We start from the raw sequence: 72,089 nt of genomic DNA, 5'->3' as shown, positions 1-72,089 counted from the left end.
TTCTCTAAATTAGCTGTAATTTGCTTTCAATTGCATGAAAATTATGGAACAGTTGGGAAAGAAGTATCTGGAGAGATAATTTAATCCAAGATAACTATGGCCCCAGGCCCCTACCTGGCTTCACCACTGGCTTTTATAAATAATGTTTTATTGGAGCACAACCCTGCTCCTGGCCTTAAGATCAGTAACTTGGTCTAGGGGGATGAGTGAGAATGAAGACTAATGGAAGGCAACAGGAAACAAGTTGAAGGAAAAGGCATTAGGATTCGCTAATTAATTTGATAAGGAACAAGAAGGATGGTGGGTAGCTTTCTTTCCTCATTAGAATTTTACTGGTAACCCAGGACCAGCTACCTGGGTTCACTGCAAGAGCCAGTGAAAACAAAAGTTTGGGACCCCTGTTCTAGACATATTAGGTATTTCAAGACAGGGAGAGCAGAGGTGGGGTCCATTCTGAGTGTGGGGCCCTTTGGACAGTGGAGGTCACAGGCCTTTGGAGCCAACTCTAGGTGACCTGATCCCACACACTTAGCACTCCCAGGTCTTGATTTTCCTGAAAAATGACAAAGTGGACAAGGGGAAAGCAAAAAATTCTTCAGCACCCTGTCCTCTGAGGGTGTCTGAGCACTCAGGTCACAGGAGGTCCAGGGCATCTTCAGAAGATATTGTGGGTGGAACCCAACCAGGTGACTCAGCTTCTACCCTCTTTTGTGCCACTCATTACCCAGTAACCGACCTCAGTCTATTTGCTCCTAGCCTCGATTTCTGCATCTGTAGATAAGTACCTTATTAGAGCCTTGATAGTTGGAGAAGCAAAGCTCTCATACAGTGCTGTTGTTACTGACTTCCAAGGATCCCCCCACTGTCTTCTCTCTACAGAGGCAAGCCAGAGGGCAGTGTGGTGATGTTTGGTGGGGTGGATACATCCTACTACCAGGGAACGCTCAACTGGGTACCACTGATCAAAGCAGGCAGATGGTGTATCCACATGAACAGGTAAGCCTCTCCCTCTGAGGGTCAGCCCCAAAAATGCTCCCACTACTGTACATGGACACAGGCAGACATACACAAATAGATTCTCAGACAAATAGTCACAGAGACATATACACCACCCACAACGACAAAGACAAACAGACACATGGAAAAAACAAGCAGACACATATAAACATACACAGAGCCACATATAAACATGCATAGCTAGTCAGAGACACAGAAGCACACACAGAGACACATACAAACACACATACAAGCAGACACACAAGCACATAGATACACAAACAACCCATGGGTTTATAATCCCCAGGCCTCCTGACCAGGGCTCTGACCAGGGTCCTCACAGGGTCCAGAGAGGTCTGTGCAGCTGGAAGAGCACTTCATCCACTGCCCTGTGAGGCGGGGAGCATGGTCAGAGGACTCTGCAGTGTGGTGAACAGGATCAGGGAGGATTTCACCAGCCTGGACAGCATTATAAGATGACCAACTGTCCAGGGCTACCTGGGACCAAGCAAGTTCTCAGTACAGAATAAATGTCAGTTTAAAAACAGGAAAAATCTTCAGAAAATGGGGAAAACTGGTCTCCTTATGGAGAAGTTACCCAGCAGTGCAGAGAGGTTGGCTGCAGTCTTAAGACATTAAAGCAACAAATAAAAAAGACACCCCACATCACTGGGCATGCAGTAGGGCAGGGACTATAACAGAAAATCAGGAAGGTGTGATCCAGGAGTGACCTGAGGACCAGAGGCAATAACTGATAGGATTCTGTGTGATACCCCCAGACAAACACTGACCTGTCCTTTGGAGTTTCCATGGGCTAGTCATGTATTTCCTAGCCAGCTTCTCAGGATCTGAGCTGGTTGTAGGAGCAGTGCTGGGAGACACCCTCTCCCAGAGGAGCCCCTCTCTCCCACCACTGTGAGAATCTGCTGCCCTGTGAATCTCCATCTTCACTCAGTGTTCGACCATTATATGTTCCCCACCAGATACAGCTCTTTGGATGTTTCTCATTATTTTCACAGTCTTCATTCAGTCATGGAACAGACAAATGTTGGGCATCCACTGTGTGCCAGGCACTTTAGGGAGGCGAGGAGACTAAAACTCGCCCTCACATCTAAGAAGGCAGATGCACAGAAATGACACACACACTTAGTGAATTGTGACTTTGGTACATGCTCGTCATGGGGAAGGGTCTACAGAGAGTGACCAGAACAGAAGACTGATAAACACCGGGGGAAAGTCTTCCTTGAAAACAATACAATTAAGCTGGAATCTGGAAGATGAGTAGAAATTTGCTAGTCAAAGGGAAGTGGAGTCTTCTAGGAAGGAAGACCAGCTTGTGTCAAGGTACAAAAGATCCTGGTGTATTCAAGTACTGCATTCAAGGATGTCAAGGGAGGTGCCATGTCGAGAGCAGATAAAGAGAGTGAGGGCAAGAGACAAAGGGCTGTTTAGGAGACAGTTGGGAACACGGAAGCTCTGGGGAGACTCAGAGTGACCTTGATGACGGCTTTGTTCCACTGCCTCTCAGCATCTCCATGAACAGACGTCTTATTGCTTGTAATGGCGGCTGTGAGGCCATTGTGGACACCGGGACATCAGTGATACTTGGCCCAAGAAGACTGGTCAATAACCTCCTGAGTCTCATCGGCGCCAAGCCACGGGGTTCCGAGGTGAAAGGTCATGCCCAAGGGTCACTCCCAGTTTGCACACACAACAAGGATCTCCAAGGCCAACCTCTCTCCCTCTCTCTCTAACAGCACTACGTTTCATGTTCTGCGGTCAACAACCTGCCCTCTATTATCTTCACCATCAACGGCATCAACTACCCAGTGCCAGCTCAAGCCTATGCCGTCAAGGTGAGGGGACAATTCTGAGGGTTGGTTCTCAAACTGGAGCTTGCAGGAACCCTTGGGCTGCTGCTGGGAGGAGGGCGCCCTCTGCAGGCCATGTCACATATTGCAGATGCTGCTGAGCCTTGTGGCAGGGTCAGTGCCTCCCACAGAACCAACTACCTGAGAGTAAAGGGCCGTCTGGGACAGTGATCATCCTGAAATAAATGTGGAGACGCCACACCATGCTGGCATGGTGGGAGTCACAAGGCGAGGGGAACATTAAGGTCCTCAGTCATCAGAGAGCTTCAGTTCAATCTGAACCCTTAGGCACATGAACATGAAAGTCAGCACTAGCAGTCCCTGAAATAGGCCTTGTTACAAGGAGAATGGCTGGGGACAATGCCAGTGTGTTATCCGAGCATAAATTAAGTCTCCCTTCCCTTCTCAAAGCTTTCTTGCTTTGGATGATAAATCACATGGTCACCCTAGATCTTGGCTGCTTCTTCCCCTTGCTCTGGCCAGGTGCCCCCTTTGTGAATTGGGGTACCCGACCCCTCTGTGGGGATGTTAAATAGTAAGGTGAATAAAAGGTGCACAGTGACTGCTCAGCCCCAGGATAGGGTAGAGGCTTCATGTCAGCTCCCTGAGGGAGTACTTAGCAGACTGATGGGCTCAAAGAAGGCTTTGAGGAACAGAGGGAATTTCAGGAATTCTAAAATCACAAACTCATGAAGCCATATGGAGGGTTGCTTGGCTCTAGGCAACACTGCACTGGATTCCATGCAAATGGCATCCCAAGGTGCTCTGCATTGGGGCACTGGGGAATTACTAGGGGTGATGAGGGCTACGGACTGACCGGTGGGAATGGGGAACCAGAGTAAGTTACCCAACCAAGCCTGGAGTGGCCAAAGAGGGTGAGTGTGGGCCGAAGGAGGCTTCCCAGGGTTCCTGAGTTAAGTCTTCAAGACGTGTTGTGGGCACTGCTATATTTAAGATGGATAACCAACAATGAGTTACTGTGTAGCACAGGCAACTCCGCTCAGCTATATGATAGCCTGGATGGGAGGGGTATCTTTGAGACCAGGATGCATAGACACATACAATTGAGTCCATTTACTGTCCACCTGAAACTCAGAATATTGCTAATCAGCTATCCTTCAATATAAAATAAAGTTTTTTAATACAGTTTGAATTGTAGGGATGCCAGAAGAGGACCTGCATTCTCTGTAGAGAAAACAAGGAGCAGGAGTCAGGAGGAAAGAAACAGGGAGTGAGGAGAACCAGGGGACACTCTTGTTCTTTTCTAAAAATTGTATTGAACTGTGGCTGATCTTCAGTGTTGCCTGAAGTTCTGCTGCACAGCAATGTGACTCAGTTATACACATAAAAAATATACATTCTTTTTCTTATTCTTTTTTTTCTGGTTTATCACTGGATATTGAATATAGTTCCTTACTCTCTACAGTGGGACTTTGTTGTTTATCATTCCACTGTTTCCTGAACTCCCAGTCCTCCACTCGCCACAACCTTCCTCATGGCACCCACATTTATGGGCCCTTTTTGGTTTTGGATGAACTCTCACATGCCCTGAAGCTCATAACACCACTTGATTCTTATCAAAAGAGGGGAAATTAAATCAAGAACAGTGCTCGGTTTGGATATTGGGGTGAGTCGCTGATAAGGGCTCAGCCTGACTGGTGTGTGTCTCTGACTCCCCCCAGGGTTCTCACGGCGACTGCTTTATCACCTTTAAACAGATCCCAGTGGATACACCTAGAGAGACCTGGATCTTGGGTGACGTCTTCCTAAGACTGTATTTCTCGGTCTTTGATCGAGGAAATGACAGAATTGGCCTGGCTCAGGCAGTGTAAATGCTTGGAGTGATTCAGGAATCAGTAAGGCCACTTCTAACACACACTCACTCACACTTAAGGCACTCCTGCCCAGGATGTTGATGAACTGTATTTGGTGGTCTGCACACCCTATTCTCAGTAAAGAATAAAGGGTTTCACTCGTAATGGTGCTGAAACAAATGGATGCCTCTGTTTGTGTCTGGGAGTGAAGGATCTAGAACCTAGTCTGAATCAAAATTGAGAGGAGCCCAACTCCAACTGGCTTCAAGGAAGAGGGGGACTCATTGAAATGATTCTGGGAATCCAGGACACAAGAATCAGAAGAAATACAAAGATCTCAGTGACTGGACACAAGAAATTAGAAGTCATCAGTTCTCTCTTTCTCACCCTTGGACTTTCCCTTCTCTTCTTTGGGGGTGTTAGCCTGACAACTTTCTTCCCTAAGGCTTCTACACCTAGTGTGGGAGTCCAAGCTACCTGACCTAAGGTTTTACATACCCAAGGCATCACCTAGTAAGGAAAGAAGCTTGGAGCTATCAGAGTTCAATGGTGTTCTCTGAATGACCCACCTCAGATCACCTGTACAGCCCCAGATCAGCCATCCTGGCAGGGTCATGGGGTCCTATGATTGTCTTTACATGGTCATTGGCCCTGACCCAGCAGCACACATGAGTCTCAGTTTCCTCCAGAACTACATGACTGAAGCTGGGGAGAGGCAGCCCCAAGGATAGCGACTGGGAGATGATCTAGGCCATGGAAGAGCTTGTGATGACCCACCAATTCCACCACCTCCTCATTCAGAGGAATTCTAAGGGGTAATGAAATAGACTCTTTTCGTCCCATCTCAGATGATCTTATCACTGGGTTTCTCCTCCAGGGGAGTTTGAGAGAGGTACTTCATGCAGAGCTGGTTCCCTCTTGTTCCCACACCCCAGTCACCAGCTCTCTGCCACATAATGCCTGCTCTGTCCTTTCCAGTCCTACTTGGTAAGTGATGGCCCCAGTGGATCCCTGAGCCACCCCTCTCCTCCAGGGCCCAGAATGCCCCTTCCGTGGCCTCCAATGCTGCTGGGGGAATGCCACTTATGTATCTGGGGACCCAGGGTACACAGAGACTTCAGGTTTTCTGAGCTTCCTCCAGAGCTGGGACTGCAAGCTCGTTGCTTGGAGCTGCCAAGGTTAGGCACATTTGCAGTAGAAGCATCCGTTTCTTTCCACTTGCAGGCCCTCAGTAGATACCTCAGCTGAGACAGGAGGGGTCAGAGGTTGATTTCCTTTCAGATTGATTGGCTTGATCTCTTTGTTGTATAAGGGACTCTCAAGAATCTTCCTAAGCACCACAGTTGAAAAGCTTAATTTTTTGGCATTCACCCTTTTTTGGTCCAGATCGTACATCTGTACATGATTACTGGAAAAAAATCATATCTTTGACACTACAGACTTCTGTAGCAAAGTGAGTCTCTGGTTTAATTACACTGTTCAGGTTTTTCACAGCGGTGCTTCCTTCTAGGAGCAAATGTCTTTTAATTTTGTGGCTGCAGTAAAGGTCCATAGTGATTTTGGAGCCCAAGAAATTAAAATCTGCCACTGTTTCCACTTTTCCTTCATCTATGTGCCACGGATTGTGGGACTGGATGCTATGAATGTTGAGTATTATTTTGTGAATAGTTTTTTAAATGTTCAGTTTTAAGACATATTTTGCATTTCCTCTCCTCATCAAGAGGCTCTTTAGCTTTTCTTTGCTTTATGCCATTAGGGAGGTGTCATCTTCATATCTGTGGCTGTTGATAATTCTCCCAACAATCTTAATTCCAGCTTGGGACTCATCCAGTTCAGCATATTGAATGATGTATCCTACATATAAGTTCAATAACCAGAGTGACAATGTATACCATTTCATGCTCCTTTCCAGATCTTAAATCTTTCAGTTGTTCCATATCTGATTCTAACTGCCACGTTTTGACCTACACACAGACTTTCAGGAGACAAATAAGGTGATCCTGTACTTTAGTTTCCTTAAGAATTTTCCACAGTTTGTTGTGGTCCATACAATGAAAGGCTTTAGCATAGTCAGTGAAGCAGACGGAAATGTTTTTCTGGGATTCCCTTGCTTTCTCTATGATTCAATGGAAGTTGGCAATTTGATCTCTGGTTCCTAAAACCAGTTTGTACATCTGGAAGTTCTCAGCTCATGTACTGTTGAAGCTTCACTTGAAGGATTTTTAGTATTATCTTGCTAGCAAATGAGATGAGCGCAATTGCATGATAGGTTGAACATTCTTTGAAATTGTCTTTCTTTTGGATTGGTTGAAAACTGACCTCTTCCTGCACTGTGGCCACTGCTGAGTTTTCCAAGTTGCTGACATATTGACTGGAGCAGTTTTACAGCCTCATTCTTTAGGATATTTTAAACAGCTCAGCTGGAATTCCGTCACCTCCACTAGCTTTGTTTGTAGTGATGTTTCCTAAGGCCCACTTGACTACTTGTTCCAGTATATCTGGCTTTACATGAGTGACCCCAGCATCATCCCTATCCTGGTCTTTATGACAGTTTTTGTACAGTTCTTCTCAGCATTCTTGCCACCTCTTCTTAATCTCATCTTCTTCTGGTAGGTCTTTGATTTTGCTGTCCTTTATTGTGCCCACCTTTGCCTAAAGTGTTCCTATGTTATCTCCAACTTTCCCGAAGAGTTCTATACTCTTTACAATTCTATCATTTTCCTCTAATTCTTGCACTGTTCACTTACAAAGACTTTCTTAACTCTCCTTGCTTTTCTCTGGAGGTCTGCATTCTTTTGGGTATATCTTTCCCATTCTCCTTTGCCTTTCAGCTCTACTTTCTCAGCTCTTTTTAAAACCTCCTCAGGCAATCATGTTTCCTTCTTATATTTGGTTTTCTTGGGGATGGTTTTGGTGACCACCTCCCATACAATGTTACAAATCTCCTTCCATAGTTCTTCAGGCTACCAGACCTAATCCCACGAGTCTATTTTTCATCTTCACTATATAAGCATAAGGGATTTGATTCAGCTCATAGCTGAATGTTCTAGTGGTTTTCCTTACTTTCTTTAATTTAAGCCTGAATATTGCTTGCTTCTACCTAAGCATTGGTCCCAGATCACCACCTCCCCACTACCATTGGGTGTGGAACAAAAAAAACACAAATGAGGCCTGTTGCCCTGAGTTTTTGCTTGGCGATTCACATGCATAAGTGTGTGAACTTGATCATGTCCCTTAACCTCAGTTTTCTCGTCTAGAAAATGGGCACCATGATGATAATTGCACCTTCTAGATTGCATGTGTGCCTGTTAAGAACAAGTGGTGCTGAGAGGGCTTTCTGGGTTCCCGAGTCTGGAACAAATATGAATTATCCTCCCACCCGGGGAGAAGGACTCTTCTGTTTAGAGGTTATGGCTGCCATCCCCAAGGCTAAATATTGATTCAAGCTAAATGACCTCTATTTCTGAACCATGATACAGAACTCTGACTGAGTCAATGCTTCTGCTTTCTGGGCTCCAACAAGAGCTAATGATTACTGGCTCAGGTTACTCCCTTCCCAGCCTTACCTGTCATCCTTTCCTTGCCAACTACTTCTAGCCTGAAATCACACTGCAAGGAGAATTGTAAGGCTTTTGGTCTCTTGTCAGTTTCTCACATCTCCTGCATAGCAACAAGTAGCAGTTATGGCTACTTGTCATAGCAACAACTTTGGCAACCTGTGCAATCCAATCTCAACCTTTTAAATGAAACTGTCCCCATTTGGCCCCTCATGTTTAAATTACCAACAGTTGCCTTAGAAACCTTCCTATGCTTGCTGTTTAATGACAAAATATGTGTGGACCTCATCTAGTTTTCTTTCCCAAGCATGATTCTAAACATGCAATGAAGTAACCAGACATTGAGTCATCTAACTACCCACAGGAATTGATAAAAGCAAACCATGAATCGTGCATTTCTCGCTTGCCCCAAAACACCACTGAAGGGATCTGGTGCAACAAAGGGATACGTTGACATGTATAACCCATGAGGGACACGTTTTCTGGATTTGTTTTCCACCCAGTACAGAATGTTTACCACATGCCTCGCCCTCCAGCAGCTGATCACCTGGTTTTTGCAGACTCAGCCCACCCCAATTTCCTTCCACAACCGTCAGCAAAATCTAGAGCACAAACTCAGTCAAAGATCTCAGTCATGCAGAAAACAGTTTTTTGATTTTTTTGGAAAACAATGTTTGGTTACACATTCAGTATCTTGTGCTTCTTGCCTTGGATTCAGGGACCTGCACCAGAGAATGGGAAGCCTCCCCTTCCACCTAAATCTTTCTTCACTCCCACCAGGGCCAGAGGCTTCACTGGACCCTCTGTTCTCATTGGTATTGTTCAGTTGCTAAGTCATGTCTGACTCTTTGTGATTACATGTATGGCAGCAAAACAGGCTTCCCTGTCTTTCACTCTTTTGTGTAGTTTCCTCAACCTCATGTTCATTGAGTCCATGATGCCATCTCATCATCTCATCATTTTTTTTCTCCCAAGGAGCAAGTGTTCTTTTTTTCAAGCTGCAGCCACTATCTGCAGTGATTTTGGATCCCAGGAATTAAATCTGTCACTGTTTTTCTTGCTTCTCCATGTATGTGCCATGAAATTATGGAACTGGATGAAATTATCCTTGTTGTTTTTGATCTTTACATAGCACATCAAAGCCATCTCCAAAAATATGAAATGCAAAAAGGCAAAATGGTTGTCTGAGGAGACCTTACAAATATCTTAAGAAAGAAGAGATGCACAAGTTAAAAGAGAAAAGAAAGACACACCCATGTGAATGTAGAGTTCCAAAGAATAGGAAGAAGAGATTAAGAAAAAGTCTTCCTAAGTTAGCAGTGCAAAGAAATAGAGGAAAACAATAGAATGGGAAAGATCAGAGATCTCCTCAAGAAAATTAAAGGTAGGGAAGGAACATTTCATGCTAAATGGGCACAATGAAAGTGAGAAATGGCATGGATATAGCAGAAGCAGAATATATTAAGAAGAGGTTGAAAGAATATATAGAAGAGCTATGTAAAAAAAAATATTAATGACCCAGATAGCCATGATGTTGTGATCACTCACCTAGGGCTAGACATCCTGAAATGTGAAGTCAAGGGGGCCTTCAGAAGCATCACTACGAGCAAAGCTAGTGGAGGTGATGGAATTGCAGGTGAGCTATTTGAAATCCTAAGAGATGATGCTGTGAAAGTGCTTCACTCAATATGCCAACAAATTTGGAAAACTCAGCAGTGACCACAGGACTGGAAAGGTCGTTTTGATTGTAATCCCAAAGAAAGGTGATTTCAAAGAATGTTCAACTATCACACAGTTGCACTCATCTCACATACTACCCAAGTAATTTCTCCAAGCAAGTCTTCAACAGTACATGAACTGTGAAATTCTATATGTTCAAGCTGGATTTAGAAAAGGCAGAGGAACCAGGGATCAAATTGCCAACATCCACTGGATCATAAAGTCAGCAAGAGAATTCCAGAAATACACCCACTTCTGCTTTGTTGACCATGCAAAAGCTTTTGACTGTGGATAGAACAAACTGTGGAAAACTTACAGAGATTGGAATACCAGACCACCTTACCTGCCTTCTGAGAAATCTGTATGCAGGTCAAGAAGCAACAGACAGAACTGAACATGGAACAGCAGACTGGTTCCAAATCAGGAAAGGAGTATGTAAAGGCTGTATATTGTTGAGAGAGTTAAATCCTAGGCAGATTGTTAAGAAGTTCAGGAGTCCCCAAGGAGAGAGGGGTCTGGAAATCTCAAGGAGGAAGAACGGACAATTTTTTTTTTGTCCCTCTACATTCTTTAGGATTATATAACGATAATGTATCCTGCTTGAGGACAGTCTCTGGAAAAAAAACATTCTGACTAATCCTGTTATCTTAAGGTGTAAATTATGATAGTAGGTCTATTGAGGTCTTTACAACCTCCAGACATTATTTTGAATCACCATGATAACTAATTAGAGAGTATATAACTCCATGGCTAACACTAGCAAGGGTGTACTCTTTCTGCCCTCTTCTGATGCCTATGTCAGTAGCTTTCTCTATCTCCTTTATACTTTAATGAAACTTTTTTACACAAAATCTCTGAGTGATCAAGCCTCGTCTCGGGCCTCAGATTGAATTCTTCTCCTCTGGAGGCCAAGAATCATGGCATCTTTGCATGGTTCAGCAACAACTTTTCATCTTGGGAGGATTCTTCAGGACAAGGTAAGGATGCTTGGAGCTCTAATCCCTTGTTCTCCTAGCGAACACGTTTTCTGCTGTACTTTACTAACCCTATGGTGTGCTTGTGTGAATGAATGACATGCCCTGCCCAAAGCACGTGTAGAGCCCTGCCCTGCGCTTCCATGGTGACCTCACAGATGGTGGTGACCTTATGGCAGATACCTGTTGGGGGTTTATCCCGACCTGCCAGCGCCAAGCGGCACCCATGGCTCCTTTGGGGGGCCCACCAGAAATGGGTAAAATGTGTGGAGTGAACTCTCCTTTTTGGTCAAGCTTTTCAGTCTCTTTGAACATTTCAGAACTCCTTGGAATTAAAAGTAGTATCCTAATCTGTCGGATCACAGACTGTCAAGGGACTTGTGATCTATGCTATTACTGTATATGATAATTTCACTCTCAAACTTGGTTTGGAATTCAGGAAGTGCCTAGCCTTGCTAGGCAAGGAAAGTTTGGAAGCCAGATCAAGCTCTAGCTTCAAGAGCATCTCTGAGGTTAAAGGTTACTCAAATTGCAACTACAAGGGATTGCCCCCCTCGCCCTTTGGTAATGCTGGCTCTTAGTGGAACAGAGGAAACACTTATAATGGTGTGGTGATGGTTAGGAGGCTCTTATATTGATGTGGTGAGGCTTGGAAGGAACATCTCAGTTTTATGTTAGTATCTGTCATATTGTGATCAGGAATATACTCAGAGTTGTGCCCAGGAACTCAGTTGACAAGAATGTTTCCCACAGCGGTTGAGCCTGGGAGGCATTCTGGAAGGTTACTCTGATTGTACCCAGGGTGGCATCAGACACAAGCAAGGTTTTAATGGTGAGGAGCTGGACGTCAGTCAGGGATGCCATCAGGTCTACCCCTGGTGCATCTCCACCCCATCTCAGTGGTAGAACTGGGAGGGATGAATAGGTTGTCTGTATCAGAAAGGGACCAACTAATTCTGACCATGAGAGAAAAACTTTGGTGTAAAGTCTGTCTATACCCCCATCTAGAGCAGGCAGGGATGCCTCCGGTAGAAAGAGGGTGCTGGTCGATTTTTTTTTTTTCTCTCTTACAGATGGTAGCTAAGAATTCCAGCCTCACTACTTTGAACCCTATCCTGTAAAACTGGATAGATTTGATCCCCAGGGCTTAAAGAAGGCATTTCTGGTCTTCCTATGTGATACTGCATGGCTACTGTATCCACTGGAGAAAGTGAATGGTGGCCGGTTGGAGGGTCTCTTAAGTATAATACTGTTTTTCAATTAGACCAGTTCTGCAGAAAACAAGGGAAATGAGTAGAAATAGCATATATATTGCCCTTATTCTCTGAGAAATATGACAGACTTAGGTTCTTAGGGTATAGATTTGGCTGTGAAACCTTGAGCACCCTCCTGTCCTCCTACTTTGCTAGATGAGATGGAGGACAGGAGACAAAGAGATAAAGAAAAGCAGGTTTCTCAAATCTACCCCGGGATCATATATGCACAGAGCAGCCATAGAGACAGGAACAGCAACACAAGCTGTTGCCTCTTCATGAAGCACCCACCAGGAAATATAATCTGTCTATGAGAGTTAACAAGCCTTTTTCTTATCAAGAAATACAAAAAATCAAGAAGGATCTGCGAGACTATTTAGAGGACCCTGAAAAATATATTAGAGCTTTTAAAGGTGTTACTATGCTTTATGACCTTACTTGGAAGGATGTAATGTATGTCTTGGGACAAACGCTGACTCCCTTCTCAAAGACTAGAGTTTTGGGGAAAATGGTTGCTTATGGAGATGAATGATTTGGTAACGAATCAGTAGGGAAGAGGGAAGAAGAGATAACCGCCCTCCCCACTGGAAATCAGGCGGTCCCAACTACAGAACCAAACTGGGACTACAACACAGCCAAAAGGAAGATGGGATCAGAGTCATTTTGTCAGATGTGTTCTTGAAGAAGTCAGTAGGCACGTGCTAAACCCTTCAGTTCAGTTCAGTTCAGTTCAGTCGCTCATTGTGTCTGACTCTTTGCGACCCCATGAATCACAGCACGCCAGGCCTCCCTGTCCATCACCAACTCCCGGAGTTTACTCAAACTCATGTCCATCGAGTTGGTGATGCCATCCAGCCATCTCATCCTCTGTTGTTCCCTTCTCCTCCTGTCCCCAATCCCTTCCAGCATCAGGGTCCGTTCCAATGAGTCAACTCTATGCATGAGGTGGCCAAAATATTGGAGTTTCAGCCTCAGCATCAGTCCTTCCAATGAACACCCAGGACTGATCTCCTTTAGGATGAACTGGTTGGATCTCCTTGCAGTCCAAGGGACTCTAAAGTGTCTTCTCCAACACCATAGTCCAAAAGCATCAAATTTTGGGTACTCAGCTTTCTTCACAGTCCAAATCCCACATCCATACATGACCACTGGAAAAATGATAGCCTTGACCAGACGGACCTTTGTTGGAAAAATAATGTCTCTGTTTTTTTAATATGCTATCTAGGTTAGTCCTAACTTTCCTTCCAAGGAGTAAGTGCCTTTTAATTTCATGACTGCAATCACCAACTACAGTGATTTTTGAGCCCCCAAAAATAATGTCTGACACTGTGTCCACTGTTTCCCCATCTATTCCCCATGAAGTGATGGGACCAGGTGCCTTGATTTTAGGTTTCTGAATGCTCAGCTTTAAGCCAACTTTTTCACGCTCCTCTTTCACATTCATCAGGAGGCTTTTTAGTTCTTCTTCACTTTCTGCCATAATGGTGGTATCCTCTGCATATCTGAGGTTATTGATATTTCTCCCGGCAAACTTGATTCCAGCTTGCACTTCTTCCAGCCCAGCGTTTCTCATGATGTACTCCGAATATAAGTTAAATAAGCAGGGTGACAATATACAGCCTTGGCATACTCCTTTTCCTATTGGGAACCAGTGTTGTTCCATGTCCAGTTCTAACTGTTGCTTCCTGACCTGCATGCAGGTTTCTCAAGAGGCAGGTCACGTGGTCTGGTATTCCCATCTCTTTCAGAATTTTCCACAGTTTATTGTGATCCACACAGTTGAAAGCATTAACGTAGTCAATAAACCAGAAATGAATGTTTTTCTGCAAACTTCTTGGTTTTTTTGTGATCCAGTGGAAGTTGGCAAATTGATCTCTGGTTCCTCTGCCTTTTCTAAAACCAGCTTGAACATCTGGCAGTTAACATCTCACATATTGCTGAAGCCTGACTTGGACTTTAAACTATGGCAAATTAGCAGACATAGAACAGGATGAGAAGGAAGCTCCTGGTAAACTCCTAGACAGACTGAGAGAAGCCCTTAGCAGATTCACTGAGATTGATCCCGAAATTGAAGAGGGACAAGTGATCTTAAAGGATAGATTTCTTACTCAGTCGGCTCCAGATAACCTCTGTAAGCTATTAAAACGTGTGTATGGACCAAATCAGTCTTTACATACTCTGTTACAACTGGCTCAGACAGTTTATTATGGTAGGGAAAATGAGGAAACGAAAGAAAGCAGAAAAGGAAGCCCTTGCAATATCTACAAAGACCATTCTTAGACAGCCTGAGAAAAATGCACAGAGGGACCTAGGTGAAAAGTGATGGACTTGCTATTGCTGTGTAAAGGAGGGGCACCTCAAGCGGGATTGCCCTCAGGCATCCAAGCCGCCCTGGGCTCCATGTACGATCCGCAAGGGACCACACTGGAAGAGATAGCCCCAAGAGGCGTGGATTTCAGGGGTCAGACTCTCAAGACAACCAGGACCGAACGTGCCCTCAGGTCCCCACACAAGCTCCTTTCCTAATTACACCCGAGGAACCCTGGACATTACAAATATTAACCTTAGAACTTAAGATTCCACTCACATCATGAGAAGTCAATACAGTAAGGTTTCATCCATTATTTTTAAAGCTTTGGGTGCTAATAAAGCCACTGTCCCAATTATTCTTAGGCAGTGGGGCCACCCACGTGAAATTACATCTAATTCTCTGCTTAGATAAGCATTAGGTTGCTGGTGAGGCCCTCGGGGTTGTGTCAAGACTCCCAAGGACACACCTTTCCTTTCAGTGACAAACAAATTTAATTCTGACCCTGGACATTAATAACTGTAGGGAGCCAATCCGTCGATTTCCTTTTAGATACTGCGGCAACTTACTCCATGCTTCCTGAATCCCCTGGCCCACTTTCTTCCCGATCTGCTTCTGAAATGGGACTTTCAAGATGAGCCAAAAGGTATTACTTCAGTGTTTTTTGTAAGTTGTGGGTTACTCTGTGCTATTTTCACACAGAGTATTTCTTATTGTGCGAGAGTCTCCCTCACCCTTTTTGGGGAGGGATATACTGAGCAAGGCCTATGCCTCTGTTTTCATGAATATGGAGCCTTCCCTTTCTCCCCCTTGAATTGAACAAAATGTAAATCCTAGAGTATTGGCTCATGGAAAATCTGTGGGTCGAGCGAAAAATGCTATTCCTGTAGTTGTCAAGCCCAAAGACCCACACTTATTTCCACATAAGAAGCAGTATCCACCGAAATCTGGGGTTAAGGAAGGGTTAAAACCCATCATTGAGAATTTAAATGAGCAGGGACTATTAATTCCCTGTAACAGTCCATGCAACAATCCTATTTTGGGTATAAAGAAATCAAATGGTAAATGGAAACTAGTTCAAGATTTACAAAGAATAAATGAGGCTGCAGTTCCTTTACATCCTGTGGTGCCTAATCTTACACGCTATTGTCTGAAATTCCTGAACAAGCCAAATATTTCTCAATAATTGATTTAAAAGGTGTCTCTATTCAAGGCCTTTGGCAGAGGAAAGTCAATTTCTATTCATCTTTCAGGACCCTACACAGTCAACTTCTCAATTAACCTGGACAGTGTTGCCCCAGGGATTTCATGACAGTCCTCACTTATTTGGACAAAGTTTGTCAGGGGATCTACAAGACTTTAATAGCTCCAAAGCAGTGGTGTTACAAAATGTACAAATGTACAAAATGTAACAAATGTACAAAATGTAACAAAATATTACAAAAGGCAACAAAATGCACAATGTGTAGCAAAATGTACAAAATGTAACAAAATGTTACAAAATGAGACAGAGGAAGCTTGTTCAGGAGCCTCAGAAGACTTAAACTTTCTGGCAGGCTGCGCCTACAAGGCATCAAGAAAGAAGACTCAGTTTTGTCAACAATCTGTTAGATATCTGGGCTTAATCATATCAGAAGATATGAGGGCCAAAGGCCCCAAGAAAATTCAACCTATACTAAATCATCCCCTACCTATGACTTTAAAAGAATTGAGAGGATATTTGGGAATCACTGGCTACTGTCACATTTGGATTCAGGCTTATGGGGAACCTGCCTGGCCTTTATATAAACTTATAGCTGAAACTCAGTAGGCCCAAACTAATAAACTGGTTTGGTCTCCAGACACTCAAAAGGATTTTAAGGTTCTTCAGATTGCCCTCCTGCAAGCTCCTGCTCTGAGCTTGCCTACAGGGTCAGAATTAAATTTGTTTGTCACTGAAAGGGAAGGTGTGTCCTTGGGAGTCTTGACACAACCCCGAGGGCCTCACCAGCAACCTAATGCTTATCTAAGCAGAGAATTAGATGTAATTTCACGTGGGTGGCCCCACTGCCTAAGAATAATTGGGACAGTGGCTTTATTAGCACCCAAAGCTTTAAAAATAATGGATGAAACCTTACTGTATTGACTTCTCATGATGTGAGTGGAATCTTAAGTTCTAAGGTTAATATTTGTATGATAGACAGCAGGCTTCTTAAATATCAGTCGTTATTGTTAGAAGGACCAGTAACTAAGCTTAAAGTCTGTGAAAATTTAAATTCTGCCACTTTCCTTCCTGAGAAGGAAAATGGAACACTTAATCATGATTGTTCCCAATTCCTAACTTTAAACTATGCAGCTCGGGAGGATCTAATGGATAAACCCATTAGACAATCCTGACATGGAAATATTTGCTGATGGCCATTCTCTTGTTCGGGATGGAGAGCGTAACGCAGGTTGCACTGTTGTGAATGCTGAACAGGTTTTAGAAGCAAAATCTCTCCCCCAGGGAACCAGTGCTCAATTAGTGGAGCTCGTGGCTCTGACCCAAGTTCTAGAGTAAAACAAATGGTAGCAGGTAAATATCTACACTGATTCTAAGTATGCTTACTTGATTTTACATACTCATGGTGCAATATGGAAAGAAAGACAGTTTAAAACAGCAACAAGAGAACTTATTAAACATTTCAGAGAGATTGAGAGACTTTTACCTGCTATATACTGTCCTAAAGAAGTAGCTGTTATGCATTGCAAAAGACACAGCAGGGATGAGAGTAAGTAGCTAAAGGAAATCAGCTGAGTGACTGTCAAATCACTACAGATGCCTTTGATCTGGACAGGTCCTGTAGAACAGGAAAAACCACAATATACTGAGGAAGAATTAGAAAGACATGCGAAAAGAGGAGCAAAGATTACTGATAAAGGATGGTTACTGTCTGAGGGTGGATGATTAATAATTCCTGAAAGTGCTCAATGGAAAATTCTGAAGGTTTTACACCAGAGTTTTCATTTGGGTGCAGAGAGTACTTACCAGATGGTTTCTCGTCTCTTTGAAGGGAAAAATGTAATGAAAACTTTAAAGAACATTATCATAAGGTGTGAGGTATGTCAGAAAATAGCCCAAAGACTGAAAAACCAGCAAAATCTGGACTAGAACGAAGTGGAATGAATCCTGGAGAGGACTGGGAAGTTGATTTTACTCATATGCCAAAAGCTAACGGATATTCTTCTTTACAATTTTGGGTGGATACATTTACTGGATGGATTGAGGCTTTTCCATGTCCATGTCATAGTGAACAAGCTAAGGAGGTTATAAAGATTTTAATCCATGAAATTATCCCCAGGTTTGGACTGCCACAGAGCCTTCAGATTGACAATGGCTCTGCCTTTAAAACTGCTGTAACTCAGGGGGGTGTCCAATGCTCTTTGAATAGAGCATCACTTACACTGTTCCTGGAGACCCCAATACTCAGGAAAGTTTGAAAAAGCTACTGACATTATTAAAAGACATCTGCGCAAATTAACTCAAGAGACGCAGGACAATTGGAATAAAGTCCTACCCATAGATTAATGAGGGCTTGAACTGCCCCCCAAATGAGGGACTGTCCCCCTTTGAATGTATTTATGGAAGGCCTTTCTTGCACACAGTCATTGTTATAGACCCTGAAGCCTTGGAATTAACTAGTTATGTAACTCAGCTCTCAGGTTTTCAACAGGCATTAACAGAACTCCCAGAGAAGACTCCTGACTCAGCCTCTGAGTCAAGCAAGCCTCTATTTGAGCCAGGAACAGAGGTCCTCATAAAAACACTGGGGCCTAGGGGCCCATCCCTCAAGCTCCTCTGGGAAGGCCCTTACCATGTTATTCTTTCTTCTTCCACAGCTGTCAAAGTGCCAGGAATTGATTCGTGGGTACATCACACTCGAGTTAAGAGGTGGTACCCTGACCAGAACTAAGTGACTTCATTTTATGTCTTTACTTTCTATGCTCTGGCTTGGTACTTTTCAGATGGGCCTGGTAATATATGTGAGCCTATTTATGCTGACTCCAAAAATCCTGAGTCTGCCATTTGATCCTCAGGACAATACCTTCATGTCCTGGGCTCACTCCTATGCAGCATTTCACAATCAGTCTAACAGCTGGGTCTGTGGAGCAACCCCTCCTCATCAGTGGAAGGCTTCCCATGGTGGATATCTCTACTTTAAGAAAATACTTTCTCCAAGTCTGCAAATGTATTTGACAACAATAATATGTGATGTCTCTTCTTCATCTGAAGACATCTAAGAACCCTAAAATGGATGGGTGCAACACATTGTACTTTAACTCTGAATATGATGTGACTTTTAATTTTGATTATACATTGTCTCAATTCAATGACGAGTTTACTACATATAAGGCAAATCGGTCTATATCTAATGGTTTTTTGCCTGACATCTATCAAATATGGAATGAGGTTATATGGTTAACTCCTGAAAAAGGATGTCTAATATCTACTTGCCCCTATATGCTGGGAACAAATAGAGCCATCCCCAGATGTTAGTCGGCAACTTAATTATAGTGATTCAAAACACTTGGGATTTTTGCCTCAGGAAATATGGTATATAATCATTTCTTTATTTTCCAACCCAAATTCAGGTCATCCCTTTGTCTGTCCAGGCACTGACTGGGACTGGATATCTCAGTCACGCTGGCTTGCTCCAATTGGGACTTATTGGATATGTGGCTCTTACCTATTGGCATGGATTTCCCCTGGTTGGACAGGGAGATGCACCCAAGGTCTAGCCTTTACTCATGGCTTTATATTTTCAGAGCGTCCGGAAAAGCCTGCTAATTTACCCCACCTTAAAAGCCGGTGGGCAAGGTCTGTATTTTTTTTTTTTTTTTTTTTTTTTAAATATTATTTTATTAGTTGGAGGCCAATCACTCCACAACATTTCAGTGGGTTTTGTCATACATTGGCACGAATCAGCCATATAGTTACACGTATTCCCCATCCCGATCCCCCCTCCCACCTCCCTCCCCACCCGACTCCTCAGGGTCCTCCCAGTGCACCAGGCCCGAGCACCTGACTCATGTATCCCACCTGGGCTGGTGGTCCGATTCACCATAGATAGTATACATGCTGTTCTTTCAAAACATCCCACCCTCACGTTCTCCCCCAGAGTTCAAAAGTCTGTTCTGTACTTCTGTGTCTCTTTTTCTGTTTTGCATATAGGGTTATCGCCACCATCTATCTAAATTCCGTATATATGTGTTAGTATACTGTAATGTTCTTTATCTTTCTGGCTTACTTCACTCTGTATAATGGGCTCCAGTTTCATCCATCTCATTAGAACTGATTCAAATGAATTCTTTTTAACGGCTGAGTAATATTCCATGGTGTATATGTACCACAGCTTCCTTATCCATTCATCTGTTGATGGGCATCTGGGTTGCTTCCATGTCCTGGCTATTATAAACAGTGCTGCGATGAACATTGGGGTGCACGTGTCTCTTTCAGATCTGGATTCCTCAGTGTGTATGCCTAGAAGTGGTATTGCTGGGTCATATGGCAGTTCTATTTCCAGTTTTTTAAGAAATCTCAACACTGTTTTCCATAGTGGCTGTACTAGTTTGCATTCCCACCAACAGTGTAAGAGGGTTCCCTTTTCTCCACACCCTCTCCAGCATTTATTGCTTGTAGACTTTTGGATAGCAGCCATCCTGACTGGCGTGTAATGGTACCTCATTGTGGTTTTGATTTGCATTTCTCTGATGATGAGTGATGTGGAGCATCTTTTCATGTGTTTGTTAGCCATCCGTATGTCTTCTTTGGAGAAATGTCTGTTTAGTTCTTTGGCCCATTTTTTGATTGGGTCGTTTATTTTTCTGGAATTGAGCTTCAGGAGTTGCTTGTATATTTTTGAGATTAATCCTTTGTCTGTTTCCTCATTTGTTATTATTTTCTCCCAATCTGAGGGCTGTCTTTTCACCTTACTTATAGTTTCCTTTGTTGTGCAAAAGCTTTTAATTTTCATTAGGTCCCATTTGTTTATTTTTGCTTTTATTTCCAATATTCTGGGAGGTGGGTCATAGAAGATCTTGCTGTGATTTATGTCGGAGAGTGTTTTGCCTATGTTCTCCTCTAGGAGTTTTATAGTTTCTGGTCTTACATTTAGATCTTTAATCCATTTTGAGTTTATTTTTGTGTATGGTGTTAGAAAGTGTTCTAGTTTCATTCTTTTACAAGTGGTTGACCAGTTTTCCCAGCACCACTTGTTAAAGAGATTGTCTTTTTTCCATTGTATATCCTTGCCTCCTTTGTCAAAGATGAGGTGACCATAGGTTCGTGGATTTATCTCTGGGCTTTCTATTCTGTTCCATTGATCTATATTTCTGTCTTTGTGCCAGTACCATACTGTCTTGATGACTGTGGCTTTGTAGTAGAGTCTGAAGTCAGGCAGGTTGATTCCTCCAGTTCCATTCTTCTTTCTCAAGATTACTTTGGCTATTCGAGGTTTTTTGTATTTCCATACAAATTGTGAAATTATTTGTTCTAGTTCTGTGAAAAATACCGTTGGTAGCTTGATAGGGATTGCATTGAATCTATAGATTGCTTTGGGTAGAATAGCCATTTTGACAATATTGATTCTTCCAATCCATGAACACGGTATGTTTCTCCATCTGTTTGTGTCCTCTTTGATTTCTTTCATCAGTGTTTTATAGTTTTCTATGTATAGGTCTTTTGTTTCTTTAGGTAGATATACTCCTAAGTATTTTATTCTTTTTGTTGCAATGGTGAATGGTATTGTTTCCTTAATTTCTCTTTCTGTTTTTTCATTGTTAGTGTATAGGAATGCAAGGGATTTCTGTGTGTTAATTTTATATCCTGCAACTTTACTATATTCATTGATTAGCTCTAGTAATTTTCTGGAAGAGTCTTTAGGGTTTTCTATGTAGAGGATCATGTCATCTGCAAACAGCGAGAGTTTCACTTCTTCTTTTCCTATCTGGATTCCTTTTATGTCTTTTTCTGCTCTGATTGCTGTGGCCAAAACTTCCAACACTATGTTGAATAGTAGTGGTGAGAGTGGGCATCCTTATCTTGTTCCTGATTTCAGAGGAAATGCTTTCAATTTATCACCATTGAGGGTGATGCTTGCTGTGGGTTTGTCATATATAGCTTTTATTATATTGAGGTATGTTCCTTCTATTCCTGCTTTCTGGAGAGTTTTAATCATAAATGAGTGTTGAATTTTGTCAAAGACTTTCTCTGCATCTATTGAGATAATCATATGGTTTTTATCTTTCAATTTGTTAATGTGGTGTATTACGTTGATTGATTTGCGGATATTAAAGAATCCTTGCATTCCTGGGATAAAGCCCACTTGGTCATGGTGTATGATTTTTTTAATATGTTGTTGGATTCTGTTTGCTAGAATTTTGTTAAGGATTTTTGCATCTATGTTCATCAGTGATATTGGCCTGTAGTTTTCTTTTTTTGTGGCATCTTTGTCTGGTTTTGGAATTAGGGTGATGGTGGCCTCATAGAATGAGTTTGGAAGCTTACCTTCTTCTGCAATTTTCTGGAAGAGTTTGAGTAAGATAGGTGTTAGGTCTTCTCTAAATTTTTGGTAGAATTCAGCTGTGAAGCCATCTGGTCCTGGGCTTTTGTTTGCTGGAAGATTTCTGATTACAGTTTCGATTTCCTTGCTTGTGATGGCTCTGTTAAGATCTTCTATTTCTTCCTGGTTCAGTTTTGGAAAGTTATACTTTTCTAAGAATTTGTCCATTTCATCCAAGTTGTCCATTTTATTGGCATAGAGCTGCTGGTAGTAGTCTCTTATGATCCTTTGGATTTCAGTGTTGTCTGTTGTGATCTCACCCTTTTCATTTCTTATTTTGTTAATTTGGTTCTTCTCCCTTTGTTTCTTAATGAGTCTTGCTAATGGTTTGTCAATTTTGTTTATTTTTTCAAAAAACCAGCTTTTAGCTTTGTTGATTTTTGCTATGGTCTCTTTAGTTTCTTTCGCATTTATTTCTGCCCTAATTTTTAAGATTTCTTTCCTTCTGCTAACCCTGGGGTTCTTCATTTCTTCCTTCTCTAATTGCTTTAGGTGTAGAGTTAGGTTATTTATTTGGCTTTTTTCTTGTTTCTTGATGTGTGCCTGTAATGCTATGAACCTTCCCCTTAGCACTGCTTTTACAGTGTCCCATAGGTTTTGGGTTGTTGTGTTTTCATTTTCATTTATTTCTATACATACTTTGATTTCTTTTTTGATTTCTTCTATGATTTGTTGGTTATTCAGAAGCGTGTTATTTAGCCTCCATATGTTAGAATTTTTAACAATTTTTTTCCTGTAATTGAGATCTAATCTTACTGCACTGTGGTCAGAAAAGATGACTGGAATGATTTCAATTTTTTTGAATTTTCCAAGACCAGATTTATGGCCCAGGATGTGATCTATTCTGGAGAAGGTTCCGTGTGCACTTGAGAAAAAGGTGAAGTTGATTGTTTTGGGGTGAAATGTCCTATAGATATCAATTAGGTCTAGCTGGTCCATTGTATCATTTAAGGTTTGTGTTTCCTTGTTGATTTTCTGTTTAGTTGATCTATCCATGGTTGTGAGTGGGGTATTAAAGTCTCCCACTATTATTGTGTTACTATTAATTTCCTCTTTCATACTCGTTAGTGTTTGCCGTACATATTGCGGTGCTCCTATGTTGGGTGCATATATATTTATAATTGTTATATCTTCTTCTTGTATTGATCCTTTGATCATTATGTAGTGTCCTTCTTTGTCTCTTTTCACATCCTTTATTTGGAAGTCTATTTTATCTGATATGAGTATTGCGACTCCTACTTTCTTTTGGTCTCCGTTTGCGTGAAATATTTTTTTCCAGCCCTTCACTTTCAGTCTGTATGTGTCCCTTGTTTTGAGGTGGGTCTCTTGTAGACAGCATATATAGGGGTCTTGTTTTTGTATCCATTCAGCCAATCTTTGTCTTTTGGTTGGGGCATTCAACCCATTTACATTTAAGGTAATTATTGATAGGTGTGGTCCCGTAAGGTCTGTATTTCACTGGTGTGATTATTTGTCTGCAGTGTTCGTTTCCTCTTTGCGAACTACAGATGTTATGCTATGAGTGGATGCTTTGACTAATTTTACTCAACAGGCATTACAAGATTCTCAAAAAGCTATTTCAGCCTTTAGTGCTGAACAAGCACAAATTAGAAAGGTGTTTTTTTTTTTCTTTTTTAATTGAATTAATTTTTATTGAATTGAATTAAAAATTTTTTAATTTTTTTTTTCAGTGGCTTTTGTCATACATTGATATGAATCAGCCATAGAGTTACACGTATTCCCCATCCCGATCCCCCCTCCCACCTCCCTCTCCACCCGATTCCTCTGGGTCTTCCCAGTGCACCAGGCCTGAGCACTTGACTCATACATCCCACCTGGGCTGGTGATCTGACTCACCATACATAATATACATGCTGTTCTTTCGAAACATCCCACCCTCACCTTCTCCCACAGAGTCCAAAAGTCTGTTGTGTACTTCTGTGTCTCTTTTTCTGTTTTGCGTATAGGGTTTTCGTTACCATATTTCTAAATTCCATATATATGTGTTAGTATGCTGTAATGGTCTTTATCTTTCTGGCTTACTTCACTCTGTATAATGGGCTCCAGTTTCATCCATCTCATTAGAACTGATTCAAATGAGTTCTTTTTAACATCTGAGTAATATTCCATGGTGTATATGTACCACAGCTTCCTTATCCATTCGTCTGCTGATGGGCATCTAGGTTGCTTCCATGTCCTGGCTATTATAAACAGTGCTGTGATGAACATTGGGGTGCATGTTTCTCTTTAAGATCTGGTTTCCTCAGTGTGTATGCCCAGAAGTGGTATTGCTGGGTCATATGGCAATTCTATTTCCAGTTTTTTAAGAAATCTTCACACTGTTTTCCATAGTGGCTGTACTAGTTTGCATTCCTACCAACAGTGTAAGAGGGTTCCCTTTTCTCCACACCCTCTCAGCATTTATTGCTTGTAGACTTTTGGATAGCAGCCATCCTGACTGGCGTGTAATGGTACCTCACTGTGGTTTTGATTTGCATTTCTCTGATAATGAGTGATATTGAGCATCTTTTCATGTGTTTGTTAGCCATCTGTATGTCTTCTTTAGAGAAATGTCTGTTTAGTTCTTTGGCTCATTTTTTGATTGGGTCATTTCTTTTCTGGAATTGAGCTTCAGGAGTTGCTTGTATATTTTTGAGATTAATCCTTTGTCTGTTTCCTCATTTGCTATTATTTTCTCCCAATCTGAGGGCTGTCTTTTCACCTTACTTATAGTTTCCTTTGTTGTGCAAAAGCTTTTAAGTTTCATTAGGTCCCATTTGTTTATTTTTGCTTTTATTTCTAATATTCTTGGAGGTGGGTCATAGAGGATCTTGCTGTGATTTATGTCAGAGAGTGTTTTGCCTATGTTCTCCTCTAGGAGTTTTATAGTTTCTGGTCTTACATTTAGATCTTTAATCCATTTTGAGTTTATTTTTGTGTATGGTGTTAGAAAGTGTTCTAGTTTCATTGTTTTACAAGTGGTTGACAAGTTTTCCCAGCACCACTTGTTAAAGAAGTTGTCTTTTTCCATTGTATATCCTTGCCTCCTTTGTCAAAGATAAGGTGTCCATAGGTTCGTGGATTTATCTCTGGGCTTTCTATTCTGTTCCATTGATCTATATTTCTGTCTTTGTGCCAGTACCATACTGTCTGGATGACTGCAGCTTTGTAGTAGAGCCTGAAGTCAGGCAGGTTGATTCCTCCAGTTCCATTCTTCTTTCTCAGGATTGCTTTGAGTATTCGAGATTTTTTGTATTTCCATACAAATTTTGAAATTATTTGTTCTAGTTCTGTGAAAAATACCGTTGGTAGCTTGATAGGGATTGCATTGAATCTATAGATTGCTTTGGGTAGAATAGCCATTTTGACAATATTGATTCTTCCAATCCATGAACACGGTATGTTTCTCCAACTGTTTGTGTCCTCTTTGATTTCTTTCATCAGTGTTTTATAGTTTTCTATGTATAGGTCTTTTGTTTCTTTAGGTAGATATACTCCTAAGTATTTTATTCTTTTTGTTGCAATGGTGAATGGTATTGCTTCCTTAATTTCTCTTTCTGTTTTTTCATTGTTAGTATATAGGAATGCAAGGGATTTCTGTGTGTTAATTTTATATCCTGAAACTTTACTATATTCACTGATTAGCTCTAGTAATTTTCTGGAAGAGTCTTTAGGGTTTTCTATGTAGAGGATCATGCCATCTGCAAACAGCGAGAGTTTCACTTCTTTTCCTATCTGGATTCCTTTTACTTCTTTTTCTGCTCTGATTGCTGTGGCCAAAACTTCAAATACTATGTTGAATAGCAGTGGTGAGAGTGGGCACCCTTGTCTTGTTCCTGATTTCAGAGGAAATGCTTTCAATTTTTCACCATTGAGGGTGATGCTTGCTGTGGGTTTGTCATATATAGCTTTTATTATGTTGAGGTATGTTCCTTCTATTCCTGCTTTCTGGACATTTTTAATCATAAATGGGTGTTGAATTTTGTCAAAGGCTTTCTCTGCATCTATTGAGATAATCATATGGTTTTTATCTTCCAATTTTTTAATGTGGTGTATTACATTGATTGATTTGCAGATATTAAAGAATCCTTGCATTCCTGGGATAAAGCCCACTTGGTCATGAGGTATGATTTTTTTAATATGTTGTTGGATTCTGTTTGCTAGAATTTTGTTAAAGATTTTGCATCTATGTTCATCAGTGATATTGGCCTGTAGTTTTCTTTTTTTGTGGTATCTTTTTCTGGTTTTGGAATTAGGGTGATGGTGGCCTCATAGAATGAGTTTGGAAGTTTACCTTCTTCTGCAATTTTCTGGAAGAGTTTGAGTAAGATAGGTGTTAGCTCTTCTCTAAATTTTTGGTAGAATTCAGCTGTGAAGCCATCTGGTCCTGGGCTTTTGTTTGCTGGAAGATTTTTGATTACAGTTTCGATTTCCTTGCTTGTGATGGTTCTGTTAAGATCTTCTATTTCTTCCTGGTTCAGTTTTGGAAAGTTATATTTTTCTAAGAATTTGTCCATTTCATCCAAGTTGTCCATTTTATTGGCATAGAGTTGCTGGTAGTAATCTCTTATGATCCTTTGTATTTCAGTGTTGTCTGTTGTGATCTCTCTGTTTTCATTTCTAATTTTGTTAATTTGGTTCTTCTCTCTTTATTTCTTAATGAGTCTTGCTAATGGTTTATCAATTTTGTTTATTTTTTCAAAAAACCAGCTATTAGCTTTGCTGATTTTTGCTATGGTCTCTTTAGTTTCTTTTGCATTTATTTCTGCCCTAATTTTTAAGATTTCTTTCCTTCTGCTAACCCTGGGGTTCTTCATTTCTTCCTTCTCTAGTTGCTTTAGGTGTAGAGTTAGATTATTTATTTGACTTTTTTCTTGTTTCTTAATGTAAACCTGTAATGCTATGAACCTTCCCCTTAGGACTGCTTTTACAGTGTCCCATAGGTTTTGGGTTGTTGTATTTTCATTTTCATTCATTTCTATACATATTTTGATTTGTTTTTTTATTTCTCCTATGATTTGTTGGTTATTCAGAAGCTTGTCATTTAGCCTTCATATGTTTTAATTTTACACAATTTTTTTCCTGTAATTGAGATCTAATTTTACCGCACTGTGGTCAGAGAAGATGACTGGAATGATTTCAATTTTTTTGAATTTTCCAAGACCAGATTTATGGCCCAGGATGTTATCTATTCTGGAGAAGGTTCCGTGTGTACTTGAGAAAAAGGTGAAGTTGATTGTTTTGGGGTGAAATGTCCTATAGATATCAATTAGATCTAGCTGGTCCATTGTGTCATTTAAGGTTTGTGTTTCCTTGTTAATTTTCTGTTTAGTTGATCTACCCATAGTTCTGAGTGGGGTATTAAAGTCTTCCACTATTATTATGTTACTATTAATTTCCTCTTTCATACTCGTTAGTGTTTGCCGTACATATTGCGGTGCTAGTATGTTGGGTGCATATATATTTATAATTGTTATATCTTCTTCTTGGATTGATCCTTTGATCAGCATGTAGTGTCCTTCTTTGTCTCTTTTCATATCCTTTATTTGAAAGTCTATTTTATCTGATATGAGGATTGCGACTCCTGCTTTCTTTTGGTCTCCATTTGCGTGAAATATTTTTTTCCAGCCCTTCACTTTTAGTCTGTTTGTGTCTCTTGTTTTGAGGTGGGTCTCTTGTAGACAGCATATATTGGGGTGCTGTTTTTGTATCCATTCAGCCAATCTTTGTCTTTTGGCTGGAGCATTCAACCCATTTACATTTAAGGTAATTATTGATAGGTGTGGTCCCATTGCCATTTGCTTTGTTGTTTTGGGTTCACGTTTATACAACCTTTCTGTGTTTCCTGTCTAGAGAAGATCCTTTAGCATTTGTTGAAGAGCTGGTTTGGTGATGCTGAATTCTCTCAGCTTTTGCTTGTCTGTAAAGCTTTTGAATTCTCCTTCATATCTGAATGAGATCCTTGCTGGGTACAGTAATCCAGGTTGGAGGTTATTCTCTTTCAATTCTTTAAGTATGTCCTGCCATTCCCTTCTGCCCTGGAGGGTTTCTATTGATAGATCAGCTGTTATCCTTATGGGAATCCCCTTGTGTGTTATTTGTTGTTTCTCCCTTGCTGCTTTTAGTATTTGTTCTTTGTGTTTGATCTTTGTTAATTTGATTAATATGTGTCTTAGGGTGTTTCGTCTTGGGTTTATCCTGTTTGGGACTCTCTGGGTTTCTTGGACTTGGGTGGCTATTTCCTTCCCCATTTTAGGGAAGTTTTCAGCTATTATCACCTCGAGTATTTTCTCATGGCCTTTCTTTTTGTCTTCTTCTTCTGGGACTCCTATGATTCGAATGTTGGGTCGTTTCACATTGTCCCAGAGGTCCCTGAGGTTGTCCTCATTTCTTTTGATCCTTTTTTCTTTTTTTCTCTCTGCTTCATTTATTTCCACCATTCTATCTACTACCTCACTTATCCTATCTTCTGTCTCCGTTATTCTACTCTTGGTTCCCTCCAGAGTGTTTTTGATCTCATTCATTGCATTATTCATTTTTAATTGACTCTTTTTTATTTCTTCTAGGTCTTTATTAAACATTTCTTAAATCTTTTCAATCTTTGTCTCCAGGCTATTTATCTGTAACTCCATTTTGTTTTCAAGATTTTGGATCATTTTAGAAAGGTGGTTTTACAAAACAGATTAGCTTTAGCTATTCTGCCAGCTGTGCAAGGAGGAACTTGTGCCATTATTCACACCCAACGCTGTACTTATATACCTGATATGAGCACTGATGTCACTCATTTTACTAAACACATGACCACGATGACTGGGGCTATGGAGATTCCTGAAGCCTCAATTGCCTCACTTTGGGAGACATTAACTAGTTCCCAATTGTGGAAAACTATCTTAATGACAATAATTCTGATTGTTCTGTTTTTGCTGTTTTTTCCCTGCACCGGTAACTATGTAATTGGGTTTGTTTCTAGCCGAATGAAGGATTTTAAGTTACAAATGGTTGTCCGATCTCCTATCAGTGACACAGCCTCCTTCAACTTTTACTTGGGTTTCCTGGATCAGCGACCCTCACTATGAGGGTTAGGAGAATATATTGCCTTAACAATTTATTGACCACAACCCTAAACATCAGGACGAAGTTATGGAATGAAAATGAAGTCCCTTTCCCTTGGCCACATAATTCTCCGAAAAAAAAAAGGGGGGGAATGAGAGAGTCAGTTACTAGGCAGATTGATAAGAAGTCCAGGGTTCCCTAAGGAGAGAGTGGCCTGGAATCCTCAAGGAGGAAGAAAAGACAAACTCTTTTTTATCCCTCTACATTCCTTAGGATTATATAACAATCATGTATCCTGCTTGAGGACAGTCTCTGGAAAAAATCCTTCTAGCTAATCCTGTTGTCTTAAGGTGGAAATTATGGCAGTAGGTCTAGTGAGGTGCTTACAACCTTCAAACATTCTTTTGATTCACCGTAATAAATAATTAGAGAGTATATAACTCCATGGCTAACACAAGCAAGGGGAACTCTTTCTGCCCCCTTCTGATGCCTATGTCAGTAGTTTTCTCTATCTCCTTTATACTTTAACAAAACTTTATTACACAAAATCTTTGCATGAACAAGCCTCATCTCTGGGCCCGGATTGAATTCTCCTCTGGAGGCCAAGAATCCCGGCATTTTTGTGTGGTTCAGCAAATCAGCAACAGTGTTTCATTGTCACCGTGCTTATTTAAATTATATGCAGAGTACATCATGCGAAATGCCCAACTGGATGAAGCACAAGTTGAAATCACGATTGCTGGGAGAAATAACAATAACCTCAGATATGCAGAAGACATGACCCTCACAGCAGAAAGTGAAGAGGAACTGAAGAGTCACTTGATGAAAGTGAAAGAGGAGAGTGAAACATCACACTTAAACTCCACATTCAGAAAATGAAGATCATGGCATTTGGTCCCATCACTTAATAGCAAATTGATGGGGAAACAATGGAAATAGTAAGAGACTTTATTTTGGGGGGCTCCAAAATCAATGCAGATGATGACTGCAGCCATGAAATTAAAAGATGCTTGCTCATTGGAAGAAAAGTTATGACAAACCTAGACAAAATTTTTAAAAGAAGAGACATTACTTGGCTGAAAAAATTCAGTATAATCAGAGCTATGATTTTTTCAGTTGTCGTGTATGGATGTGACAATGATGAGTGATGAAGAATTGATGCTTTTGAACTGTGATGTTGGACAAGACTCTTGAGAATCCATTGGACTACAAGGAGATCCAACCAGTTAGTGCTAAAGGAAATCAATCGTGAATATTTATCGGAAGGACCAATGCTGAAGTTGAAACTCCAATACTTTGGCCAACTGATGTGAAGAACTTACTCATTGGGAAAGACCCTATTACTGGGAAAGTTTGAGGGCCAGAGGAGAAGAGGAATATAGAGGATGAGATAGTTGTATGGCATCACCGACTCAATGCACATGAGTTTGAACAAGCTCCAGGAGTTTGTGAAGGACAGGGAGGCCTGGTGTGCTGTAGTCCATGGGGTTGCAAAGAGTTGGACACGACTGAGAGACTGAACTGAACTGAACATACCCCAAAGCAAATGCTATTTGTAATTGGCATGTGTCTCCAGCAAGACTGGATCTCCCCAATGCCCCAACACATATCCCCAATCAAGTCTGCACCCAGGCACAGAAGTCAGTGCCTGGCATTCACAAGGCATTCTGTGAGTTTTGATTGCAGGGGAACCTCCATTTTAGTCGACCTAATGGAATAAAGGACACATTTATCCTCCTGTCTCAAACAACTCCAAAGTAGACAAGATAAATGAAAGAGCAGTTTCTTACATCAAACATCAGGCAACAGAGAATGGATTCCTGAGCTGCTGGGCAAGCATGGTGAGTTCTACAATTGCCCCAACTCTAGAAATATTTTCCAACACATCCATGGAAGTGGTATCTAGGCAGAGGTCTCCCCAAGAAGAGAGATTTGAGACACTAGATAGTTCAAGTTCACAGGAGAGAGCTACACACAGAGATCTGTGGCAGTGTGCAGGGTGTATCCCTCCAGTTTTCATCAGGGAGTTGATAGTACTGGTCAGTATTATAGGGAGAAATCCTTGAGTCTCAGATTGAGCTGGATTTAATTGTGTCCCCACCCACCAGCCTGCAAATTACTCATAATTCCCATGATACCATTATGGCCCTGAAGACAATATTGCCTTGATAGTAGGGAATAGTAAACCTGGTCTAAAGGCTGGTCTCATCTCAGCTTAAAAAAAACTGAATGGTAAACCTTCAAAAAGTACAATTGTTTCCAAGAAATTAGCAGTGTTTGCAAACAGTGCCAGGAGTAATTTCAGAAAAGGTTTGACCTTTAAGGCAGGTGCTTGTGGCTACCTACAAAATGACCTATTCTCTGCTTCTCTTTCAAAACTGAAAATAGTTTGTTATATAGCTATGAGCCCAGTAGCTACAGGATTGCATTTCCTGCCCACCTGTGCTCTTAGCCATGACCAGTGACTTTGAGATGCAAGCAGATTAGGAAAAGGGATTCCTTGGAAGACTTCTTTGAAGGAGCAGATTTAGCTGAGAGATGAAGACTCTTCCCTTCCCCACCTATTTCCTAAATGTTGTCTGGATTTTAGTTGTGATGGCTGGAACTTCTGTAGTTGTGTTCTACAATCATGTAACCTTGGAGATGGATACCAAAGAAGCTCTGGCTGGCCAACCTCCAGCTTTGTTTTAGTGGGAGAGAAAAATTTAGTTTATCTTGCTAAAGTTATGGTTGTTTCAGTTTTTTGCAATGTGCATCCAAATTTAATCCTGATACTAAAATCTGTTTAATATGATATAGCCTTATTATTTTGTTGTGTTTAGTGAATATATTTTTATTTTACATTTCTCATATTTTTTTTTTATTTTATAAATTGATGTATAAAGCCCAGGTATACCTAAACTGTATAAATGCAAAATTATGATTACAAACATGACTTCCTATTGGTTTTGCATTTTTATACTTCCTTATCTTCTTTCCTTTCTTTTTTCTCCATATTTGTACACCCTTGGCCATGTCCTCTCTTATAACCTCATCCATAATCATATCTGCAGGCCAAGACAGGCTGAGAGCTGTGTTGGGAGAACTGAAGAAGAATGAATTACAGGGACACAAATGAAGGATGGTGAACCTTGTTACTAATCTTGAATGCTCTGTAGTAGGATCACATTCCCTTGCCCTTCTGTGGACCCACCACCCCCAGGTTTGCCATGACCACGTAAGATACTTCGGCCAGTGGAATTTGAGTAGAGTTGATAAGTCACTTCCAAATGGAAGTATTGTTTTCTCTCCCACTAGCTGGGATGCAGTTGTAATGATAGGAGCTGGAGTAGCCATTTTAGACCAGAGGTAATTAGCACGAGTGGAAGATGTGACAAGAAAGAAGTGGGTCCCCATCTCTCTGGAGAGACCTGCACTACCATTATACGAAAGATAAATGAAATTGCATTCTATTTAAACAATGTTATTTAAGGTTTAATTACAATAGTTGAACCCATAAACTAACACTCATATAGAATAAATGATCTTTGTGTTAGCCTTGTCTTGACATTAGAGTCTGAATGAGACAAGATCTACTGATGTATACTTACAAGTGAGTCAAGTGACAGCCCTGCCCTATGGAAGCTGTGGTCTAGTGCGGGTTTCAGAAACTCTGGCAAGAATAAAGCCACATGGCCAGACAGTCAAGATGCTGTCAGAACACTTGGGAGGGGAATCTAAACCAGTCCTGGTCTCAGGAGGTTGCTTGAAGCAAGGAACTATCCTCTATCAGTCTCCATAAATAGGCCATGGTGCCAAGTTTCATGCAAAAGTGATGCATTTCAAATTCCTTCCAGAATATTTTACCTTTTGATCCAGTGCTTTAGATATGTGTTTGAGACCTGATTGTAGAAGTCTGTGAATGACCCAGGGCAACTGAGCAAGTGGGCCACAACTACTGCGCCTGAGTGCCCTAGCACCTGGGATCTGCTCACGAGAAGCACAGGATTGAAAACGAGTGAGCTGCAATTACAGAGTAGCCCCTGATTGCTGCAAATAGAGAAATCCTGAGCAGCAATGAAGGCCTAGTCCAACCAAAATTTAAAAAAAAAAAAAAAATTCTCCCAGCGAAACCAGTGTGGTCTCAGGGGAAGCAGGACATGACAATGGATGAAACCAGTCTGGGTCTGATTTCATGCAAGTCGTGGAGAGGGAAGCTACAGTCTGTTTTCACATGGAACTTAGGACATAAGTTGTGCCTCAAACGTGCCCCAAACCAGGGCTAGAGAACTGGGATTTCACTCTCCTACTAGCACTTCCCTCTCATCCTGCAACTACCCCCAGCTGGTGTCTCTGAGCCCTTGTATTAGATCCTCCAAAGACAAATCAAAGGTGAAACTAGAAGCAGAAGACACCAAACCTCCAGAAAATGAAACCTCAGATCACGTCTAGATTTCTACACCCACTCTGCCATCTCCAGCACCATATCTGAAATCCTGTGTGTCAGAATAACCCCATAGGTCTCTACAGGTTACCTGTTTTTTCTAAACTGTCCTTTTAATTTATATAGGAATATAGTGTATTTATAGTATTATATTAACATTAGTTGTATGGGAAATTAAGTCCCTTATACATACACATGTATCCATTTTTTCTTAGATTCTTTTCCCATACAGGATATTACAGGCTACTGAGCAGAATTCCAGTGTGGCACAGTAGTTCTTTGTTGATTATCTAGTAAATATAGTAGTATACATATATTAATCTCAAATTCTCCATTCATCCCTCTCCCAACTTGCCAGTGAGATAACTATAATTATTGTTTTGACCGAGGGAAGTGTCTAAGCACTGTTTGGATCAGAGTCTGTGCTTGTGAGAGTGCAGAGTCCAGGGAAATCAAGCCTGAGAGAGACACACTTGAGATGCTAAATGTTGAGAAGGACCCAGCCATGCAGAAAGCTGGGAGAAAAGCATTCTAGATGTGGGAAGTAACCACTGCTAAGAACCAAGGTAACAAAGCTTAATAAATGGCTAACTTTCCGCTGCCAACCATCCTTCCATGGTTGGAACTTGGCCTACAGGCCAACCACCATGGCCTCATCCCATACTTCAGTTGTGAATTAGCAGCAAGGAGCCATATCAACCTTCCCAAGAAGGAGAAACCTGGGGCTATCACAAGACTGAATCGGCTCTGGACTCAGGGACGTGTACACAAACTGGTTATCACCAGGAGCATCAGGTGCCAGGGGCACCACCATTGCATCTGATTATCTCCATTTACTTGTTCTCAGGAGTAGATACTCCAAGAAACTGATAGAGCAAAGAAACAAGCAATCATTCTTGTTTCATCTTGCCCTGTGCGATTCCCATGGTCCTTTGACACACTGCTCTCTGCCCAAAAACTCTTTCCTCTATTCCCTCTTCAAAGGTGGCTTGTGAATAACTTCAGCCCCTGACTCTGAAGCCTGGAGGCTGAAACTCAACCCACAATCAGCTGGGACCCAGAGATGTCCAGCCTTGTCCTATGTTTCTGTTTTTTGTCTCCTACCAGATTCATAAAACAAAGTCTCTGGAAAACATTAATGTGATTCTAACCTACTCAAGGCCTTTGATGCTCCAAGTTCTCTTGTAGCATCAAAGAGGGAACACATCCCCTTCATCCAGGCTAGTCTCAAACCCCAACTTTGCTCAGTCAGCGGTTCCCTGAGGAAACATAAGACACTTATCTAAGTTGCCAGAAGGCTGAGACGAGAATGATTCTCACTGTGAATGCAGGTCCATGTTACCCAGGCAGCCAAGAGTCTGTATTGGGTGAATTAGGAGCAGGAGATCTTTGGATTCTGAGTTGGGAGTGAGTCAGTCACCACATGCATGACTGCCTCCTGGGGTCACTACAGGTGGGGTTTCCCTACTGTGCCATGAGCAGAGAAGATATAGCCCTGACCATTGCTTTCCTGCTGCTACATGGAGGCAGGTCTACTGATAAAATTGGAGCCAGACTTGAGGGGCAACAAGAAAGGAAATTCCACCCTGGTGCTTGTAGACATCTCAGAGCTCCCCAGCAGTGGATGCAATTGAGCTTTCACTCATCTTGCCCTTTCTAGAAGCCTCCTAGCCTGGGAACCAGAGTTCCTGGGTCTCAAGGCTTCACTAACTTACCTGCAGCATTCAGGTGAGACATATACCCCACAATTCAGTTTGTCATCTCTTGGATGAGGTAGACTGGACTTGCTCTAGAATACTTTTTCCAGACTGAAGCTCAGTGCCAATCAGTGTACAAGTGACTCAGAGGTGCTTGTTGTTGAGGATTCTGAGGCTGCTTCTGGTGGGAAGGGGGCTGTAACTGTCTGGTGATGTTCATGAGTCCTGGACTCAGACCTGGGAGTGGTAGACCACTTGGCACACAGCTGCTGTGACACCGAAGACCTTAGAGGCCTTGCCCACTGGAACTTACCATCACTTGTGTTCTGTGGGATGAGATCAGGTAGTTATAAGTCAGAAGTTACCAATGGGGAAGCTTGTATATTCTTCAGTGGAAACCCAAATTAGCCTGATGAATCATCTCTCCTAAAAAACTCTTGGAACAAGATATGCCAGGACTCTCAGACAAATTTTGAAGTATTTCAAATACTATTTCAAGTAGGTCATCTTTTGGATGACCTGCCATTTGCTCTGTGGCTTGGGAGGATACCCACAGTTAGAGTGGAATCAAAGGGCCCCTGGGGGAGGCTGTTTGTCTCCCTGTGACTCATTTACAGTGAGTACAGCTCTATCCCCTCCATATCTGGAGTAAAAATTCCAGCAGAAAGGACGTGATCTCCAAGTTTAACCAGAAAACTCAGGTAGGTCTGGCCCTCTGTTAGGCACTATTCTTTTCCCAGTGCTTCTTGCTTCCCTCCTGGGTCCCTTGAAAGCTGCCCACCTCCTGGTTACTGGGTTCTGAATTCCTCCTCCCTTCACTTGCAGACATCTACGCAGTCCCACTTGTGGCCCACGCCCTACCCAGGCTCAAACCCTCACCTGAAGATTGCACTTAAGAAGGTAAAACAAAGAAGGGGTCTGCCCAGTTCATTGTTTCTAAAAATGTCTGCATTCCTTCTGCTTCCATACCCTGTCCTGAATCAACATCTCCAGCTAGTTGAGTGAGCTTAGCAGGGAAATGGAGATGCAGATCGTTGGGAGGCGTGGGGGTCGGCGGTAAATTCGTCAAGTGTGGGGGACAGTTTTCAGATGACAAGAGATTAGTTGGAGTAAGGAGCATGGGGTCCTCCAATCATTCATTCATTGGCATCCTGCCTGAATATGCTATCTTGGGCTCCTTAGGGTATCACTAAGACAGAAACTTCAAAATGGACCTTCTATAAACTTCTTACTAATAAACCACTTCAAACATAACAAACATAAGAAATAAGAGTGTCATGAACCCTATACTTCATCATTAGGCATCAGTAACTACAAAACTAACCCCTTAGTCTCACAGTTTTTCATAGACTGGAGACTATGCAACATCAAGGTGGTGGACAGTTGAGTTCCCAGTAGAGACATTTTTGCCTTGCATCAGGTCTTTTTCTTCGTGCTATGTTCACACATGTGGTGGGGGAAGGTAAGTAGGAAGAGGGAGAATAAGAAAGAAAAAGAGGGAGAGGCTAATCCCATCATGAGGGACCACCATCAAAACCCCATGTCAACCTGCGTGTCTCCCAAAGATCCTACTTCCTCGTTCCATCACATTGGGAGTCAAGGGTGGACACAATTCAATCCATAGCAGCTACTCAGATCTGTTTTTAAATCAAGACAGACCCTCATCTGTTTCTCTCTTTTACTCCGTATTCTTTTTTTCTGAAGTATTTTAGGGACGAGATGAAACTTTTCACAAAATGTACATAATGAGTATTTGGGATGAAATAAAAGGATGTGAAAAAATTGCTCTGTTGTTCCCAATAAAATTAACATCTTATATCCAGTTCATGTGCAAATTTCTCTGATTCTCAAAAAGCAGTTGTCTTTTCACAGTTCATTGAAATAATGTACTCATTTGGTGCACTTGGTTGTTCTTTAAGACAAAGTAACTGTTCTCCCAATTTTAATGCCATTTATTTGTTCAAAAACTGTGAGGAAGAAGGGTGGTTTATTTAACAGAATGTCCCACTGTTGGGTTTAGAGCAGGAATCCACAATACCAGCACAGTGGGCCAGGACCAGTACCAGTCCTTGGTCTATTAAGAACCAGAACTCCCCAGCAGGAGGTGAGCTGCAGGCCAGTGAGTGAGGCTTCTTCTATATTATAACTGCTCCTCATCACTCTCTCATCACCCCCAGAAGGGACAGTCTAGCTTGTTTTCCTGGAACCACCTGTAGTTACATAACATATGCTTAATAGAAACAAAAATAGCATAAATATTGATGATTATTTTCCTTTCTCAGTGCTCAGAATGGTGAGTTGATGCCTAGCAGTCTATCACAGTAACAAATTAGATGTTGCCTATTAACATTTGTACCCATTTGGCCAGCTTAAAATTTAATATTAGAAAGCTCTTATCATGGGATCCAGCCCCATCCTTCATGGCAAGTAGAAGGAGAAAAGGTCAAAACAGGACAGATTTCTTCATCTTTGCCTCTAAAACCACTGTGGATGATGACTGCAGCTATGAAATCAGAAGCCGTTTGCTTCTTGGCAGGAAAGCTATGACAAACATAAATAGTTGGTTGAGAAGCAGAAACATCATTCTGGCCAACAAAGTGAGAGATGTTTGGCCTTTTCATTTGGATTCCTAAACTGTCCAACTGGACTGTCTGTCCAGTCCCCACTGGTCTTTGAAGTCCCTCAGCTTTCTGGTCCTTCACGATTCCCAAGATTATTTTGTGCATTTCTTGATGCAGTGCTGAAATCAGCCATCTCTTTAAGAATCCATGGATCGTCTGATGGAAAATGTATTTAGAAGTTATATGTTAGACCTCAGAATAGTCACTGTTATCAAGTTGTCATTGCTTGTAGGCTTTACATTGGTCAGAGTAGGAACTGCACATTTTCCTTAAAAAATAAAATAAAAAGGAATAAGTAGTTGGTAGAAACTTATGCTTTCCATTCAAGATTTAAGACAGCAGGTTTTTAAAAAAATTTTTTCCCATTTATTTTTATTAGTTGGAGGCTAATTACTTTACAATATTGTAGTGGTTTTTTCATACATTGACATGAATCAGCCATGGATTTACATGTATTCCCCATCCCACAGGGTTTTAATTAAACTTTATGTTATGTGTGAACCTCGTTTTCTAGCCACTGAAAGGCTTACTTCAGAACATTAGTTTTAATTATTGTTTTCCTTTTACCTGTTAACATACATATGATTTTGTCGCAATAGCAGAAGCAATATGAGGAACAATAAATTGTTGAATATAGTTTCAGATTTCTTTCCTGCTTTTCTTTTGGTTTTCTTTTGTTTTGTTTTGGATGGGCAATATTTTTGTTTTTCCTTAGAAGATACTCCACTCTGAATATAGTAATAATTTTGAATTTTAAAGCCACTTAAGTAATGTGTTGTTACGGGCACCTAGTCACTAACTTGAGGCAATTAGATTTATCAGTCTTTGTTATGCATTTGTAGAGTTCAGTTCAGTCAATCAGTTGTGTCCGTCTGTTTGCAATGACTTGGACTGTAGCATGCCAGTCTTCCCTATCCATCACCAACTCCCAGAGCTGGCTCAAGTTCATGTCCATCAAGTTGGTGATGCCATCCAACCACCTCATCTTCTGTCTTCCCCGTCTGCTCCTGCCTTCAATCTGTCCTAACTGCAGGGTCTTTTTCATTGAGTTAGTTCTTCCCATCAGGTGGGCAAATAGTTGGAGCTTCATCTTTAGCATCAGTCCTTCCAGTGAATATTCAGGACTGATTTCCTTTGGATTGGTTTGATCTCCTTGCAGTCCAAGGGACTCTCAAGAGTCTACTCTAACACCATAATTTAAAGGGCATATATGAATGTCAGTGATGTCATATTCCCCTGTTGGGATTTAACCACCCAAACTGAATTTAAACAATATACAAAAATGAGGATTAAGTCACAGTGCCCCATCTAAACACACCTGGCAACAGGAGAAGCTCCTGTTGTATTCAAGGGACAGGCCTGGTTAGATCTCAGGCAGGAATAGGCCCAGGGAGTCCTCGATGAGTCATTAAACATGGTTGTCTTTATTTGGCTGCCACAGGTGTTTTGTCTTCTTTGATTGGGAAGACATTTCAAAATTATTTTTTTGTATGTTTGCTCTGGCAGACAAAATTTTTCGTGGCATAGACCTTATAGGGAAATTTTATCAGAATATATCCATTTATCTTCAGCAGTTAAATTTGTTGGTTTGTATGTCTCCAGTGATCTTTCTTTATAAATACAAAGGAAACAAACATGTTCAATATGCATTCAGTCTCTTTGTAAATCAACCATCTTGAATTAAATTCCTCTCTGTCCCCACTGCACTCCCAAGTCCAGGCCAGAAATAAAAACCTTCAGAGACTGAAGGCTGATTTCAGCACATCATTGTGGAGATTGTGTTCCCACTGTTTTTTCCAGGAAAAAATTAGTTGCTAACATTAAAATCAGTAGATTGTACATAAATATCCAACCTTCTGATTCTCTTGAAAACATGGCCAACTGACCTGCTTTCCAGCAAGGTTGAAGTGGAGGAAAGGCTGCTCCCAGTGGTCAGGCCTGTGCTGCCCAGGGTCCAGCATGGCCACCTAGTCCTACTATCATTTCTCTTGCTTCTGGGGCCATGAGTTTGTGAGAACTAGACTGCTAGCTCACGGAAGATAAAGACTACTTTTGTCTTGATCAACTATGACTTTGAAGCATTTAACCCAGAACCCAACACACAGTACTTCCTTGTACGTTTGTTGGATGATATAAAATATCTTTTGGTTGAATATGACATTTCTTCCAATACTGAAACCATGTAATTGAAGTACTGCTTTGCCCTAAATCTTTGATGCAGACTGGCATCACAGGTACCCCTGCTCCCTGCCACTAGACCCACTACCTAAAGCCAGTTGTATATCCCTGGGCTGTCCCTGAAGTCTTCACTTTGCCATTTGACAACTGATCCTCCTAGCAATCTGCTCTCCAAAGAAGACAGCAATGCATGTCTCATGAAGTGGCTAGGAAGATGACATGAAACCACGAATGTCGAGTATGGCCCTTAGTATCCATTTTTATGATGTTCTTAGCAGCCTTTTTCTTCAAGTAGGCAAGATTCTCCATCGTCTTAGATGTCAATGTAGATCTGTTTGATTTTCCAGCCAAGCTTCAAGGAAGAGATTACAGTTCAATTGTCTGTATTCTGAGAAGCTTCAAAGTCCACTCGCCAAGGGCACTTATGAAGGTACAGATTTTATCAAGACCTTTGTGTTTTCTCAGATCTACTAGAGGCCTAAAGGGCTAAACTAGGGCATGTCTGAGCATATAGAACTAGGGGCTCCCGGTCACCACTACATGCTAAGTACCTGAACTTCCCTGAGTACTTGGAGCCAGGGAAGAAGCATGAAGTGGTTTGTGCTCTTTGAGCTGGTGGCCTTCTCAGATTGCACAGTCATGTAATTATGGGGACTTAAGCTGCATCATATTTCTTTCTGTGCTTTTTCTTTTCATCTGATTATTCTTCCACCCATCAGATTTAGAAGGGAATGGAATATTTCCCTGACAGTGTTAAAGTTCAACTCTTACTTATTGATAAATACCTTGCTATAGGAACTGTGGACCCCAAGGGTTGGTGTAGATTTGCAGGGTTGCACAACTCTTGGGGTTCAGTTATGTCATGACCTATGGAAACTGGAACTCCTTGCAATTGTTCAGTGCACAGTCAATGCAGATGTAGGTGTGGTCCTGTGGAATAGCACTTTTCTACCTTTTATTTAACATGTCCTCTTTGTTCCCCCTCTACTTCAGTGTGTATATGTCTATGTCTGATTCTCTGTATCACTATCATTTATCTCTCCATCTCTTTGGAAGTCTCTGTGAGTGTACTTGTCTCTGTGTTGTTTTCTTTTAATTTTTCTTTTGACTCATCTACTTCCTTCTCGAGCCTCTACATTTCCCTAACTTGTTCCCTATCTCCTGGATTCTTCTTTCAACTCTCTCCTCTCTTTTAACTTGGAGAAAGATTATAAGAGCTACTTATACACTGTTTTATATCTGACATGCAGTGTGACCACAGCAAATTTGCAAACCTCTTGCATTTCAAATTCCTCCCTTGTAAAAGAGTATAGGAATCCCCCTTCTACCTCCTTCCCTGAGCTTCTATGAGAAGGATACAGTGGGATGGCAAGAGCAATGCGAATGGCTTGCATTGTTGAGACTTTCTATTTATTAGGTACCTTATATACATCACTTCACTTATCCCCAAAATATTCTATTGGGATGGTTTGAATCATTACATTCCACCATCTTACTGAGGGGAGACTGAGACCCCACAGGGTCATATGACTTACCTAACATTACAGAACAGAACATGTAATCAAGCCTATGTCTTTGCCATCGTATATACATAACATTCTGATAATAAGGTGACTCATAAAAAGAGAGGGAGGTGGGAGGGGGGATCGGGATGGGGAATACGTGTAACTATATGGCTGATTCATGTCAATGTATGACAAAACCCACTGAAATGTTGTGAAGTGATTGGCCTCCAACTAATAAAATAATATTAAAAAAAAATAAATAAAATAAAAATGATTGGAAAATACACAGGGCCATTACAATGACAGTTACACCTTAATACTGACAGCTAATTGTAGCTTCTTCTTTGTGTTCATTGTCAAATGTTCCGTGAAAGAATACCTCTAATGAAAGTGAAGATCATGAGAAATACCCTCAGTGAAAAAGATATGCTGAACAATTTCCAGAAGGAACATGCTTACAGACTGTCTCAGATTTCTTCTCTTGGCTCAAATATAACTATTCGCCTGCTGAGGAACATCATGGAAGTGAGTGTTTTGAGAAGATGGTGCCCCACAGGACCCCTGGTGCTCTAGCCTAGCACTGGGTTCATTTGGAGATGCCACGTGGGATGCTGTGGCCAGGGTTCCTGCAGGATGTGGAAACCCTGGGCATAGGGGCCTTACTCAGAGGAGAAGTCACTCTCATCCTCAACTCCTGGTCTTGGTGACTGGGCCCCAAAATTAGCAGGTAGCAGGTAAACATCCATTTCTGTGTCAAAGATGTGTCATTAGTTTAAGGGAGATTGTTCCTTCTGAGGAGAAGGCAATGGCGACCCACTACAATACTCTTACCTGGAAAATTCCAAGGATGGAGGATCCTGGTAGGCTGCAGTCCATGGGGTCACTAAGAGTCGGACATGACTGAGCGACTTCACTTTCACTTTTCACTTTCCTGAACTGGTGAAGGAAATGGCAGCCCACTCCAGTGTTCTTGTCTGGAAAATCCCAGGGACGGGGAGCCTGGTGGGCTGCTGTCTATGGGGTTGCACAGACTCGGACACAACTGAAGCGACTTAGCAGCAGCAGCAGCAGCAGCGGTTCCTTCTGAACTAAGTGAGTCACTCAGTTAGAGATGAAGGGAGAACCATCTCTGATCAGAAGGTAGAACAAACTTCAAAGCAATTGTAAATCCCCAGGTAGAGGAATTCAGTTTCCACAGATGCAAGAACCACAGCCGTATAAAGATACTGAACCCGTATTCTGTGTAAGGCCGTAAGAATCTAATGCATTGGTTACTGTATTTAGAATAGAAAAAAGGCTTATTTTGTCTTCAAGAATACCCATGCTGGCCTGAGAGATAGGCAAAGAGTAAACACCTGTCAAAATAAAGGGTCACCTCTGTGGTGTTGATTGAATGTGGTCTGAGTTTAGAGGGAGTGGCTGGGGTTGATCAAGAAGGACCTCCTGGAGAAGGGGGTGCTAAGGCTGGGTTTGAAGAGACTACAGTGTTTCTCAAATGAAGGCACCAGAACTTTCCTGGATGTTCAGGGGTCCTGGAGGTCCAGTGGTTATGACTCTGTGCTTCCAATGCAGGAGGTACCACTTCAATCCCCTGTTATAGAGTCAGTATCCTGCATACCATGTAGCACACACACACACACAAATCAAAAGCAAGCACCTCTGTGACCAAAGGCTGTGAGCTCCACAGTAGTTGGAAAGTGATCTCAAGAGATATGTGACACCCAGAGGGAGGCATCAGTGCAGGAATAGAGGGTAGCCAGTTCTGCACTAACTCACTCCCTCCTTTTCCCTGTAGATGCTCTATGTGGGTAACATCACCATTGGAATACCCCCTCAGGAATTGCAGGTTATCTTTGACACGGGCTCATCTTACTTGTGGGTACCCTCCCACTCTTGCACCAGCACAACCTGTTGTGAGTACAGACACCCCATACACGGACCATCCTTCACTTGCCCTGCCAGCCTGTTTGCACCCTTGGCCCTGATGACACTCATCTCTTGTGTCTGCAGCTACACAAGTTAGGTTCAAACATCTTGAGTCTTCCACCTTCCAGTCTACCCAAAAGACCTTCAGCATCGCATATGGATCTGGGAGCATGAAGGGATTTCTTGCTTATGACACCATTTGGGTAATGTCTAAACAGAAGTTGAGTCAGGACTGGCTATGGAGTGACCACTGCTTGCAAAACAGATGCAGGACCATCTGGCAGGACACTTCCTAGCCTAACTCCTGTAGATATTGGCCATCTTACCCACAGGATCCTGTCCCTGGGGAGGCAGTGCCTGTGGTGACACACGAGTACACAGATTAGCTAACCCAGACAGTGGCTTGAGGTGTGGACTTGCAGCTTCTCTGCCCATGAGCAGTTCAAGGTTAATTTTGCTGTGAGTGAGAAGAGGGGAAAAAACACCCACTTTTATATTCACAGATTGTTCTAGCACTTTCAGGTAATAATTGGTTTAATCCTGAAATAACCCCACATAGCAGGTGGTCTGATTAGCTCATGAGACATATGAGGAAACTGAGGGGCAGACAGCAAGGGCCTTGCTGAGGTCACACATATGGTAAATGATGGAGCTAGGCTGGCTTTTCAGGACTGCAGTTGCTGTGGGGTGTTTGGGGACAGGATAAAACTTATCTGGGACCCTCAGGGCAGCCAAGGGTTTCAGGTATCCAGACTGGGAAACTGAAGGCCAGAGAAGTCAGGAGGCCTGATGAATGAGTTCTCACTCTATAGGATGCTTGAGAGTCTAATAAAACCTATGGCCTGCCTTCCCAAAGCACTTGAATAGTGCCCCTCTCTGTCTTTCTATCTCATACCCACACAAAGACACACATATCCCCAAAAGTGAATTTCCCAGACAGTTATTTCATAGATCACTGCAAGCAAAATTGGGTTTTTGCCTTCTGTCTTCCAGGACAGATGCAGAATCCACAGTACCTTACAGAGAATGCAGTCCATTCCTGTCATTATGTCACAGTGATTCCAAAGTGAAGGTTACCTTGCTCTCAGCTCATTTTGCCCACAAGAAGGCACCGATGGGACCTGGGCTGACTGTTGTTGCCCCAGCTGTACCGAAGCCACGAGGCCAATTTGACTCACTCAGGTGGGGTTTTTCAGAGGCGCAGATGTTTTAAAATTCAGAGCCTCTCACAAATGGAACCCAAATTCCCCTCCCAGCTTGGTCTAACCGTCTGAGTTCCACCAAAGACAGAGCCCAGCCTCAATTCTTCCCTGAGGATCTAATGGTAATGCACCCCATCCCAGTCGTAGCCCCACATCATGTATCTGTAATTGGGAACACTCATCTCTGCCACAGACTGGGGACCTTGTAAGTACTGACCAGCAATTCGATCTAAGCATGGCCGAATACGGGTGTGAGGGTGTAACTTTTGATATCATCTTTGACTTGAACTAACCCAACTTATCTTTCACTGGAGCCATCCCCATCTTTGACAACCTGAAGCATCAAGGTGCCATTTCTGAGCCTGCTTTTGCCTTCTACTTGAGCAAGTAAGTCTGAGATGGATAATCCCTTTTCTAAATTAGCTGTAAGATGCTTTCAGTTGCACAAAAACTATAGAACTCTTGGTAAAGAAGTATTCTGAGAGATAACCTAACCCAGGATAACTATAGCCCTAGGGCCATACCTAGCTTAACCACTGGCTTTTATAAATAACATTTTATTGGAACACAAACATGCCCCTGGGCTCAAGACCAGTAACTGGGTCTAGGGGGATGAGTGAGGAGGAAGACCAATGGAAGGCAACAGGAAACAAGTTAGAGGAAAAGGCAATAGGATTTGCTTATTAATTTGATAAGGAAGAAAGGAGAAAGATGGTGGGTAGCTTTCCTTCCTCATTAGCGTTTCACTGTGAGCCCAGGACCAGCTACCCAATTTGCAGGAACCAGTGAAAAACGAAAGTGTGGGACACAAAACAAAAGTGCGGGACCCCTTGTGCATGAAATATTAGGCATTTCAGCACAGGGAGAACAGAGGTGGGGTCCCTTCTGAGAGCGGGGCCAGTTGGAGAGTAGAAGCCACAGGCGCGTGGAGTCAACTCTGGGTAACCTGATCCCATGCCCTTAGCACTCCTAGGGCTTGATTTTTCTGAAAAATGATGAAGTGGACAAGGGGAAAGCCAAAATGCTTCAGCACCCTGTCCTCTGAGGGTGTCTGAGCACTCAGGTCACAGGAGGTCCAGGGCATCTTCAGAAGATATAGTGGGTGGAGCCCAGCCAAGTGACTCAGCTTCTACCCTCCTCTGTGCCACTCATTAGCCAGTAACCAACCTCAGTCTGGTTCTCAATCACTCCTAGACTCGATTTCTGCATCTGTAGATGGGGAACTTATTAGGGTCTAGATGGGTGGAGAAGCAAAGTTCTCAGACAGTGCTGTTGCTACTGTCCTCCAAAAATCCCCAACTCTCTTCTCTCTATACATGCAGGGCGAAAGGCAGTGTGGTGGTGTTTGGTGGGCTGGACCACTGCTACTACAAGGGAGAGCCCAACTGGATACCATTGACCCACATGGGTGACTGGCGTGTACACACGGACTGGTAAGCCTCTCTCTCTGAGGGTCAGCTCAAGGGATTCTCTCACTGCTGTACATGGACACAGGCAGACACACACAAATGGATTCTCAGACACATAGTCACAACAGACAGACACACAGACACATGGAAAAAAGAAGCAGTCATATATAAACGTACACAGAGACACATAAAATATTCATAGCTAGTCAAAGACACAGAAGCACACACAGAGATACATACAAACACACATACAAACAAACACACAAGCACATAGATACACAAAGAACCCATGGGTTCATAATCCCCAGTCCTCCTGACCAGGGCTCTGACCAGGGTCCTCACAGGGTCCAGAGAGGTCTGTGCAGCTGGGAGAGCGCTGCACCTGCTGCCCCGTGAAGCGGGGAGCATGGTCAGAGGACTCTACAGTGTGGTGAACAGGATCAGGGAGGATTTCACCAGCCTGGACAGCGTTATAAGATGACCAACTGTCCAGGGCAACTTGGAATCAAGGAAGTTCTCAGTACAGATAAATGTCAGTTTAAAAACAGGGAAAGTCCTGAGTAAATGGGGAAAACTTGTCTCCTTATGGAGAAGCTACCCACCAGTGGAGAGAGATTGGCTGCAGTCTTAAGAAGTGAAAGCAACTAATATAAAAGAAACCCCACATCTCTGGGCACAGAGTGAGGCAGGGCTATAACTGAGAGAATCAGAAAGGTGGGATTCAGGAGTGACCTGAGGGCAAGAGGCAATAACTGATAGGATTCTGTGTGATACCCTCAGACAAAAGCTGACCTCTCCTTTGTAGTTTCTGTGGGCTAGTCATGTATTTCTTGGCCAGGGTCTCAGGGTCTAAGTTGGTTGTAGGAGCAGTGCTGAGAGACACCCTCTCACAGAGGAGCCCCTCTCTCCCTCCACTATGAGAATCTGCTGCCCTGCGAATCTCCATCTTCACCCTCTGGTTGACCAGTTATTTGCTCTCCACCAGATACAGCTCTCTGGATGTTTCTCATTCATTAATTCATTATTTTCACAGTCTTTATTCACTCACTAAACAGATAAGTGTTGTGTATCCACTGTGTGCCAGGCATTTTAGAGAGGCAATGAGAATAAAACTCGCCCTCACATCTAAGAAGGCAGATGCACAGATATGACACACACACATAATGAATTTTGACTTTGGTACATGCTAGACCTGAGGAAGGGTCTACAGAGAGTGTCAAGAAGGGAGACTGATAAACACCGGGGGAAAGACTTCCCTGAAACCATATCGATTAAGCTGGAATCTGGAAGATGAGAAGAAATTTGCTAGTCAAGGGGAGGGGACTCTTCTAGGAGGAAAGACCAGCTTGCGTCAAGGTACAAAAGATCCTGGTGTATTCAAGTAATGCATTCAAGAATGTCAAGGAAGGTGCTGTGTCAAGAGCACGGGAAAAGATTCAGGGCAAGAGACGAAGGGCTGTTTGGGAGACAGTCGGGAATGGGGCAGCTCTGGGGAGACTCAGAGTGACCTCGATGCCCACTTTGTTCCACTCTCTCTCAGCATCAGCATGAAAATACAGGTTATTGCTTGTTCTGGCGGCTGCGAGGGTCTTATGGACACCGGGATATCACTGATCCTTGACCCAAGAAGACTGATCAATAACATCCAGAAGCTCACCGGCGCCACGCCACGGGATTTCGAGGTAAAGGGTCATGCCTCAGGCTCACTCCAGGTCTCCACACACAACAAGGATCCCAGGACCAAACTCTCTCCCTCTCTCTCTAATAGCACTACGTTTCATGTTTTGCAGTCAATATTCTGCCCTCTATTATCTTCACCATCAATGGTATCAAATATCCAGTGCCAGCTTGAGCCTACATCCTCAAGGTGAGGGGAGGGCCCTGAGGGGTGGTTCTCAAATAGGAACTCGAAGTAACCCTTGGGCTGCTGCTGGGAGGAGGCCACCCTCTGCAGGCCATCTCGCACTATTGCAGATGCTGCTGAGCCCTGTGGCTGGGCCAGAACCTCCCACAACACCAACCACTTGAGAGTAAAGGCCCGTCTGGGACACTGATCATCCTGAAATAAATGTGGAGATGACACACCATGCTGGCATGGTGGGAGTCACAACGAGACAGGAACACTGAGGTCCTCAGTGTTCAAGGAGCTTCAGTTCAAAACGAAACTTGAGATGCATGAACCTGGAAAGTCAACGCTAGCAGTTCCTGAAATAAGTCATGTGACAAGGAGAATGGCTGGGGACAGTCCCAGTGTGCTGTCCCACCATAGGGATTAACATTCTCCTTCCCCTTCTCGCAGTTTTCCTGGTATGGATGATAAATTACATGGTCTGGCTAGTTTTCAGCCACTATCTTCCCCTTTCTCTGGTCAGGTTTCCCCTTTGTGAGTTGGGGTACTTCACCCCTCTGTGGTAAGGTTGGATGCTAAGGTGAATAAAGGGTGCACAGTGACTGCTCAGCCCTTACACAGGGTGGAGGCTTCATGTCGGCTCCCTATGGGAGTTCAGAGCTGGCTGATGGGCTCAAAGAAGGCTTTGAGGAAGGGAGGGGATTTCAGAAATTCTAAAACCACAAACTCAAGGAGCCATACGGAGGGTTGCTTGTTCCTAGGCAGAACTGCACTGGATTCCATGAAAATGGCATCCCAAGGTGCTCTGCATTGGGGCACTGGGGACTTATTAGGGGTGATGAGGGCTATGGACTGACTGTTGGGGATGGGGAACCAGAGTATGTTACCCAACCAAGCCTGGAGTGGCCAAAGAGGGTGAGTTTGGGCTGAAGGAGGCTTCCCAGAGCTCATGAGTGAAGTCTTCAAGAACATGCTGTGGGCACTGTCATATTTAAGATGGATAACAAACAACGTATTACAGTGTAGCACAGGGAACTCTGCTCAGTTATATGACAGCCTGGATGGTAGGGGTGTCTTCGGGACCAGGTACAACACTACATACAATTAAATCCTTTTACTGTCCACCTGAAATCCAGATTATTGTTAATCAGCTATACTTCAATACAAAGGAAATTTTTTAAAATAAATTATGGATTTGAGGGATGCAGGAGGAGAACCACATTCTCTGCTGAGAAAGCAAGGAGCAGGAGTCAGGAGGAAAGAAACAGGGAGTGAGGAGAACCAGGGGACAATCTTGTTCTTTTCTAAAAATTGTATTGAAGTCTGGCTGATCTTCAGTGTGGCCTCAAGTTCTGCTGCACAGCAATGTGACTCAGTTATACACATAAAAATATACACATTCTTTTTCTTATTCTCTTTCGTGTGGTTTATCACTGGATATTGAATAGAGTTCCTTGTGCTCTACAGTAGGACTTTGTTTTATATCATTTCACTGTTTCCCCAACTCCAAGTCCTCCCATCCCCCACACCCTTCCTCATGGCAACTGCATGTACTGGCCCTTTTTTTTTGTGGATGAACTCTCATATATTCCCTGCTAATGAGAAAATCCCTTGAACTTACCAAGAATTGTGCTGGGTCTGGATATTTGTGGGAGTCGAACATAAGGGCTCAGGCTGACTAGAGTGTGTCTCTGACTCCCTCAGGATTCTAGAGATCACTGCCATACCACCTTTTAAGAGAATACTCACTTTAAGTGAGTACATCTACAGAGACCTGGATCCTGGGTGACTTCTTTCTGAGACTGTATTTCTCAGTGTTTAATCGAGGAAATGACAGGGCTGTCCTGTCACAGGCAGTGTAAAGCTTGGAGTGGCTCAGGAATCAGTACGGCTGCTCCTAACAAACACTCACTCACACTTAGGACACTCCTGCCCAAGATGCTGGTGAACTGTATTTGGTGGTCTGCACACCCTATTCTCAGTAAAGAATAGAGGGTTTCACTCATAATGGTTCTGAAACAAATGGGTGCCTATGTTTGTGCCTGGGAGGTGTACAATGATGGGGAAGGATTTAGAACAAAGTCTGAATCACAGTTGAGAGGAGATAACTCCAGCTGGCTTCGAAGAATGGGGAGATTAATTGAAATGATTCTGGGAATCCAGAACAGAAGAATCAGAGCAAATGTAAAGATCTCAGTGACTGAACCCAAGAAATCAAGTCATCCGTTCTCCATTTCACACCCTCACTCTTTCATTCCCTCTTCTTTGATGGTCTTAGCCTGACAACTTTCTTCCTTAAGGCTTCTACACCTAGTGAGGGAGACCAAGCTACCTGCTCTAGGGTTTTATATCCTGAAGGCATCTCCAATAAGGAAAAAGATTGCAGACATCAGAGTTCAAGTGTGTTCTCTGAATGACCCACCTCAGATCACATGTAGAGCCCCAGATCAGCCAACCTGGCAGGGCCATGGGGTCCTATGATTGGCTTTACATGGCCATTGGCTCTGACCCAGAGGACACACATGATTCTCAGTTTCCTCCAGAACTTCATGACTGAAGCTGGGGAGAGGCAGCCCCAAGGATAGCGACTGGGGGATGGTCTAGGCCGTGGAAGAGTTCGTGATGACCCACCAACTCCACTACCTCCTCATTCAGAGGAATTCTAAGGGGTAATGAAATAGACTCTCTTTGTCACGTCTCAGATGATCTTATCAGTGGGCTTCTCCTCCAAGGGAGTTTGGGTGAGGTACTTCATGCGGAGCTGGTTCCCTCTTGTTCCCACACCTCAGTCACCAGATCTCTACCACATATGTGTGCTCTGTCCTTTCCAGTCCTACATGTTAAGTGGTGGCCCCAGTGGATCCCTGAGCCATCCCCCTCCTCCAGGGCCCAGAATGCCCCTTCCTTGGCCTCCAATGCTGCTGGGGAGAATGCAACACTTGTATCAGGGGTCCTAGGGTACACAGAGCCTTCAGCCTTTCTGAGCTTTCTTCAGGGGTAGAGCTACAAACCCTGCTTGGAGCTATCATGGCTAGGCACTTTTGCAGTGGAAGAATCAGTTCTTTCCACATGCAGGCCCTCAGTAGATGTCTCAGCTGAGACAGGAGGGGTCAGAGGTTGATTCCCTTTCAGATTGACTGGTTTGATCCCCATGATGTATAAGGGACTCTCAAGAATCTTCTCAATCGCCATAGTTCAGAAGCTCAGTTCTTTGGCATTCACCCTTTCTTATGGTCCAGATATCACATCTGTAGCTGATTACTGGAAAAACCATAGCTTTGACACTACAGACCTCTGTAGCAACGTGAGTCTCTGCTTTTTAATACACTGTCCAGGTTTTTCATAGCCTTTCTTCCTTCCAAGGAGCAAGTGTGTTTTAATTTTGTGGCTGCAGTCAAGGTCCATAGTGATTTTGGAGCCCGAGAAAATAAAATCTGCCACCGTTTCCACTTTTCCCTCATCTATATGCCATGAAGTGGTAGGACTGGATGCCATGAATAGTGAGTATCTTTTGGTGAATAGTTTTTTGAATGTTGACTTTTAAGCCAGTTTTTTCATCTCCTCTCCTCATTGAGAGGGTCTTTAGTTCTTTGCTTTCTGCTATTAGGGTGGTGTCATCTTCATATCTGTGGATGTTGATATTTCTCCCAGCAATCTTGATTCCAGATTGGGAATTATCCAGACTAGTGTATCGAATGATGCGTCCTACATATAAGTTAAATAACCAGAGTGACAATGTATACCTTGTCATGCTCCTTTTCCAATTTTAAATCTTTCAGTTGTTCCATGTCTGATTCTAACTGCCACTTTTTGACCTGCATACAGACTTTTTCGGAGAAAGGTAAGGTGATTTAGTACTCCCATTTCCTTAAGAATTTTCCAGTTTGTTGTGGTCTGCACAGTGAAAGGCTTTAGCATAGTCAGTGAAGCAGATTAAAATATTTTTCTGAAGTTCCCTTGCTTTCTCTATGATCTAATGGATGTTGGCAATTTGATCTCTGGTTCCTCAAACCAGTTTGTAAATCTGGAAGTTCTCAGTTCATGTGCTGTTGAAACTTAGCTTAAAGGATTTTGAACATTACCTTGCTAGCAAGTGAAATGAGCGCAATTGCATGATAGGTTGAACATTCTTTTCAATTGCCTTTCTTTTGTATTAGAATGAAAACTGACTTTTTCCAGCACTGTGGCCATAGCTGAGTTTTCCAAATTTGCTGACATATTCAATGCAGCAGCTTTTACAGCCTCATTCTATAGGATTTTTAAACTGCTCAGCTGGAATTCAGTCACCTTCCCTAGCTTTGCTTAGTGTTGTTTCTTAACTATAGTGTTGTTTCTTAACATCTTGACTTCATGCTACAGTATATCTGGCTTTATGTGAGTGACCACAGCATCATCCCTACCCCAGTCATTATGACTATTTTTGTATAGTTCTTCTGTGCATTCTTGCCCCCTCTTCTTAATCTCATCTGATTCTGTTAGGTCATTGAGTATTCTGTCCTTTATTGTGCTCAACTTTGCATGAAGTGTTCCTCTGGTATCTCCAATTTTTGAAGAGATCTATACTCTTTACAATTACGTTGTTTTCCAGTAGTTCTTGCACTGTTCACTTACAAAGACTTTCTTATCTCTCCTTGCTATACACCAGAAGTCTTCATTTCATTGGGTATATCTTTCCCATTCTCCTTTGCTGTTCACTTCTCTTATTTTCTCAGCTGTTCTTAAGGCCTCGTCAGGCAACCACTTTGCCTTCTTGCATTTGTTTTCTTGGGGATGGTTTTGGTGACCACCTCCCATGCAATGTTACAAATCTCCATCCATAGTTCTTCAGGCTAGCAGGCCTAATCCCTTGAATCTATTTTTCATCTCCACTATACAATCATAAGGCATTTGATTCAGGTTATAGCTGAATGTTCTAGTGTTTTTTATTACTTTCTTAAATTTAAGCCTGAATATTGCTTGCTTCTTTCTAAGTATTGGTGCCAGATCACCACCCACCACTCCCAGTGGGTGTGGAGCAAAAACACACAATCTGAGAACTGTTACCCTGGGTTTGTGCTTGGCTTTTCACATGCTTAGCTGTGTGACCTTGATCAAGTCCCTTAACCTCAGTTTTCTCATCTGGAGAATGGGCACCATGATGATAATTCCACCGTTTAGATTGCATGTGTGCCTGCAAAGAACAAGCGGTACTGAGAGGACTTTCTGGGTTTCTGAGTCTGTAACAAATATGAATTGTTCTGCCACCTGTGGAGAAGGAAATCTTCTGTTTAGAGATTATGGCTGCCATCCCCAGGCCAAATATTGATTCAAGCCAAATGACCTCTATTTTTGAACCATGAAGCAGAACTCTGACTGAGCTGATGCTTCTGTTTTCTGGTTTCCCACAAGAGCTAATGATTACTGGCTCAGATTACTCCCTTCCTAAGCCTTACCAGTCAGCCCTTCCTTGTCAACTACTTCTCCCCTGAAATCAAACTGGAAGGAAAGCCAAAAAGGCTCTTGGTCTCTTGCCAGTCTCCCACATCTTCAACGTAGCAACAAGTAGTTGTTATAGCTACTTATCATAGCATCAACAATGGCAACCTGTACAGCCCAATCTCAGCCTGTTAAATGAAACTGCCCCCATTTGGCCCCTCATGTATAAATTTCCTACAGTTGCCTGTTGCCACAAATGGGCCATCAGAAGCATCATTACAAGCAAAGCTAGTGAAGGTGATGGAATTGCAGTAGAGATATATCAGATCCTAAAAGATGATGCTGTGAAAGTGCTGCACTCAATATGCCAGCAAATTTGGAAAACTCACCAGTGGCCACAGGACTGGAAAGGTCGTTTTCATTGCAATCCCAAAGAAAGGTGATTTCAAAGAATGTTCAGCTACCACACAGCTGCACTCATCTCACATGCTACCAAAGTAATTTCTCCAAGCAAGTCTTTAACAGTACATAAACTGTGAAATTCCATATGTTCAAGCTGGATTTAGAAAAGGCCAAGGAACTAGAGGTCAAATTGCCAACATCCGTGGGATAATGGAAAAAGCAAGAGAATTCTAGAAAAACACCTACTTCTGCTTTGTTGACCATGCAAAAGTCTTTGACTGTGTGGATCACAACATACTGCGGAAAACTTCAGAGATGGGAAGACCAGACCATCTTACCTGCCTTCTGAAAAATCTGTATGCAGGTCAAGAAGCAACAGTTAGAACTGAACATGGAACAAGGGCCTGGTTCCAAATCGGGAAACGAGTAGGTAAAGGCTGTATATTGTCAGCTTGCTTATTTAAATTATATGCAGAATATATAATGCCAACTGGATGAAGCAGAAGCTGGAATCAAGATTGCTGGGAGAAATATCAATAACCTCAGATATGCAGAAGACCCCACCCTCATGGCAGAAATTAAAGAGAAACTAAAGAACCTCTTGATGAAAGTGAAAGAGGAGGGTGAAATATCTGGTTTAAACTCCACATTCAGCAAATGAATATCATGGCATTTAGTCCCATCACTTCAGGGCAAATAGATGGCAAAACAATAGAAACTGTGAGAGATTTATTTTTGCGGGTTACAAAATCACTGCAGATGATGACTTCAGCCATGAAATTAAAAGAGGCTTGCTCGTTTGAAGAAAATCTATGACAAAACTATACAATTATTTTTAAAAGCAGAGACATTACTTTGCTGAAAAAGTTCAGTATAATCAAAGCTATGATTTTTCCAGTTGTCATGTATGGATGTGACAGTTGGATCATAAAAAATGGTGAGCTATGAAGAATTGATGGTTTTGAACTGTGGTGTTGGACAAGATTCTTGAGCATCCCTTGGACTGCAAGGAGATCCAACCAGTCAATCCTAAAGGAAATCAATCCTGAATATTCATTGGAAGGACTGATGCTGAAATTGAACCTCCAATACTTTGGCCAATGGATGCAAAGAACTGACTCATTAGAAAAGACCCTGTTACTGGGAAAGATTGAAGACAGGAGGAGAAGAGGATGACAGAGGATGAGATGGTTGGATGGCTCACTGACTTGATGGACATGAGTTTGCCAAAGCTCCAGGAGTGGGTGAAGAATAGCAAACCTTCAAAAAATGCAATTGTTTCCAAGAAATTAACAGTGTTTGCAAATGATGCCAGGAGTAATTTATAAAAATTAAAAAATATCCAGCATCCAAAGGGTAAAAGTGATCACATCCACAATCCAATTTAAAATTTCCATATAAATTTTGAATGTATTTGTCCTAGTTTCATCTCAATATTGTAAAGTAATTATCCTCTGATTAAGATAAATAAATAAACTTAAAAAGAAAAAAAATCCAAATGTGCAAAGAAGCAAGAAAATATCCATTATGAGTGAAAAATCAATTAGTAAAACCACAGGTAAAATATACATTACATAATTAGCAAGGAATTACTAGGGAGGAACAAGATTCTTACTAGAACAGTAAACATTATATTCATGTGCCTGAAGAATATTAAGTATGTTAAATAGAAACATGGAAAATAGGAATGGAAAGACTGTGGGAAAAAAATTATTGTGCAACAGAGAGCTTAGAAGCAGCTTTAAGAGTGCTAAAATATGTGTAAATGAAATCCTACAGGAAGTGAAAGACAGGAGAATAGAGAAAAGGACTTCATAATTAATGGCTGAAAATTTTCCAGATATGATGAAAGCTTTAAACCCGTTAACACAGAAGCTCAATTAATACAAGGACAAGACATATGACAACTAAAAATAAAAGGCATATCATAATTCATTGTTTAAAACAATCAACCAAAGAAATGTAACCAGAAGGAAAAACAGAACTAGTAGAACAACAAGTGGGAATGACAGCAGAGTAGGCATATGAAACAATGCTAGCCAGAGGACACTGACACCACATCTTAAAATACTGAGAGAAATATAATAGACTCAGAATTCTATACCCAAGAAAAATACATATCAAAAGCAAGATAAAATATTTTCTCAGACATACAACAACTACAAGGCTGCATCACCACCAACACACCAATGTAATAAATGTTTTCTAAAAGGTCTCAAGTCAGAATGAATTTAAAAGGAAGTGGATCCAGAGGAATCGGGTGGAGAGGGAGGTGGGATGGGAGACCGGGATGGGGAATTCGTGTAGCTCTATGGCTGATTCATATCAATGTATGACAAAACCCACTGAAAAATAAAAAAATAAATTTAATAAAAAAATAAAAAATAAAAAAAAAATAAAAGGAAGTGGAAATCTGGATCTCTAGGGGAATGAACAGTACCCAAAATGATAAACATGTAATATGTATTAAAAGGTAAATATAGGGACTTCCTTGGTGGTCCAATTGTTAAGGAACTGTTTTGCATTGCATGGGATGCTGGTTTGTTCCTTTGCCAGAGAATTAAAATCCCACATGACACTGAGTAACTAAGCCTGCATATCTCAAATAGAGTTTACATGCTGCAAGTACTGAGCTTGCCCTCCTCAAATAGAGAATCCCTACCACAAGGAAGACCTGCATTCCACACTAAGAACCAACACAGTCAAAGAAATGACAAATAAACAATTTAATAATTATTAATAATTATCATAATTAATAATGATAGATGGGCAAGTTAAAGATGCATACCATGGATCTTAAAACTACTTTAAAAATGGTTACAGTTAATAAAGTGACAAAGGATATAAAAGAGAATCATAAAAACTACTCAGTCACAAAGAAGTCAGGGATAGAAAGAGACGTGGAAAGAAAGAACATGGGACAAATTGAAGATAAAGAGCAAGATGATAGAATTAAACCAAACTAGAGTTAACCCCTCAGATGTGGACCTAGACTGAAGATATAACCCAGGCCCCAGACGACAGCAGATCCCCATACACTTCACTCTGCAGCTGAAACAGAGCCTGTAAGTCTCCAGGGCCCCATGTGCCTGGGCACAGAACAGCCCAAAAGTTTATATGGGACAGTAAATTAGAAGTCTTCCATCATACAAAGTATATGCTGTGTTTGTAAAGAAATTGCATTAGAAATCAATGTTTACTGGGCAGAAGAGGAATTAGGTGATAGCATAGTGCAGACCTTCCCTCTTTTACGACTCTAATTCTTCTCAGGAGGGAGCAGATAAATTGACAGGACTTAGGTCTCTTCAATGCTAGACATACATGACCTGGGATACATGTTTGATTTTAACGGTTCAGTCTCCTCTCTCTTCTCCTCTCTTGCACATCCTGGTCAACAGAGACTGTGCCCCTAAACCACCGCTCAATCACTGCAAACAAGTCTGGATGATATTTGCCGAGTCTTTCACATACACCGGTGAAAACTTGTTTCCTCCTATTTCGCACTCTTGCCTCTTTTCAACCTACCATGGCTCTTGTCCTACCTCCTGGGATCCTGGTCCTCTGTCACTTGCAGCCATGTTCCCATACACTGGGCCTCAATTATACCCAATGGAATTCCTATTCAGAGTGGCCACAATACATGCAGAAAGAGAAAGAACAGGCAGCTCCTTACTCTCTTTTTCCTTCACTACATACATTCACTGAAAGCCTGTGTAGCAAGTCTGTTACATACAAACCTTCAAGTTGAAACCTTTCAGACATGTAAAAGTGCATTTGCTTGTGCAATCACATCAGTTAGTTCACACATCTGACACACATTTTCATGGCCACATCCCAGACAAGTGGGTGTGCTTTGCATACTTTACTGTACAGAAGTGTATGGAGTACAATGGTGCAGTATTTCTATTTCAAGCCTACGCTGTCTGAACGGAAGCATAAATGCAGTGGTGATGTAGATGATACTACTACTCTACTTTTAAAGGTGTACTTATTTGCTCAGCTGTGTGCAACTTTGGCAACATACGGACTGTAGTCCGCCAGACTCCTCTTGCCATGGGGATTCTCCAGACAAGAATACTGGAGTGGGTTGCCATGCCCTATTCAGGTACTGAAATATTAAAAATGTTTGCTTTATTGTTTTTTTTTTTTTTTTTACATATTACTTGTGTGAAAAGTATCATAAAGCTATTAAACTACAATTTTAAACTAATATGTAGGCAATTGTCTTAGTTGGCTACCTAAGTAACTTTGCTGAACTTATGAGGAAATTGACATTTTGGTACACCCTTTTAAAATGTAACTTGTTCATATACAGGGGACTTACTGCTCTGCTAAGACCTGTGGATTCAAAAGTTAACACCTCACCTTCAGGTCCAAGGAAGTCAAATTGTTGGTTGGGATTTTAGAGGATATGTGAGATCTCCATAATTGTAGCCATCTCAGTCCTTCAAAAGACCTTGATCAGGACAAACAAATACTATAGTAGAAATAGTCATTGTGTTTCTACCCCCTTCTAGAAAGTGTTGATAACTCCTCAGTACTGGATCTTGTAAAGCTGGTGGACTAGATGGAGAAGTGATGTGAACAGAAATAAGGAAGGTGAGACAGGCAGGTCAGAATGTGAGGTAACCAAGACAAGGTATTTAGAAGCTGAAGAATTAAGAGAGATTTGGGACCTGAGTTGGAAAATCAGTTTTCAAAGTAAATTTGGTCACCTGGAATGCATAATCCTCACTTCAGTTCTTAGAAGATCCCTACTGACCAGTCTGCCTCTTTATTCTGAAGCACAATTCAGATCCATCTAGCTATTTCTCATTGTTTCTCCTTCCTCCTGGCTCCCACACTGTGCCCAGGAGTTCAGCCTCATTTATTCAGAAAAGGATTGTTCTTTAAGGCAGATGCTGATGTCTGACTACAAAATGATCTATTCTCTGCTTTTCTTTCAAAACTGAAAATAATTTGTTACATATTCATGAATCCAGTAGCTACTGGACTGCATTATGTGCCCAACCATGCTCTTAGTCATGACTGCTGAGTTTTAGATGCAAACAGACCTGTAAGAGGGATTTCTTGGAAGACTGCTTTCAAGAAGCTGATTTAGCTGAGAGATGAGTCTCTTCCCTTCCCTACCTGCTTCCTAACTGCTGCCTGGATTTTAGTTGTGATGGCTGGAACTCCTGTAGTTGAATTGGATAATCATGTAACCTTGGAGATGGATTATACCCAAGCTCTGACAGGCCCACCTCCACCTTTGTTTCAGTGGGAAAGAAAAATCAAGTTTATCTTGCTAAAGTTATGGTTGTTCTAGTTTTTTGTAATATGCATCCAAATTTAATCCTGATACTACTATGTGTTTAATATGATATAGCCTTATAATTTTGTTGGGTTTAGTGAATATATTTGTATTTTACATTCATCTTATTTTTTATTTTATAAATTGATTTTTAAACCCCAGGTATAACTAAATTGGGGGGGAGGAGCCAAGATGGCGGAGGAGTAGGACGGAGAGACCACTTTCTCTCCTAGAAATTCATCAAAAAAATAACTGAACGCAGAGCAAACTTCACGGAACAACTTCTGATCGCTAGCTGAGGTCATCAGGCACCCAGAAAAGCAGCCCATTGTCTTCGAAAGGAGGTAGGACAAAATATAAAAGATAAAAAGCGAAACAAAAGAGCTAAGGACGGAGATCCGTCCCGGGAAGGGACTTAATAGAGGACGTTCCCAGACACCGGGAAACCCTCGCACTGGCGGGCCTGGGGGAAGTGTTGGAATCTCAAGAGTTTGAATCTGACTGGGAGGGATAGAATAAATAAAACCCACAGATTACGAGCCTAAAAGCAACTCCCAGCAGAAAAGTACCCCAGACGCCCGCATCCGCAACCAGCAAGTGGGGGCGGAACGGAGAGGAGCGGGCGGCATTACTTGGGGCTGGATCCGGGCCTGAGCGCCCTGAGGACAATCAGAGGGAGCTTTTGTGAGTTCCCAGCTTGAACTGTGGGATTGCAAAAGAGAGAGAAAATTAACCGGCCCGAACACACTGCCGGCCGTTCGCAGAACAAAGGGACCGAGATTCTGGGCGGCCGAAGTCCGCCGGGAGGGTCGCCGCGAGACGGAGGGCGCGGGCGCCCGACCGGCGCGGGCGGGAACTGGGGCTGGGGACGCGGAGGGCAGAGGGCGCGCACGCCCGACTGGCGCCGGCGGGGACTGAGACTCGGACCGCGCAGGGCAGAAGACGCGCCGCACCCAGGGAGAGAGCGCCCGTCAAGCGCCTGGCTGCCTGGGCCGCTCGGGCGGCGTGGGGCCGGAGCGCGGGCCCAGCTTTGTGTGCTGCGCTTTTGTGAATCGCCCGAGGGCTGGAGCCGCGCGCAGTGTGGCGCGCGCTTCAGACAGAACAGCCCGGAGCCTGAGCAGCGCAGACCGAGAAAAGAGCGCAAGCCCCTCCCTGGAGCGCCGGCCCCTCCCGGCACAGCCCCTCCCCGCACAGCCCCTCCCCGCACAGCCCCTCCCCGCACAGCCCCTCCCCGCAGCGCGACGGAACTAGCTACCTGAATAAGAATCCACCTCCGCCCCCTGTGTCAGGGCGGAAATTAGGCGCGGAAGAGACCGGCAACAGAACCCAAATAAACAAAGGGAACCGCTTCAGAAGGGACCGGTGCAACAGATTAAAATCCCTGAAGAAACCACCGACTGACTACACCGGAAGGGCCTGTAGATATCGAGAAGTGTAAGCTGGAACGAGGAGCTATCTGAAGCTGAGCCGAACCCACACTGACCGCAACAGCTCCAGAGAAATTCCTAGATATATTTTTTCTTTTTCTTTTCTTTTTTTTTTTTTTTAAGTGAGGAAAAAAAAATTTTTTTTTTCTTTTTTCTTGGTTCTCTTTTATTTTCCTTTAAAAATTCCTTATTACTCCCCCATTACTCCTTAACTTTCATAGATTTTTACGATTTTTTTTAATTAGGCAAAACAATTTTTTTTCTCTTTCTTTTTCTTTTTTTTCTTTTTCTTCTTTTTTTTCTGTTCTTTTTTCTTCTTCTCTTCTATTTTCTTTTTCTTTTCCTCTTATTTCTTTTAAAGCCCTCTAGCACTCCTTTTACTACGCCTTAATTTTCATTTTCAATCCACTATAACCTTACAGAAGAAAGGGAAAAAAAAAAAAAAAAAAGAAGAAGAGAAGCCCTATTTTTATACCAAACTTCATATATATTTCTAAAATTTCTTTTGTGTGTTTTTGTTTTTGTTTTTAATATAGTATTTTTAAGAGTCTAACCTCTACTCTAGATTTTTAATTTTTGTTTTTCAGTATATGATATAAATTGTGAACATTTAAGAATCCAATATTCAGCTCCCATTTTTATTCACGAGTGTGTTGATTATTCTCTCCCAATCTTGACTCTGTTTTCTACCTCAGAACACCTCTATTTCCTCCTTTCCCCTTCTCTTCCCAATCCAATTCTGTGAATCTTTGTGGGTGTCTGGGCTACAGAGAACACTCTGGGATCAGACAACTTCGTAGATCTGTCTCTCTCCTCTTGAGTCCCCCTCTTTCTCCTCCTGCCCATCTCTATCTCCCTCCTCACTCTCCTCTTCTCCATGTAACTCGGTGAACCTCTCTGGGTATCCCTAACGGGGGAGAAACTTTCCACCATTAACATAGAAGTTTTATTATCAGTGCTGTATAGTTGGAGAAGTCCTGAGACTACAGGAAGAATAAAACTGAAATCCAGAAGCAGGAGACTTAAGCCCAAAACCTGAGAACACCAGAAAACTCCTGACTACATGGATCTTTAAGTAATAAGTGACCGTACAAAAGCCTCCATACCTGCACCGAAACCAACCACCACCCAAGAGCCAATAAGTTTTAGAGCACGACATACCACGCAAATTCTCCAGCAACGCAGGAACATTGCCCTGAACGTCAACATACAGACAGCCCAAGGTCACACCTAACACATAGACCCATCTCAAAACTCATTACTGGGCACTCCATTGCTATCCAAAGAGAAGAAATCAAGATCCGCATACCAGAACACTGACGCAAGCTTCGCTAATCAGGAAACCTTGACAAGCCAATCATCTAACCCCACCCACTGGGTAAAACCTCCACAATAAAAAGGAACCACAGACCTGCAGAATACAGAAAGCCCACTCCAGACACAGCAATCTAAACAAGATGAAAAGGCAGAGAAATACCCAACAGGTAAAGGAACATGAAAAGAGCCCAGCAAGTCAAACAAAAGAGGAGGAGATAGGGAATCTACCTGAAAAAGAATTTAGAATAATGATAATAAAAATGATCCAAAATCTTGAAAGCAAAATGGAGGTACAGATAAATAGCCTGGAGACAAAGATTGAAAAGATGCAAGAAATGTTTAATAAAGATCTAGAAGAAATAAAAAAGAGTCAATTAAAAATGAATAATGCAATGAATGAGATCAAAAACACTCTGGAGGGAACCAAGAGTAGAATAACGGAGACAGAAGATAGGATAAGTGAGGTAGAAGATAAAATGGTGGAAATAAATGAAGCAGAGAGGAAAAAAGAAAAAAGGATCAAAAGAAATGAGGACAACCTCAGGGACCTCTGGGACAATGTGAAACGCCCAAACATTCGAATCATAGGAGTCCCAGAAGAAGAAGACAAAAAGAAAGGCCATGAGAAAATACTCGAGGAGATAATAGCTGAGAACTTCCCTAAAATGGGGAAGGAAATAGCCACCCAAGTCCAAGAAACCCAGAGAGTCCCAAACAGGATAAACCCAAGGCGAAACACCCCAAGACACATATTAATCAAATTAACAAAGATCAAACACAAAGAACAAATACTAAAAGCAGCAAGGGAGAAACAACAAATAATACACAAAGGGATTCCTATAAGGATAACAGCTGATCTATCAATAGAAACCCTCCAGGCCAGAAGGGAATGGCAGGACATACTGAAAGTAATGAAAGAGAATAACCTACAACCTAGATTACTGTACCCAGCAAGGATCTCATTCAGATATGAAGGAGAATTCAAAAGCTTTACAGACAAGCAAAAGCTGAGAGAATTCAGCACCACCAAACCAGCTCTTCAACAAATGCTAAAGGATCTTCTCTAGACAGGAAATGCAGAAAGGTTGTATAAACGTGAACCCAAAACAACAAAGTAAATGACAACGGGACCACACCTATCAATAATTACCTTAAATGTAAATGGGTTGAATGCCCCAACCAAAAGACAAAGATTGGCTGAATGGATACAAAAACAAGACCCCTATATATGCTGTCTTCAAGAGACCCACCTCAAAACAAGGGACACATACAGACTGAAAGTGAAGGGCTGGAAAAAAATATTTCACGCAAACGGAGACCAAAAGAAAGCAGGAGTCGCAATACTCATATCAGATAAAATAGACTTCCAAATAAAGGATGTGAAAAGAGACAAAGAAGGACACTACATAATGATCAAAGGATCAATCCAAGAAGAAGATATAACAATTATAAATATATATGCACCCAACATAGGAGCACCGCAATATGTACGGCAAACACTAACGAGTATGAAAGAGGAAATTAATAGTAACACAATAATAGTGGGAGACTTTAATACCCCACTCACAACCATGGATAGATCAACTAAACAGAAAATCAACAAGGAAACACAAACCTTAAATGATACAATGGACCAGCTAGACCTAATTGATATCTATAGGACATTTCACCCCAAAACAATCAACTTCACCTTTTTCTCAAGTGCACACGGAACCTTCTCCAGAATAGATCACATCCTGGGCCATAAATCTGGTCTTGGAAAATTCAAAAAAATTGACATCATTCCAGTCATCTTTTCTGACCACAGTGCAGTAAGATTAGATCTCAATTACAGGAAAAAAATTGTTAAAAATTCCAACATATGGAGGCTAAATAACACGCTTCTGAATAACCAACAAATCATAGAAGAAATCAAAAAAGAAATCAAAGTATGTATAGAAATAAATGAAAATGAAAACACAACAACCCAAAACCTATGGGACACTGTAAAAGCAGTGCTAAGGGGAAGGTTCATAGCATTACAGGCACACATCAAGAAACAAGAAAAAAGCCAAATAAATAACCTAACTCTACACCTAAAGCAATTAGAGAAGGAAGAAATGAAGAACCCCAGGGTTAGCAGAAGGAAAGAAATCTTAAAAATCAGGGCAGAAATAAATGCGAAAGAAACTAAAGAGACCATAGCAAAAATCAACAAAGCTAAAAGCTGGTTTTTTGAAAAAATAAACAAAATTGACAAACCATTAGCAAGACTCATTAAGAAACAAAGAGAGAAGAACCAAATTAACAAAATAAGAAATGAAAAGGGTGAGATCACAACAGACAACACTGAAATCCAAAGGATCATAAGAGACTACTACCAGCAGCTCTATGCCAATAAAATGGACAACTTGGATGAAATGGACAAATTCTTAGAAAAGTATAAGTTTCCAAAACTGAACCAGGAAGAAATAGAAGATCTTAACAGAGTCATCACAAGCAAGGAAATCGAAACTGTAATCAGAAATCTTCCAGCAAACAAAAGCCCAGGACCAGATGGCTTCACAGCTGAATTCTACCAAAAATTTAGAGAAGAGCTAACACCTATCTTACTCAAACTCTTCCAGAAAATTGCAGAAGAAGGTAAACTTCCAAACTCATTCTATGAGGCCACCATCACCCTAATTCCAAAACCAGACAAAGATGCCACAAAAAAAGAAAACTACAGGCCAATATCACTGATGAACATAGATGCAAAAATCCTTAACAAAATCCTAGCAAACAGAATCCAACAACATATTAAAAAAATCATACACCATGACCAAGTGGGCTTTATCCCAGGAATGCAAGGATTCTTTAATATCCGCAAATCAATCAACGTAATACACCACATTAACAAATTGAAAGATAAAAACCATATGATTATCTCAATAGATGCAGAGAAAGCCTTTGACAAAATTCAACACTCATTTATGATTAAAACTCTCCAGAAAGCAGGAATAGAAGGAACATACCTCAACATAATAAAAGCTATATATGACAAACCCACAGCAAGCATCACCCTCAATGGTGAAAAATTGAAAGCATTTCCTCTGAAATCAGGAACAAGACAAGGATGCCCACTCTCACCACTACTATTCAACATAGTGTTGGAAGTTTTGGCCACAGCAATCAGAGCAGAAAAAGACATAAAAGGAATCCATATAGGAAAAGAAGAAGTGAAACTCTCGCTGTTTGCAGATGACATGATCCTCTACATAGAAAACCCTAAAGACTCTTCCAGAAAATTATTAGAGCTAATCAATGAATATAGTAAAGTTGCAGGATATAAAATTAACACACAGAAATCCCTTGCATTCCTATACACTAACAATGAAAAAACAGAAAGAGGAATTCAGGAAACAATACCATTCACCATTGCAACAAAAAGAATAAAATACTTAGGAGTATATCTACCTAAAGAAACAAAAGACCTATACATAGAAAACTATAAAACACTGATGAAAGAAATCAAAGAGGACACAAACAGATGGAGAAACATACCGTGCTCATGGATTGGAAGAATCAATATTATCAAAATGGCTATTCTACCCAAAGCAATCTATAGATTCAATGCAATCCCTATCAAGTTACCAACGGTATTTTTCACAGAACTAGAACAAATAATTTCACAATTTGTATGGAAATACAAAAAACCTCGAATAGCCAAAGTAATCTTGAGAAAGAAGAATGGAACTGGAGGAATCAACCTGCCTGACTTCAGACTCTACTACAAAGCCACAGTCATCAAGACAGTATGGTACTGGCACAAAGACAGAAATATAGATCAATGGAATAGAATAGAAAGCCCAGAGATAAATCCACGAACATATGGACACCTCATCTTTGACAAAGGAGGCAAGGATATACAATGGAAAAAAGACAATCTCTTTAACAAGTGGTGCTGGGAAAACTGGTCAACCACTTGTAAAAGAATGAAACTAGAACACTTTCTAACACCATACACAAAAATAAACTCAAAATGGATTAAAGATCTAAATGTAAGACCAGAAACTATAAAACTCCTAGAGGAGAACATAGGCAAAACACTCTCCGACATAAATCACAGCAAGATCTTCTATGACCCACCTCCCAGAATATTGGAAATAAAAGCAAAAATAAACAAATGGGACCTAATGAAAATTAAAAGCTTTTGCACAACAAAGGAAACTGTAAGTAAGGTGAAAAGACAGCCCTCAGATTGGGAGAAAATAATAACAAATGAGGAAACAGACAAAGGATTAATCTCAAAAATATACAAGCAACTCCTGAAGCTCAATTCCAGAAAAATAAACGACCCAATCAAAAAATGGGCCAAAGAACTAAACAGACATTTCTCCAAAGAAGACATACAGATGGCTAACAAACACATGAAAAGATGCTCCACATCACTCATCATCAGAGAAATGCAAATCAAAACCACAATGAGGTACCATTACACGCCAGTCAGGATGGCTGCTATCCAAAAGTCTACAAGCAATAAATGCTGGAGAGGGTGTGGAGAAAAGGGAACCCTCTTACACTGTTGGTGGGAATGCAAACTAGTACAGCCACTATGGAAAACAGTGTGGAGATTTCTTAAAAAACTGGAAATAGAACTGCCATATGACCCAGCAATACCACTTCTAGGCATACACACTGAGGAATCCAGATCTGAAAGAGACACGTGCACCCCAATGTTCATCGCAGCACTGTTTATAATAGCCAGGACATGGAAGCAACCCAGATGCCCATCAGCAGATGAATGGATAAGGAAGCTGTGGTACATATACACCATGGAATATTACTCAGCCGTTAAAAAGAATTCATTTGAATCAGTTCTAATGAGATGGATGAAACTGGAGCCCATTATACAGAGTGAAGTAAGCCAGAAAGATAAAGAACATTACAGTATACTAACACATATATACGGAATTTAGATAGATGGTGGCGATAACCCTATATGCAAAACAGAAAAAGAGACACAGAAGTACAGAACAGACTTTTGAACTCTGGGGGAGAACGTGAGGATGGGATGTTTTGAAAGAACAGCATGTATATTATCTATGGTGAAACGGACCACCAGCCCAGGTGGGATACATGAGTCAGGTGCTCGGGCCTGGTGCACTGGGAGGACCCTGAGGAGTCGGGTGGGGAGGGAGGTGGGAGGGGGGATCGGGATGGGGAATACGTGTAACTATATGGCTGATTCATATCAATGTATGACAAAACCCACTGAAATGTTGTAAAGTGATTGGCCTCCAACTAATAAAATAATATTAAAAAAAAAAATAAATAAACCCCAGGTATAACTAAATTGTATAAATGCAAAATTATGATTACAGGCTTGCTTTCCTATAGATTTTGCATTTTTATACTTTCTTATCTTCTTTCCTTTCTTGTTTTCTCCATATTTGCAAACCCTTGCCCATGACCTCTCTTATAATCTCATCCATATCCATATCTTCAGGTCAAAACAGGCTGAGAGATTGTGGGGAGAACCAAAGAAGAATGAATTATGGGGACATGAATGAAGGATGGTGGCTCTTGTTACTCATCTTGAATGCTCTGTAGTAGGATCACATTCCCCTGCCCTTCTGTGGACCCATCACCTCCAGGTTTGCCATGACCATGGAAGATACTTCAGTCAGGGGAATTTGAGTAGAGTTGATAAGTCACTTCCAAGTGAAAGTATTATTTTCTGTCCCATGAGCTGGGATGCAGATGTAATGACAGGAGCTGGAGTAGCCATTTTAGATCAGAGGTAAAGTAGCATAGATGGAAAATGTGACAAGAAGTGGGTCCCCATCTCTCTGGAGAGACCTGCACTACCATTATATGAAAGAGAATTGAAATTTTATTCTATTTAAGACACTGTTGTTTAGGGTTTGATTACAGTAGTTGAACCTGTAACCTAACACTCATATAGAATTACTGATCTTTGTGTTAGCCTTGTCTTGACATTAGAATCTGAATGAGACAAGATCTACTGACGTATACTTACAAGTAAGTCACGTGACAGCCCTAGGCTCTGGAAGCTATGGTCTAGTGTGGGTTTCAGAATCTCAAGCAAGAACAAAGTCACATGGCAGGACAGTCAAGATGCTGTAGGAACACTTTTGAGGGGAACCTAAATCAGTCCTGGTCTCAGGAGGTTGCTTGAAGCAGGGGACAATGCTCTATCAGTCTCCTCATAAATAGGCCATGGTGCCAAGTTTCATGTAAAAGTGATGTATTTAAAATTCCTTCCGGAGTGTTTTTCCTTTTGATCCAGTGCTTAAGATATGCATTTGAGACCTGGTTTGGGAAGATTGCAAATGCCCCAGGGTGACAAAGCTGGTGGGCCACAACTCCTGAGCCTGAGCACCCCAGAGCCTGTGATCTGCTCAAGAGAAGCACAGGATTGAAAAGCAGTATGCTGCAATTACAGAGTAGCCCCTGCTTTGCAAGTAGAGAAGTCATGAACAGCAATGAAGACCTAGCATAGCCAAAATTAAAGATAAAAAAATTCTCCCAGGAAACCAGTGTGGTCTCAGGGGAAGCAGGACATGACCAAGGATGAAACCAGTCTGGGTCTGATTTCATGCAAGTCGTGGAGAGGGAAGCTACAGTCTCTTCTCACAGGGAACTTGGGACATATGTTGTGCCTCAAAAGTGCCCGAACCCAAGGCTAGAGAGCTGGGATTTCACTCTCCAACTAGCACCTCCCACTTATGCTGCAACTACACCCAGCTGGTGTTTCCGAGCCCTTGTATGAGATTCTCCACAGACAAATTAAAGGTGACACTAGAAGCAAAAGACACCAAAGTTCAGGAAAATGAAACCTCAGATCATATGTAGCTGTCTGCACCCACTCTGCCATCTCCAGCATCATATCTGGAATCCTGTGTGTCTAAAGAACCCCATGGGTCTCTACAGGTAACCTTTCTTTTCTAAATTGAGGTTTTAATTTATATAAGATTATAGTGTATTTACAGTATTGTATTAACATTAGTTGTATGGGAAGTTAATTCCCTTATACATACACATGTGTGCATTCTTTCTTAGATTCATTTCCCATACAGGATATTACAGGATACTGAGCAGAATTCCTGTGCTGCACATTAGGTGTTTGCTGATTTTCTATTAAAAATAGTAGTATACATATATTAATCTCAAGCTGTCAGTTTATCCTTTTCCCACCTTGCCAAGGTTGTAACTATAATTATTGTTTTGACCGAGGGAAGTGTCTAGACACTTATTGGATCAGAGTCTGTGCTTGTGAGAGTGCAGTGGCCAGGGAAAGCAAACCTGAGAGACACTCATTTGAGATGATGCTAAATGTTGAGAAGGACCGGAGATGCAAAAAGCTGGGAGAAAAGCATTCTAAATGTGGGAGGTTGCCACTGCTAAAAACCAAGGTAACCAAGCTTAATAAATGGTGACCCTTACACTACCAACCATCTTTCCTTGTGTGGAATGTGTCCTACAGGCCAACCACCATGCCCTCATTCATTCTTCAGTTTTGAGTTACCAGCAATGAACCATGTCAACTTTATCAACATGGAAGAACCTGGGGCTATCACAAGGCTGAATCGGCTCTGGATTCAGGGACATGTACACAAACTGGTATCACCAGGAGCATCAGGAGCCAGCGAACCACCAATGCCTTGACTATCTCCATGTACTTGTTCTCAGGCATAGAAACTCCAAGGAACTTATAGAGCAAAGAAACAAGTAACCACTCTTATTTCATCTTGCCCTGTGTGATTCCCATGGCCCTTTGACCACACTGCTCTCTGCCCAAAAACTCTTTCCTCTATTGCTTCTTCAAAGGTGGCTTGAAAATAACATCAGCCCCTTACTCTGAAGCCTGGTGGCTGAAACTCAACTCACAATCATCTGGGATCCAGAGATGTCCAGGCTTGTCCTGTGTTTCTGTCCTTTTTGTCCAACCAGATTCATAAAGCAGTCTCTGAAAAACAAATGTGATTGTAACCTACTCAAGGCCTTTGAAGCTCCAAGGTCTCTTGGAGCATCAAAGAGGGAACACATCCCCTTCATCCAGGCTAGTTTCAAACCCCAACTTCGCTCAGCCAGGGATTCCCTGAGGAATCATAAGACACTTATCTAAGTTGCCAGAAGGCTGAGAAGAGAATGCTTCTCTCTCTGAATGCAGGTTCATGTTACCCTGGCAGCGAAAGTTATATATTGCGTGAATGAGGAGCAGATGCTCTTTGGATTCTAAGTTGGGAGTGAGTCAGTCACCAATTACACGACTGCCTCCTGGGGTCACTATAGTTGGGGTTTCCCCAGTGTGCCTTGAACACAGAATGAAAAACCCTGAATATTTTTTTCCTGCTGCTATATGGAGGCACATCTGCTGCTAAAATCTGAACCAGACTTGAGGGGCGACGGGAAATGAACTTCCACTCTGGTGCTTGCAGACATCTGAGAGCTCCCCAGCAGTGGATGTAATTGAGCTTTCACTCATCTTGCCCTTCCTGGAAGTCTCCTAGCCTGGGAACCAGAGTTCCTGGGTCCCAAGTCTTCACTCACTTACCTGCAGCCTTAAGGTGAGTCATACACCCCAGGGTTCAGTTTCCCATCTTCTGGATGAGGGAGACAGGACTTGCTCCAGAACACTTGTTCCAGACTGAAGCTCAGTGCCAATCAGCGGACAAATGGCTCAGAGGTGCATGTTGCTGAGGATGCTGAGGCTGCCTCTGGTGGGCCAGGGGCTGTAACTGTCTGGTGATGTTCCTAGGTCCTGGGCTCAGGACTTGGAGTGGTAGACCACTTGGCACACAGCTGCTGTGACACCAAGGACCTTAGAGGCCTTTCCCCCTGGAACTTACCATCACTTGGGTTCTGTGGGATGAGATCAGGTCGTTAAAGGTTATCAATGGGGAAGTTTGTAGATTCTTCAGTGGAAACACAAATTAGTGTGAAGAATCCTTTCTCCTAAAAAATTCTGGGAATATGATATGCCAGGACTCTTAGACAAATTTTGTAGTATTTTAAACAGCATTTCAAGTAGGTCATCTTTTGGAAGACCTACTATTTGCTCTCTGGCTTGGGAGGATACCCACAGTTAGATTGGAATCAAAGGGCCTCTGGGGGAGACTGTCTCCCCATGACTGCTTGGCAGTGAGTACAGTTCTATATCCTCCACATCTCGAGTAAGTCTTCCAGCAGGAAGGACGTGACCTCCAAGTTTAACTAGAAGACACAGGTAGGTCTGGCCCTCTCTTAGGCACTATTCTTTTCCCAGTGATTTCTCCTTTACTCCTTGGTCCTGTGCAAGCTGCCCACCTGCTGGTTACTGGGTTCTGAATTCCTCCTCCCTTCACTTGCTGATATCTATGCAGTCTCACTTGTGGCTCACTCCCTACCCAGGCCCAATCCCTTACCTGACGATGGCACTAAAGATGGGCAAACCAAGGAGGGGTCTGCCCAGTTCATTCTTTCTAAAAATGTCCACATTCCTTCTGCTTCCAGACCCTGTACTGAACCAACATCTCCAGCTAGATGACTGAGCTTAGCAGGGAAATGGAGATGCAGATGGTGCGGAGGGGTTGGGGGGAGGGTGGTAAGTTTGTCAGGTGTGGGGGACAGTTTTCAGATGACAACGAGTTGGAGTAAGGATCATGTGGTCCTCCAATCACTCATTCATTTGGAACCTACCTGAATCTGCTATCTTGGTTTCCTCAGGGTATCACTAAGACAGAATCTTCAATGTGGACCTCCTATAAACTTCTTACTACTAAACGATTTCACACATAACAAGTATAAGAAGGAAGAGTGGCATGAACCCTATGTTTCATCATTTGACATCTATAACTACAAAACTAACCTCTTAGTCCCATAGCTTGTCATAGACTGGAAACTATGCAACATCAAGGTGGTGGACAATTGAGTTCCCAGTAAAGATATTATTGACTTGCATCAGGTCTTTCTCTTCTTGCTATGTTCACACATGTGGTGGGGGAAGATTAGGAGGAAGAGGGAGAATAAGAAAGAAAAAGAGGGAGAGGCTAATCCCATCATGAGGGACCACCATCAAAACCCCATGTCAACCTGCGTACCTCCCAAAGACCCTATATCCTAATTCCATCACATTGGGAGTCAAGGGTGGACACAATTAAATCCATAGTAGCTATGCAGATCTGTTTCTAAATCAAGACAGACCCTTATTTCATTCTCTATTTTACTCCATATTCATTTTTTCTGAAGTATTTTAAGGACGAGATGAACATTTCACAAAATGTACATAATGAGTATTTGGGGTAACATGATAGGATGTGAAAAAATTGCTCTTATG

The 72,089-nt window shown here is 42.0% G+C and overlaps 1 protein-coding gene and 1 pseudogene across 1 annotated transcript in view; both read left to right on the top strand.

The window, feature by feature from the left end:
• The window catches only part of LOC136168802 (pregnancy-associated glycoprotein 1-like), an 8,756-nt gene extending 4,057 nt beyond the window's left edge, over positions 1–4,699 (top strand). The window contains exons 6-9 of the mRNA XM_065936503.1: positions 880–996; positions 2,525–2,666; positions 2,754–2,852; positions 4,550–4,699. Coding sequence (XP_065792575.1) covers positions 880–996; positions 2,525–2,666; positions 2,754–2,852; positions 4,550–4,699 — 508 coding nt within the window. The remainder of the gene's footprint in view (positions 1–879; positions 997–2,524; positions 2,667–2,753; positions 2,853–4,549) is intronic.
• A 35,933-nt stretch (positions 4,700–40,632) lies between these two features.
• LOC136168801 (pregnancy-associated glycoprotein 1-like) lies at positions 40,633–49,797 on the top strand (annotated as a pseudogene).
• Positions 49,798–72,089: the final 22,292 nt, after the last annotated feature.

The sequence above is a fragment of the Muntiacus reevesi genome, chromosome 5 (assembly GCF_963930625.1).
Source record: "Muntiacus reevesi chromosome 5, mMunRee1.1, whole genome shotgun sequence".
Classification (NCBI taxonomy): Eukaryota; Metazoa; Chordata; class Mammalia; order Artiodactyla; family Cervidae; genus Muntiacus; species Muntiacus reevesi.
This window is presented reverse-complemented; position numbering and strand designations above follow the sequence as displayed.